The 72,089-nt window shown below is 35.5% G+C and overlaps 1 protein-coding gene and 1 non-coding gene across 7 annotated transcripts; one reads left to right on the top strand and one right to left on the bottom strand.

The window, feature by feature from the left end:
- On the top strand, positions 17,563–24,060 carry LOC109836781 (E3 ubiquitin-protein ligase SINAT5-like). 6 transcript variants are annotated; one of them, XM_020404785.1, is made up of 5 exons: positions 17,563–17,671; positions 18,047–18,088; positions 20,666–20,974; positions 22,763–23,149; positions 23,632–24,060. In XM_020404785.1, exons 3-5 carry the CDS (start codon positions 20,723–20,725, stop codon positions 23,950–23,952), a joined length of 960 nt encoding a protein of 319 aa, XP_020260374.1. In that variant the 5' UTR covers positions 17,563–17,671; positions 18,047–18,088; positions 20,666–20,722; the 3' UTR covers positions 23,953–24,060. The 6 variants fall into 6 exon arrangements, with proteins under 6 accessions (XP_020260374.1, XP_020260375.1, XP_020260378.1 ...); XM_020404786.1 differs by lacking the exon at positions 18,047–18,088 and adding an exon at positions 19,309–19,350 and having other exon boundaries at positions 17,569–17,671; XM_020404784.1 differs by lacking the exons at positions 17,563–17,671; positions 18,047–18,088 and adding exons at positions 18,809–18,933; positions 19,309–19,350.
- TRNAC-GCA lies at positions 57,461–57,532 on the bottom strand. The gene has a single exon. It is a non-coding gene; the product is annotated as a tRNA-Cys (tRNA).

Here is a 72,089-nt window from a genome sequence, read left to right as displayed (position 1 = left end):
CAAGTTACACACAATTCAGATGCACCAAATGTATAGACTTACATTCTGCAAAAGTTTTTTATTAGCTATTTTATTTGTTTTCATATGTAAATAATGGATGTAAATGTATAACTGGCACCTGAATCTTTTGTATTTTGACTATGTCCATGGTATGTATACATGGACCCACTATTATACAATTACATCTATTGTTATGCAGTATTTGTGCTTATGATGGTTTGAGAATGAACATGGTATGTGCATGTTTGAAAATGAACACATATATGCAAATTTGAAGGGTATCAATAATATGAACTGAGTTGTATGATTTATGTGCATGTTGAGATGTGTTCATGTATATGTTATGTGCCTTACCAAATTATGTGCATTTTGATGGCAGTCTTTTGAGAAAATCTAAATGCAAGGTATAAGCAAAATACAAAAGGAATTATATTAACTTTTTGTAAAATTAGGTGATAAATTAGAATTGCATGGAAGACATATAATTAAGCAAATTCATTTGCATAGAATTACAATAAAGATACATTGTGTATATCAACATTATCATGTACCCTCTACACTTACACTTACATCTCCATATCCAACATGCTTACAATTAAGATAACTAAATACAATTATCCCTAGTACAACAACCAACCACACATACAAACTCTTCTTCCTCTTTTCAATTTCAAGAAGACCCTCCAACTTTGCAATTTCATTCCTCAAATTTAAGATACTCTCTAAACAATTAGTAGCTTCAAATTGATTTAGCTCCATCTCTTATTTCAACTTGCTTACTTCACTATGAGACACCCTTAACTCTCTTTCATCCTATCAACTTATCTTTTTATAGCCAAACTATTTCTTATGTTCAACAGTTCATCTCTAAGAAGTGGGAATAATTGAGAAGCCAAGCTACACAATGGAGGATGAAACCACTCCAATATATCACAGCCACCATTCTACAACAAAGGAACAAAGTGCAACTATCAATTATAATTTTTTTTTTAAATTAAAATAAAATACAATAAACAAACTCAAAAAAAATTACCATATAATGTGGTTCATCTATAGGAATTCCTCCTAGGATTTTCATCAGTCGTTGATGTATAATACTTGCACTGTATCTCCAATTTATCCAATTTCAGTTCGCAATTGAAAAAAAGGAATCTTTTGCCCTAAAATAGAAGGAAGAAACAGAAGCATGTGCAATTCATGTGCGTTCAACTAACTTTTGTCACGTCACTTACTCTTGCCACCTCAGCTTGATCATGACGCTCATGTCGAATTTGGCGGGTTGTTTTTGGCTCGGGATCAAGATTTGGGTGTAAGTGATAAGAGGAGTCTATAAAATATACCAAAATGTCGCCTTAATAAGAAAATATACCAAAGTGGAGGGGTCTACAAACTATAACAATTTGGTAATTTAGCCTTAAAATTACGATAAATACGGGGATTTTTTATTTTTCTGAAAATAGGAAAGTGAAATAAGGATACTGCGTCGGTTTCCACTGGGGTTTCCGCTGTGTTTCCCCTTCTCTTTCGTTCTCTGCAGCTAATAAAAGCAGACGATGGGCTTGCAGTTCTTTTGAAATTGCAGAAACGATGGCCAATTCTCGCACCAATATTTTTCTCTCTTTCGCCATCTTCTCTCTCCTCTTCTCTCTTCTTCATGCGTCGAGGTCTTTGGAACCCGTTGATTCAGGTAACACTCTATGTCGCCTTTATTTATTTATATTTTGATCGTTTTTACTTCGATTTTGATTGATTTGACTTGTTGGGTTTCTTTGGTTGTTGTCAATTTGAAATGGATTTGGTCAGTTTGTAGAGTTATATAGGTCTCATATAAATTTGATTGTAGAAGCCACATATGATGTTTAGATCGTTGTTTTATTCCTATAGTTATGTGCATCAATTTTTATTTTTATTTTGGACAGTTTTGATTTGATTTGTGGGGTCGATGAGATTTGTGGGATCTTGAATATTCTCTATTATTATGTGTTATTTTTTGATATGGGTTTACACAATAATTTAGGTTAATTCAGGCGATTATGATAAATTAGTTGTTTGTTATGTTTCTTTTAAAAAATTAAAGCTATAGTCATGAAAAGGGTTATTCCATAGAAAGAACAAGGTCAAGGGGATTAGATACTATTATTTCAGTGGGCTAGCCTTTGTCTAAAGAGGGAAAAGAGAATGATCAAAAACTTTTTAGAAGATTTTTTTTCTCCTCCTTTGATCATGGTATGGGATAGGCAGCCCTGGCTCGAATTCAGATATACTTGAGCTAATCCTGAGAACTCTACCATAACAGCTTGAGTTCGATTAAAGCATATTTGTTGTCAGGGTAAATTGTAAATAATCCCCCCTCATCTGTACCTTGGGTAGGATTAATCATCCCTCGACTATTTAGTAGCACTTACCACCCATGAATTTTCAATTGAAAAGGGTAAATTGCAGGTAGTGCCCTCTTTCCTTGTGAATTGAGGGGCGAAGGTATAGACGAGGTAAGTTATGTGCAACTAAAACCTTGTATTTGACAAGTTATGCACCAGGATGTTACTTGGATGTTTTAATTTGTTAGCAAGACTCATAAACTAATTGATTTTTCTCACAATATCTAGACTTGATTTTTCTCACAATATCTATACTTATTTACTTGAAAACAGCAAGTTTATAGTGTTCAACTAACATATAAAAGTCAACTAACATATAAAAGCATCACATACTGCTTTATCTTTATTTTTAATATCTTTTCCAGTCAAAACATGCAACCTAACTTATTAGCTAGCTCACAAGAAGTAATAGATACCAAATTTTATTTCATGAGAAAGTAAAACTACATAGTTCAACCACAACCAAAATCAACAAATAAAATTAATTAGAAAAGGATGAGATTCAAAAATCATATAATGAAGATCACCAAAAAGATACATAACTGGAACATCTGCAGTCTACAATATACGATTCTTTTATGATATTCTATTTTCCCACAGTATCATGATGACCAATAATTTTTTTGAGAAAATGGGCAAGACGATAGGATCAACCAGATATGTTAACTATTAAAAACCAAATATAAGAGGTACGCAGATCTTACTTGAGCTGGATAAGAATAACGAAGTAAATTAAGCTCACAATAGGTAGGAAAGGAAAAGGTTGAAACAATGAAAAGAAAAATGAAAACTCTAGGGTTCTATGTACTGGACAAAGCAGGGGTTATTAGTGAAGGAGACACAATGCATTAAGTTTCAATGCATTGAGTTTTACAGTCTGGAAAGAGTCCTAAATTCCATTAAAATATGGTGGTACTGCTTCACTTCAAATGCATAAAAAGGTTAATTGCACACAGACCCCTGTAGTATCGTTGTTTTCTTTACAAGAAACCGTTGTTTTGAACTTACTACCTTTGTAGTTTCATTTTATCAGATAAAACTCCCAAGGTAATTTTAAGGACACCAAGGGTAAAATCTGCCAAAATTTCACCAAAGGTATAAGAGTCGAAAATAATTCCATCCAGGGGGCCTATCTGGCAAATATAAAACTCTTCATTGGTCTATGTGCAACTAACTCTATAAACTATTAAGCTTCTCTTGTTCATATTACCAGTGATTGGCTTAGACGCTCACTTTGATCTGCTTCACTTTGCAGAGCAGAGCTTGAACAAATCCATGATGCTATCAATAGGGCGTGGCGGAGGTGGCAGTTCAATAGGGCGTGGTGGTGGCGGCAGTTCATCATCAAGTGGCGGAGGTGGCAGTTCAATAGGGCGTGGTGGTGGAGCAAATAGAAAGGGGAATTCTTGCCTTGCAATGGTAGTACCTGTTGGCGGCCGCCAAAGCGGACACCACAATGGGCACAGTGCAGCAAATAGAAAGGGGAATTCTTGCCTTGCAATGGTACTCCTTGCTGCAGTAATCACGTTGATATTTAGCATTTGGTAGATATCACTGAGGAGATTTAGGATGATATCGGTAGTATCACTGAGGAGATTATTAGGATGATATCGGTAGTATCACTGAGTATTGTACAGGTTTTGGAGAACTGAGAGGTTTAATAGTTTGTCAAATATTTTGTGTAGGGAGCTTGTTTGCTGACTGTTAATTGGAATTTGTTTGTGATGTGAATACTGGAATTGGATTTTGCCAGCTGAAGTTTGCCTATACTTGCAAGCTCTTTAATATTTGCAGCTCCTGGTGTTAACGTAAATAAGTCTTTTAAACTCATTTTTTGGCTTAGGTTATCTTAATTCCCGGCCTTGTTTTTTTTTCCCAAACTTCATTCATATGAAATAAATAATAAGAATATCTTCCAAAGCCCTCTTCTTCTTGGTCGCTGAGGGAGAGGGTAAAAATTATTTATTTATTTATTTATAACTTTGATTTTATTAATTTATTAAGGGAAAATTGCTTCTAGGCTCCAAATTTGAACTTTCAATGTGCCCCAACCCCTCCTATTTTTTTAATGTGTTTTAGCCCTTTCTTTTTGAAAAAAAATATGTCCAAGACCCTCCATCATGATTCCAACTCATGCCAGCAATTGATTAGACATGTCAGCTCATGATTAGACATGTCAGCTGGCTTAAATCCCAAATTTACCCTCCTCTTTCGTATGCCAGCGGATGTTAACTCTTACAGCTAACATGTTGGGGGCAGTTGATTAGACATGTCAGCTCATGATTTTATTAATTTATTAATTTATTAATTTATTTATTTTTTTAGTTGATGATGTATTAATTTAGGATTGGAGTTCTTCTTCATTTGCTTTAGATTTTATATGGGTTTGAGAAGTTGGGATAGTGATAGTGATTTCACATAAAATTCTTGATTAATTGTAGTACTACATGTTGATAATTAAGATGATTGATTTGCTTGTTTGGTTATGCATCAATTTTTTGTTCTGGGGTAAATTGGTTTTATTTGATTTGTTGTGTTCATGAGATTTCTGGGTTTGAGTTTTTCTTATGAGTAGTATATTTGATAAGGGTTTACATGATAACTTGGTTATTTTAGGTACATATATGATAGTTCACTTGGTTTTCCATTTCTTTTACCTTTTGTCATATTTGTCATATTTCTCTTTCCAAAAAATAAAATACAAGAGTCATAAGAAGGTCTATCTCAATAGAAATAAGAGAAAAATCCATCATGGGTGATCCGGGTGGTTGGGAGATTTTAATATGGTTTCTACGTTTTTTAAGTTGATTCTGTGTTGAATTATCAAAAATAAAATATAATAAAATAAAAGGAGAGAAGAAATAGTTATGGGAAGATGATTCAATATAATGTGGGACTGGAATACTTTAGGAATTTTTAAAATTACAAGTAAATATATGTGGGAATTGATTATTTGGATTAAGAGCATTGGCTCATTCAATAGGTAACATTATTAAAAAAGTTTTTTTATATAATTTATATAATATGTTAGGACTCGTATGTGTGAGAGTCTACTTATCTAATCTTGTTTTGATGATTAACAAACAATTTCTAATATTGTTTCTAGTGTTTGTGTTTTTATATTATATGCATTCAGGACATATTTGAGCATAACGATGATATTCTTGGAGCTTGAATGATTTTATAATGAAGCCGTCACAACTAATATCAAGATTCTTCAATTGCTTCATCCGTCACCAAGATCGAGCCCAAATAAAGATCATTGGCTTCTGTAAAATAGTTTAGGTTTATATATTGTGCATTATACTTACAAGCTTAATTTATACAGTACACGTTTTTGTGAAAATATCGAATTTTTGGGTTTTTGCCTTAACAACAAATGTTTTATACCTTTTATTAAGTCCATTAATCCATTCAAAATCGTTTTTAAACTTGTATACTTTTATTATGTCAAATCAAATATTTACGAACTCGTATTTTTAACACTTTTACAAAATGATGAGTTTTTACAAATGTAAATTGTACTTTTGCAAAATGACGAGTTTATAAAATTTTCCCAAAATTTTACTATTTTTGGAATCATTTCGTTATTTTTAATTGAATTTAAAATGTCAGATTTCTGAATAACTTGAGTATCTGTTTTATAATCTTCAGTCAACCAAACATGTTGCACCGATTAACCGATCAGAAAGAGTTTTTCAGCATTTTAGTTCTCAGGGTCTTTCAGTCGACCGACACACTTGTATCGGTCGACCGATATGCACCCATCGGTCGACCGACACAGGTCTACCGATCGACCGAAAATGTATCTGTTGCACAGTAACGACTAGTTTTTCAGCTTTCTGATTTTTCGGGTTTTTGTCTTTTTGCTTGGATTTTCTTGGTTTTTGGACTTTGTTTCATGAACCTATATATACCCCTTGCCCTCTAACTTCTGTGTTAACTAAGAAAAATGAAAATCAAGTTTTGGGCAAGTTTGTTTAGTGTTTTCAAGTATCTTACAAGTGTTTATGTGAAGCGGTTTTCACAAGAGTAAGAAAAGATTATCTTTTCGTGTTTGGGCTTCAATCTCAATCTCTCTCTCTTGTTTTCAGAGAAGTTTTACTAAACTTAATTTCTAGCTTATACTTATATTTGTTATTGATTATCTTTTTCATTAAGCTAGATTTTATATTAAGTTTAATTTGATTATTGCTCATTGATCACACACACACCTCCTATTGAGCTTTTAGTATTTCATACTTTATATAATTGGGTTGTGATGAGTGATACATTGAGTGTGAGCTTAATTGAGTTCTTATCTTGTTAGAGAACAAATCTATTTGTAATTTGAGCTTTGTTGTTGAGATCACATTGTCATACACAAGTACACCGAGAGGAGTGGTTGATAAGAGATGTGGTTGATTCCAAGAGGAGTGGCGTCGGTTATAAAGCCTAGGGAGAGGTTGTAAATCCGAGCACTTGAGAAAGGCGACACGTGATAGGCCAACACTTAGAGAGTGTGTTGTGTGATTACATTGTGAATGTTGTAAACGTTTATCGGTGAGCGTTAAAAACCGATTGTGTAGTTATCTTTTGAGATGGTGGAGATTCTCCTCGAGAGTGGGGAGTGGAGACTTAGGTCGGGAGTGACCGAACTCCGTGATCACTAATTTGTGTGTTTGCAATTGTCATTTGTCACTATCTCATTTGCATATTTATCCATGTTTATATCACCCTTGTTTTTAATTACATATCCTTGCTCATAATTTGTTAAATATCATACTTGCTAGGATATAATTGTTAATAAGTTTTAAATCGTTATTAATATCAGATTAGATTAGCAAATACCATATTCACCCCCCTCTAGGGTATTTTCATAATGAATAACTCATAACTTTTCAATCCCAGGAAGAAAGATTGATTCAATTGTGCGAGACATGCCTCAGTTCTGATTGCCAAGTTTTTCACGACATCCTTTTCCAGTCAAATTTTTAGGGAGGAGAATTGTTTTTGATGTCATGTGCATAAATTTTTTTCATTCTTTCTTTCTTATATTCTACTTCTAGTTAATAACTGAAATCGATTGATTGCCGATACTTTGAGATAATCTCTATTACACATCAACTCAAATATTTGTCTCCACTAGGTTTTATGCACGTGCAATACACGTGGTTAAATATCATGAGTAAATATTTTTAATTTATTTCCTTACTAAAATTTGTTCCTCAGTTCCACTTTGATCGTTTTTGCTCACTTACGCCTTTAAATTTTAGCATTGTGATTATTTTTTTTTTTTGATGTTTGTTTGAATAAGCTACACCAAGTTTAAATTTTTATGTTAATAATTAAATTGATAGGAAACAAATGTAATCTAAAGCCAATTTGAATTTTCACGTTATTTGGGTCGACATAAAACCAAGTTTGAAAGTATTATGTTGTAAAAGTAAAAAAATACTTAAAAAATTAGTGTTATAAAAGAAAGATGGATAATTAAAGCTAAAAAGCCAAGATGATAAATTAAAAGTGGGCTAAGATGAAACTAAAGAGAATATGAAGTTTGTTGCTAATTAATTGATAGACTTCAGAAAAAATCATTGACTAAATGAAACTAAAGAGAATATGAAGTTTGTTGCTAATTAATTGATAGACTTCAGAAAAAATCATTGACTAAAGATTAATGCTAAATGAAGTTTGTTGCTAATTAATTGATAGACTTCAGAAAAAATCATTGACTAAAGATTAATGCTAACTCTGATATATTTTATATGATAAAATCATCCACATAACCATATAAAAATATTTAAATGAGTTCATGAAAATCATTTCTAAAGATTCCTGGTTTTACATAAAAAATAGTTTATTCTATATAAAATATTCAAAAACAAAACTTTTATTCTTTTTGTTTTATTTTTTATTGAGTTAATATCAATCATTCTTCACATTTATCTTTTTCTTGAGCAATTCTAGACTTGTGTCTTCATTATCTATATTGATTGTGACATCAGGCTAGAGGTGAATTTCTTGTGTAATTATTTTTCACTGAGTTCGTTCATGTTTTGTCTTCTCATCTTACTTCACAAAGAAGTTGAATGCATTTTTGATGTTCAGCAAAAATTCTAGAAATATAGACATTGATTACTTTTTGTGTTTCAATAAGACTAAATGTTAATTTCATATATATGAATTTTGTGTTTCTAATTTATTTTTCAAAAAAGGTTTGGAGTTATCTCTTTTTTCTCTGCAATAAATTCTTTTGGTGTGCATCCAATAAGAGTTTCTATCGCGTTAAATAATGTTACTTTTACTCTATCTGTGTTATTTAATTTCCACAATGATCTGAACTAAATAACTGTATTTTTTATTATCAAATTGGCTTAAATTACAATATTAATATTTAATCTTGATATGTTTATTTCATGAAGAAGGGATATTATTCAACACTGGTACTACTTTATTAGTAATTCTGTGATATTTATCATTTGGACATTCTTATTAACATCTCTATTCAATCTTCTTGTTATATCCTTTGCAAGCTAGAACCACGGCTCAACTTTATTGTAAATAGTAGTTATCTTTACATTATATGTCCAATAGCGTGTCTGTATATTAGTAGAGTATTTTTAAGTTAATTTGTGTAAATTTTAGAGTAGGTCTTATAACATCATACCTCTTTGATATTGTGATTATTGCATACATCAATAGTTTAAAATTATATTGTATTTGTAAAGAGCATACCTCTTTGATATTGTGATTATTGCATACATCAATAGTTTAAAATTATATTGTATTTGTAAAGAGCCTTGATGGATATGCTTCTATATTAGTTGCATACATCAATAGTTTAAAATTATATTGTATTTGTAAAGAGCCTTGATGGATATGCTTCTATATTAGCAGCTTGTACTTTCTGAATAAGCCATGTGTATTAGCTTTAAAGTGTAATATTTTTTTCTCTATTGTGTTATATGTATGTTTGCTTGGTTTATTTACCATTCTTTTATTTTTTCAATAAGTTGTATCTTTGTATTTGTATATATTGTTAACACAATTTAAGATAACATGCATATTTTTTCTACAAATTTGAGGCAGATATAATATGAATTTGTGTTTAGTGACCTTTAATAAAAATTTTAGTAGTAAAATATGTTACCTTTATATTTAAAGATCTTGAAATCTAACAGTGCTATTATGTACTTATCTTTGATCGTGTCTTTAAAAACTAATCCTTTATTAGGTAGTCATATCCCCAAATAAATTTACTTGCAGAGTCATACCATATATAGAAAAAAGAAAAATATCAATTTTATTTTTTTTTACTTATGTTATTGTAACTAATTATCATCTATATACCTTTTATCCATTATAGTAATTTTTTCATCTTATCTGGCTTATTATATCTCACAACATAGTTGATCAATGACTTTACTTTAATTTCTATTGTAAGATTATTTATATATAATTTTATATTAAGTTTATAATTCATTTAGTATTTCAATAATAAAGTAAGAAATTTTATACATACAAACTAATATTTCTTGTATCTTTCACGATGAATGTTTTTTTAATTAGGACAAAATTGTTAAACATTTCTTCAAGGGGAACTCATCGGTGCTTTTTGCTAGATATACATTTTGTCAATGTCAGTTCAAGTGATTCATTAATGTTTTCATATTTTGGGTTTATTTACTTCACTTTTCTATTTTTAAAAAAAACTTGATTTTTTTAAAGGATATCTCTGAACTTCCTGATAGTCTTTTCATGCTAAATTCCTTGTATTTTTTTACTCTATAAATATTATTAACATCATAGATGAATGTTTATACATTATAATCAATTAATGCTAACTTATTATATTATAGTTTTTTGTTAGTTTTATGCAATTTAGTCTTCTATAAATTAATGTTGTTACTAATATTATATGTAGTTCCTTAAATTTATATAGTAATATTAATTTTTAATCTGTTGTATATTTTTTAAATTTTATTCCATAACTGTATAGTTTTAATCTATCGTAATTATTATTTTTTACTAACGTCAACTTAAGCTACTTTTAGATGTTAAAAAGGGATGATAAACTTTAAATTGAAACTTAAATTTATATATCTTAATAAAATAATATCAAACATTTACTCTTTTCTTTGCTAAATTTTAGGCTTTTGTGATTTTAAACTGTTGAGGGTGTGTTTTGTAAATTTTTAACTTTAATGTTATTTTTTTTTAATTAAATTTTATGTTGGGTGCTTATAATTTTTATGTTTTATGAGTTGATGGTAAGTTTTTAAATGTTAAGATGTTTCTTTCAACTCTGAAATTTTGAGTGTGTTTTTTACAATTACTAAAACTTTGAGTTATTTTTTGATAAATTTAAAATTTTAATGATCTGCTGATAATTTTTAGATTTGATGTATAATGGTTATAAGTTTTGAAATTTTAGGATTTTTGTGATTTTTAAATTTTGAGGGAGTTTTGTAATTTATGTAACTTTGAGGTTATTTATTACAAATTTTAAGTTTTTAAGTGCCTAATTATAATCTCTGAAATCTATCTCTGTTGTTTGCAAGTTTTGAAGTCATTGATTTTAGGATGTTTTTTTCTAATTTGGAATTTTGAGGTTATTTCTACAATTTTAGAAATTTTAAGGGTATAATTATAATTTTTAAATTCCTCGGGGACTATTTTTAAATTTTAGATTTCATGTATGTTGTTTTAAGTTTTGAAAAGTCACGGTGTTTTGGATAATTTTGAATTTTTAAAGATATTTTGTGTAATTTTTGAATTAAATATTAATCTTATTTTTTTAAATTGTTGAGCTATAGGTAGTTCATGTGGGGGTTAATATAGGATATAATTAGCATTTAGATAGATTAAGATTTAAATTAAAGTTTTAAAATAATATTTCACGTAGTTTGTTAATTTTTTTAAATTGTTGAGCTATAGATATATAGTTCCTATGGGATTAGATAAGATATAATTAGAATTACAATAGATTAAAATTTAAATGTAATATTCAAAATAGTGAAGCGTAATATTGAACATAGAAAGATTTTTCTAAACTCGTGTTTTTAAAGAGAGTATGATATGATAAATAATCTTCAATACTAGGGATCACAACTACAGTCCTCTTGTTGGAGGTTTATTTGTAAATTTACCCTCGTAAATAATGGCATGGAGTTATAATAACTCTCGCTTTGGTGCTCCCCCAACCAAAATTGAAGTTCCGATGACACAATCTATAATTAATTTCTACAATTATAGCTTTTTGAGTTAGATATCTACTTATATATTTTAAAACGCCGTCTACAATTGTAGCTTTTTTGAGTTAGATTTCCACTTATATAGAATATCAATTATAGCTTTGGTGCTCCCCCAATCAAAATGCTCTTCGGGTTTGATCTTGCTGTTAAAAAAAGTGTTAGAATCTACTTTATATTTTAAAACTATCCTCTTCTTCTTTCTCTTAACATACTTCCAAATATTAGAAATTTAGAGTTACACCAAATACACGCTAAAATCTAATGGTTTAAGACATTACATTGAACTTTTATTAATTTTATCTTTAATAATGGTCATAGCTACTTGGGTCTAATATGAAGAAAGGGGGGATAAATTTGCAATAGTTTGAGAAAGAAGAGCAGCTTTATTGAGGGGTATTTAGAGAAAATATAGAAATTATATGGATGCTAACTGTTTCTTTAACAGAGGGGTTGATATAATGAAAAAAAATAACGTCAGGAGATTTCATATTAAATTATCAAATTTGAAGAGAGTTTCATAGTAATTACTCTTGTAATTTGTAATTAAGTCAATGTTCCTTTCCGATTGTTAACTTAGCTCTTCCTCTATCTGCGAACGCGCTTCTCTTTTGAAAAGAATTCGTTGTCACTAAATTTTCGCTCAATGAACTTCAATTTGCCGGCTCTTCATGAAAATCAAATTACCATTCTTTGTCAACAACTTCTCACGCAAACAACTCATAATCCTCCCGTTTACTGTTTTTTCTTCAAACAGATTCATGATGTTATCTTAAAATAGAGATATTTGAATAATTCATCAATATCTTTGACATAAATTTATTATCCAATTAGGGTGAATTTTGTCTGTATGATGTTTTCATCGGAAGAAAAAAAAAATTAAAGTGTGTTATTAATTTGATGAGATCCTAAGTCTAGAGTTCCAACTCGATAATGTTCGCTAAATATTGGAAAAATATTACACTTATTTATTTTTTATGAGACTAGGTGGAATGCACGTGCAATGCACGTGGTCAAATATTATAATTGTTGATTTTTAGTTTATGTATTTACTATAACATAGTTGTAAAAAGTTTATTATTATCATAATATATTAAAAGTTTCAGATATTTTAATATATAAAATCTTGTTGGTTTCAACATTTTACCTTCCACATAATTAGTGAGGTTTGAAGTCTTAAAATATGAATGATCTAAGAGCAATTTAATGATTTTGAATTTTAATTTTAAAATATTAATGATGTAAGCACCAATATCTAAAAAACTATTATTATTTAAAAATATATATCTTGAATTCATCAACGTAAAATGATAGGTTTATCTGGTCATAGAGGATTTTGTTTAATTATAAAGAAATCACTTGCATCTATTGTCTACATCCACTTTCTATTATCTGGTGACCGAGATTTATAGATATTCAAAAACTTTTTTATAGAATTTTTAAAATTAGAATGTGCAAATTCAATCAAGAAAGAAAATATAAATTATGTGATCAATTCCAAAATATCATATTATAACCTTCCTACATCTTCTCAACTAATTAATTAATTTATCAAAAAGATTACTCTCTAATTTTAGAAAACTATAAAATATAATTTGAGAATGATTTAAACATATTTTGTACACATGGATTGTATTTTAACAAAATAATATAGATCTATCCAATATTAAATAATATCCAAAAATTTAAGCTAAAGAGTTAAAAGAATCTAATAACACTCATATCCAAACTATATGCTTCATAAATGTGAGACATATAAAATAAATAACTTAATTTATTTTATTAAATAATTTATTACAAATCATAAAAGATAAGGAGAACCATAAGGATCACATAGTCATCCCAAATAAAGATTAAATATCTCTCTGTGAATTTTGTAGTAAAAAATTTTCAGATATACTAATAGACTTGCTATAAAATCCACTCTTATAAGATTGATGTCATATGTGTCTTAAATTATGCTTTGTTTAAGGGTTATTTTTAGAAAACTTCCCCTCAACTATGAGGAAATGTTAAATCCCCCCCCCCCTCAACTACTTGAAATGAGTAAATGTTTGTTTATCAAATTTGGGGTGTTATAGTTGATCTGTCTCAACTTCAAAATTTTGATTTAACCTTATAAACTTTTCTCAATTAACCCCTCAAAACTAATAACATTGAGCGGAATTCATTATGTGATAAGTACTTGAGTTGAAAAGACCAAAATATCCCTCAACCATAAAAGAATTAGCTTGGTTTTTTTCTAGATGGAAGAAAAAGTGAAGATTTAGAGGTAAAAAGAATTATAAATTAGTTGTAATCCTTTTATTATCGGTTGAGAGTTTCTTTTAACTAAAATGGATTTCTTTAATAGGGCATTTTGACAAAATCACTTATTAAAGTCTTTTACATTAAGGGGATTTGTTAAGAGATGTGTAAAAGACCAGAAGAGTTTTTATAAGACACGCTGAGTCGAAGGGTGTTTTCTAAAATCACACCAAAATTGAGAATGTTTATCTACAACACCTCTATAGTTAGGAGGCTCTGTCAAATTAAATTAGTTAAGTGGTTTTTTGAGACATTCCCCATACTTGAGAGAGTTTTCAAAGAATTAACTATTCTTTTAAATTTAGCTCAAATATTTTATAATTCTATATTATTACCTAAATTATAAGCAATTTCAAAATTTTAAGGGAATAATGTAGAATTGTTAGAGATTTAAAATCAATGAAATGATATCTAAATTACCTTTAAATATTGCTCTTATAGGCAATATATGAAACATTGGCCGATATATCGCTCTATCGACTGATTTAAAAGGTTAAATACTTTATCTTAATAATATTTATGGTTTTATATTATTTTCTTTTATTTGAATATTTTTTCCCATATATCGATCATTATCAAAAATATTGGCTGGTATAACAAAATCGAGTCATTTTTAATTTGATTGTAAGCTTGGTATTATGTTGTGTTTGGAAACCAAAACTAAAGCACAAGTCACAAAAGTCACAATTCATATCCCAATCTCTCTACTTTCAGCTCTCCCAAATCTCAAGCATATATATTAACGCAAATTCTTATGTTGAATATTCATCAATATCTGATATTATAGATTAAAATATTGTATTATGTATGAGCATTATCTCATATGACACCTGGATATTTTTTACATAACCCCGATTATTGCAACCCAATATTATGGATTTTATTTGTCCAGCATTTATTTGATGCTCAACACTTTATAGTAGTCCTCCGAAAGCCTCTTCTAAAGTTTTCTAAGCAAAGTATATAAATTCATAAATAATTCAAAATCTTAAGATTATTCAAAATATGATGCTTTAATTTTCCCATATTTCCTCTAGTATATAAATATAAGCTAACGCTTTGGCCTTATATTATATGATGAATATTATTTATCAAGGGGATCACATACTATTGCTTGTGGTTAACAAAGGCTTTAAATCTTTATTGCCTTAATTAAATTACATACCTTACAGTTTATAAAAGTTTCAATTACATACCTCCATTTGTATCTTGTTGCACTTAAATATCCTAATGTTTTTAAAATTGCATGTCTGTACCTTTTATATGTAATAATACTATTTGTAACTTTCCTATATGAATATAATGATATAAGTTTAGGATAATTCTATATTTTCTACTCTTTCCATTAATAATTTATTAACATGCAATTGTCTATTAATATATTATTAGGTATTACTAATAATTAATATGAGAGTTTCACAATCACATTAGAAGTTTTAGGGACAAAGTTAGACAAACTTGAAGTGGCATATAATATGATTAATTAACAATAATGATTAATTTAGTTTAGTTAAGATTAAAATATAATATTTAAAAATAGGGGTAATATAGTCCATAGAAAGTTTTTTCTACAGCTTCCTTTTTTAAAGGGAGTATGATTCTAAGTGAAGTATATAATTTTATTTATAATTCAAATCTTGAAACTTATTCAAAATATGATGCTTAAAATTTTTCACATCTTCTGTACTATATAAATATAAGCTAAATCTCTGGCTTCATATTATATGATGTATATTATTTATCAAAAGAATCACATACTATTGTTTGTGTTTAACAAAGGCTTCAAATCTTTATAGTCTTAATTAAACATAAATAGCTTACAACTTACGAAAGTTACACGCATATACCTCCACTTATATCTTAGTGCACTTAGATCTTCTAATATTTTCTAAAATTGGATGTTTGTACTTATGTACGTAAGAATACTCTTTATAATTTTCCTATGTGAGTGCCACGATATAATTTTAGGACAATTCTATATTTTTTACTCATTCCAAAATAATTTATTAACTTGCAATTGTCTATCAATATAGTATTATGCATTATTAATAATTAATATGAGAGTTTTACAATAACATTGGAAGTTTTAGAGCCAAGTTAGACAAAATTGAAGTGGCATGTAATATGATTAATTAATAATGATAATTAATTTAGTTAATTTATGATTAGAATATAATAACAAAAAAGAATAGGGGCAATATAGTCCATAAAAAGTTTTTCCACAACTCCCTCTTTTAAAGGGAGTATGATATATATATATATATATATATATATTTGACCGCATAACCTGAACCTCCGAAACCTTAATATCTCCAACAGTAAACCAGCCTCAATAGAGGTCGAGAATTCAAAAACCACCCCAACACAGCCCTGTCTTAAAGTAAATGGCCTTTGGTGACTAGGACCTAGTTGGGAAGAGTGCGATTTCAACCCGATCCATTCACCTGAGTTAACAATAACCTAAAATTTGCAACTTTCGACAGCCCCCAGTTAGGGGGGCGTAACCCCAATTTTGATGTGCCACACCACATTATCATACAAATCATCTCATACAAGGAGATGCTTCACATCTCAGGTTAAATGTTAGTATGTGCAAATATCTAACTTCAGGTTATAAACTTTTTAGTTTGAAGCGAAAAAGAATTAAAAACCACTAGACCTATAAAGGACCAAGAAAAGTGTAGCATAAATAATGGTTTGGCAGCTTGTTCACAATTTCATAAACAATTTTGGACAAATCCTTCTTACTTCATGGCTGGTGTTTTGATTCAGGAAATACTTTCCCTTACTTATCAAAAGCCATCTAAAAAAAAAAAAAAAACAAAAAAAAGGGGAAAAAATAGGGTGCCGGGCGTGGGAGGAAGAAACCTAAGAGAAAAGAGTCTGAACCTGAAATGATTTCCAATGAACTACTACCCACAACATAAAGATTGCCTGGGGGTTGTTGCTTATAGAAATATATTCATTCTACATAATTTTTGTCTTTCTTTTTTGAAATATTTCCGAGATATTAACGTTGACTATTCTATTCGTTTTGTTTGGATTGTGATGTATCTCTTGTGAATAAAATTGTATTATAAAAATTTTTCATCTATCTTCTGTACGCGACTCAGAACTGAAATCGGATCCGCACTTGTTCTCATAAGTTTGACAACTTGCGCTCGCTACACATCTAATCATTCATCCTACTTAGTGACAGACTATTAAAAAAAGGAAAAAAACATCAAGACGCAATATTTATTCAGCTAGAAATATATACTCTATGTGAGTAACATTATAATCTTTTTTATTAAAAGATTCAACGCTGTCAGTAATGTTCTCTATATTGACAGATTTAACAATGTTTATCGCATTTTAGTATCTGCCTCCCATCAAAACAATCTTCAGCTAATTACCGGTTAGTTTCAAATTAACCTCCCAAATCCAAGGTACCGGTTAAATTCCCGTTATAAAACTACCATTATCTGTACATTTCCAACTTCAGCCCTGTCGACTTTTTCCAATTTGTACAGTCCTAAACGAGGATTGTCCAACAGACTCGAGGCTATTGTCGTCATTCAAAATTTAGGCAACCACTGTTCCGCGTTATTTAACCGTACAATTTTTTGACATTCTCCACGATTCTCTCTCTCTCTCTCAATATTTCTTCAGAAAAAGATTCAGAAAAAAAAAAAAAAAAATCAAAAACTGAGAGCGATAAAAGCGAAGATAGGGGACAGTAAGATTCTGTGATAGTTTTCTTCGAATCGAAAGGTAATTTCTCGCAGAATCTAGGTTTACTCAGCCGATCTTTTGTAAAAATCGCTTCTTTTTCTTCTGCATTGTTGGATTTTATTGGAGGAGGTCGATTAGGGTTTAGGATTTCAACAAGGATCTTATATGTTGTCTGTATAAGTTTTTGATTCCTTATCTGTTGTTTTTTCTGTAATTCAACTGTTGGAAGTTTGGTTCTAGGGTTCTTTTGGCTTGATTTGGGGCACGTGAAGATTTCGGAAACTATTATGACGAAATCTATGTAGACATTGGATTTTATCCACATTTTCACAAATTTATAATTGGAATTGTTACTACTTCAGTGAGTCTATTGAACTTTTATTGCTTATTGGTTTCTATTCTTAATTGATGCAGACCAATAATCAGAGAGGCTCACAAGAAATTTGACATCAGATGGTACAATTTTGGTATCCTTTGCATCATCGAATCTTTTGGGTTGAATCTTTTGGGTTATTTGTTACGCCGTTCCTTCTTTCTATAGTTTTTTTTTCGAGATATTAACGTTGACTATTCTATTCGTTTTGTTTGGATTGTGATGTATCTCTTGTGAATAAAATTGTATTATAAAAATTTTTCATCTATCTTCTGTACGCGACTCAGAACTGAAATCGGATCCGCACTTGTTCTCATAAGTTTGACAACTTGCGCTCGCTACACATCTAATCATTCATCCTACTTAGTGACAGACTATTAAAAAAAGGAAAAAAACATCAAGACGCAATATTTATTCAGCTAGAAATATATACTCTATGTGAGTAACATTATAATCTTTTTTATTAAAAGATTCAACGCTGTCAGTAATGTTCTCTATATTGACAGATTTAACAATGTTTATCGCATTTTAGTATCTGCCTCCCATCAAAACAATCTTCAGCTAATTACCGGTTAGTTTCAAATTAACCTCCCAAATCCAAGGTACCGGTTAAATTCCCGTTATAAAACTACCATTATCTGTACATTTCCAACTTCAGCCCTGTCGACTTTTTCCAATTTGTACAGTCCTAAACGAGGATTGTCCAACAGACTCGAGGCTATTGTCGTCATTCAAAATTTAGGCAACCACTGTTCCGCGTTATTTAACCGTACAATTTTTTGACATTCTCCACGATTCTCTCTCTCTCTCTCAATATTTCTTCAGAAAAAGATTCAGAAAAAAAAAAAAAAAAAATCAAAAACTGAGAGCGATAAAAGCGAAGATAGGGGACAGTAAGATTCTGTGATAGTTTTCTTCGAATCGAAAGGTAATTTCTCGCAGAATCTAGGTTTACTCAGCCGATCTTTTGTAAAAATCGCTTCTTTTTCTTCTGCATTGTTGGATTTTATTGGAGGAGGTCGATTAGGGTTTAGGATTTCAACAAGGATCTTATATGTTGTCTGTATAAGTTTTTGATTCCTTATCTGTTGTTTTTTCTGTAATTCAACTGTTGGAAGTTTGGTTCTAGGGTTCTTTTGGCTTGATTTGGGGCACGTGAAGATTTCGGAAACTATTATGACGAAATCTATGTAGACATTGGATTTTATCCACATTTTCACAAATTTATAATTGGAATTGTTACTACTTCAGTGAGTCTATTGAACTTTTATTGCTTATTGGTTTCTATTCTTAATTGATGCAGACCAATAATCAGAGAGGCTCGCAAGAAATTTGACATCAGATGGTACAATTTTGGTATCCTTTGCATCATCGAATCTTTTGGGTTGAATCTTTTGGGTTATTTGTTACGCCGTTCCTTCTTTCTATAGTTTTTTTTTGAATTTAACACTGTTATTAATAACTTAAGTTTTACGCATTACAACAAACATCTGAAGAAGTTTAGATATGGCTCTTTGGGTTTCTCTCTAGCATCATGAACATCTAGATGTTGTAGAATAATTGTATGTCAAAGACCGCAAAAGAAAAAAAACTCTCTAGCATCATGAACATCTAGATGTTGTAGAATAATTGTATGTCAAAGACCGCAAAAGAAAAAAAAGATGAAAATGGATGGAATGACAACTCTTAAGTTTTAGAAATTTTCTTGTATTCTTATCTGTAAGTGTTATTTAGTTATTAGTCCCTCAAATCTTCAATAATTCCATATTTGTCCCTCAAATCTCTAATGATTCCATATTAGTCCCTCTAATCCTAAGGCCTTGTTTGGTATGCGGGATTGGATGTGAATGGAATGATAATTCTCACTTCTCATTCCTCTGTACTAACACCACCTCTTTTTAGAAGCTAGAATGCTCATTCCCCCTTCCCCTTCATTCCCACTTCATTCCCACTTTATGTGCGAATGAGCATCCAATGAGATGGTACGAAATGGGCATTCTCACTCAAGTGAGGGAAAAGACACGTAACTTTCAAATATGTCCATTCCCACGTCATTATCTAAATTGCATCCAAACATGAGAAGGGAAATGAGCCTTCCATTCCCGCATTAATTTTATTCCATTCCTTACTACATTCCTTATTTCTTCTATGAAAATTCTTATTTCTTTCGAGGAAGGTGTAGTTTCTTCTAGTTTTGGATGTTTGGCAAATGGTAATGTACCATAATGTATTTTGCTCTGATAGAAGAAAGTGATTATGACGATGAAGAGAAAAGTGAGAGTAAGATCCTTGTGCATTCTTTAACTCATCGTTAAATATAAATTTCTCTTTCTAAGGGGATAATGTTTAAAACCCATACAGATTTCATTTGTATGAATAGCATAAGCTTGATGTGTGACTGGAAGGAGAATTGTCTATGTAATTAGTTTGATGTGGATGATTTTGATTTCACATATACAACTTATGGGAAAGTGTATCCTTTATTTACTTCTACGCAATTGTCAACCACTTCACAGCTCTTCAACTCTTTGTATGTCCATGGTATACCGATTTTGATTTAACGATTAGTGCATGTTGGTCCTCCGTGAGAAAAATGGCTAGTAGCATAAATGCTTTTACAAAAATTATTCTCTGGTTAAGAATTATATTTCTTATTGCAGGAATATGCATGGAGATGCAGGCCTTATGATGTGAACTTCTGATGCCTGAGAGATAAAATGCAACGAGGTGTCCCTGTCATGTATTTTGGAAAGAAACAGAATTTTACCTCATCTTCTGCTGAGAGGATGGATGAAGCACCCTCATTCTCTGGGGACTCTTGTGACACGTCTGTCATCAAAGGTCAGAAGGCTCAATTGTCTAAAGCACCCTCAAATTCAAAAAATCCTACTATTCTTCCCAATAGTGATATAGATGGGCTCTTGGAGTGTCCTGTCTGCAGTAATTCAATGTTTCCACCTATACAACAGGTTTGGATGCTTTTTCTCATTCAGAATGTCTCTTCTTGATACAGAACTTTGAGCTTACACTAAGTATCACTCTTGATGCTTTTTCTCATTCAGAATGTCTCTTCTTGATACAGAACTTTGAGCTTACACTAAGTATCACTCTTGTCTCATTTCTTTACTTAGTTTATTATAATTTAAAATTCATCATCATTGGAGGTTGGAACATAAATGCTATTTCAATGGATTTATAAACATGTGACCTGTGTTGCATGAGTATGGGTACCAACATGGGACATGGCAAATTTTTAAAAGGGAGGGTACGAGGACACGACTGTGTTTGTATGTGTGTGTATATATATTAAAATTATTTAATAGTTTACAGATCAATATTTTTTTTTCACGTGTTGTGAGAATTATTTTCGTATAACATTTTTGTGTTTCTTTTATTATGTGGATTATAAATTGTAAAAAAACTTGTTTTCTGAACTAGATGCCAAAACAACCATAAAAATTATAGTTTGGAACCCATGAGTTTCAAGCAGTGGATGTGAAGTGTAGGATTTACATCTAGAAAATGTTTGACGAGTCTTGTAAATTAAAACATATATTGTTTAATTGAGTACATGCCCAAATAAATGTATGCACATATGCAAGAAGTTTCCAAGTAGTTTGAGTACGGGTACATGTAGGGGTGTGTGTCAGGTATGGGCTATGTAGCACGGACACGGATCTGACACGGCCATCCGACACGCCAACACGAGGCAAATCATAAAAAATACATAGGATACGTGTGTTCGACACGTGTGTCCGACACGGACACGACACGACACGGCTTCATGTTATGTGTGTCCGTGCTTCATAGGGTATGGGTATGGCTTCAAGATAGAAGTAGCCTGGTAACATAGCATGAGATGCATGGGTTTATCTTGGAAGTAAATATTTACTTTCTCGCATGACATTTTTTACCCTTTAGTTTGTCCGTTCACCTTATATATTTTTTACCAGGTTATCTCCACTGTCTATATTGACCCTTTCGGTGATTTTTCTCTTCCGAGATCTGAGCATAATAACTTTCGTTTGGGGGCTTTTGCTTGGTTAATTTGGAGGGTGGGAGTGAGGAGAGTTGAAATTGTAATATAACAAGAGCAGAGATGTAATATAACACAAGGAGAAAGACGAAGCAAAGTTGTAACGAAATGCAACACTGATCCAACATATCATTAGTGTCAAATCTCGTTTCCAGAGAAAACATCTTCTGGACCACAATTTCCATGAAATACTGCAGTGCTCCAATTGTTGCCAAATAAGGGCATTTTCCTTTCAAAAACTTAAATAACAACTACATATTGCCAATGGTCTTGAAGAGTAATGCCAAGCCATGTGCCCTGTGGATTTATTTATATGGTTTTTTGTAGTTAATCTAGTAACTCCCTATTTAAAGACAAGCCATGTGCCCTGTGGATTTATTTATATGGTTTTTTGTAGTTAATCTAGTAACTCCCTATTTAAAGAAGGCCACTGTTCATAACAGTTACTGTATCATACAAGTCAACGTGATCTGTGTGGGAAAAAGAGAAAGTCGCACCTTATTGAAGTTGAAAAGGGGTCTACATAGGAAAGTTCAATTGACATTTCGTAATAGCTATAATACACTGTTGTTTAGCTGTCAGTCACACTGGGTTTTTATACGTACCACTTAGCAATCTTGGTTGCTTGCATAACATATTAACACTTGTTTGACTATGTGCATACTTCTTTCTTATCCATATTAAACTTTAGAATCTCTATTTTCTGTGATTATGTTTGCAGTGTCCCAGTGGTCATACCCTATGTTCAGCCTGTAAGAACAGAGTTAACAACAAGTGCCCAATTTGTCGAAAGGAAATTGGCAACATAAGATGCCTGGCACTTGAGAAGCTTGCAGTTTCGCTCCACTTGCCTTGTTCTTATCAGTGCCTTGGTTGTGAGGAGATGTTTCCTTATTATAGCAAGCTGCAGCACGAAGAACAATGTATCTATAGGCCATATGAGTGCCCTCATCCTGGTTCAGATTGCCCCTTCACTGGGGACATCCAGTCTCTTTTGTCACATCTGAGAGAAAATCACAAGGTGGACCTTCAAAATGGCTGCACATTTAATCATCGTTATGTGAAACAAGACCCATGCTCAGTCGATAATGTTTCATGGACACTAACAGTAAGCTTATCTTCTTCCTTTCTTTAGTTTTATTGTAGTACCTTGATTTCATATACTTGCCTGTCATCTATTAAGGAAAAGGACTAGATGATTGGCCTGTGATCGAATGTTTCAGCTTCAATTATATTCTTGGCACTTACCAATTTAGTTTTTATTGGTCTAATAAGTTGGCTATTTGGGTGTAATAAATCATCATTATTCCCTTTCCCCCCCTGATATAACTAGGTGATAGGGCTGTGCATTTTTGATTTACTAGGCATATTTTATTTCCAAAAAGATTTTTTTTTAGGTAAAAAGTTGAAAACTATATTATTATCCTCAAGTCGTAGCCTAGTTTTATTCGTGAAAACCAGATCCTGATGACCATTAGAATACACCATCCTCTAATTAATCAATCATATATTTAAGATGAACTATGTTGTAAACTTTACAGGATATTTACTTTGATTTATGACTTTTTAATTGCTCGTGTGATACACCAGCTTTTCAATTGCTTCGGCCAGTACTTCTGCCTACACTTCGAAGCCTTCCTCCTAGGATCTGAACCAGTGTACATGGCTTTCCTTCGTTTCATGGGCGAAGAATCCGAGGCAAGGAAGTTTGGTTACTGTCTCGAGGTTGGTGGTAACGGGCGGAAGCTGATGTGGCATGGTGTACCTCGCAGCATCAGGACCCATCATAGAATTGTCCGTGATAGCCATGACGGTCTCATAGTTCAGAGGAGCATGGCTCTCTACTTCTCTGGTGGAGATCGGAAGGAATTGAAGCTGAGAGTTACTGGCAGAATATGGAGGGAAGCGTAACGGAAGTATTATTTTGTCGATGATATTTTAAGACAGTTGCAATTTGATTAGAGCAACTTCAAATCTTGGCAAATGTAACTATTTAGTAAATGGGTCAAATTTCTGGAACATGAGTTTAGGATTCTGGCTTTTGGATGCATTTTATTGACATCCCAGTTAATGGGTCAAATTTCTGGAACATGAGTTTAGGATTCTGGCTTTTGGATGCATTTTATTGACATCCCAGTTAAGTTTAGACAACACAAGCATCTGGAATTAGGATTCTGGCTTTTGGATGCATTTTATTGACATCCCAGTTAAGTTTAGACAACACAAGCATCTGGATCTGTGAATGTATTGGAGAATGTCGTACTCACTGGTTTCTGAAGTAAATGCCAGAAAGAGCTTTTTTTTTTGAGTTCTGGCAATCTCACAATTTTAGTCTAGGAAAGAAATGGTAAAAATGCGCATGTGATGGTATCCCCTTTTCTGATGGCTTACTTTAGTTGGAGGCGAGCTAGAACCCATTTAAGTGAAAAAGCACTTGTTTTTTTTTTTTTAATTCAAAATAGGGCACCGATCTAAATCCACCCCACCTCCACCTTTACCGTTCAGGTATTAATCATGAAGAGATGATCAAGAGTGTGGAACAAAATTGCCTTTATATATATTTCTTATTTTCCCTAAATTTATTTTACAAATCCTTCTTCCGCAACATTTTTCCGCAATCAGCAAAAAAATTCCACAAAATAACGAACAAAAAAGTTACGTGCTTCTTCTTGATTTTATGATGAATGTCACGTTGTGTAAAACTGTGGATCTAGAATTTATTTTATGACATTATCATCGATATGACAAGATCGATATAACAAAAATGCATGTGCTAGTTGATCCAAAATCGAAAGAAACAACGGAGTTTGCAGTGTCCAATAAACAATACAAATATGATACAGGCACACCTTGTGCCACACCCTCAGCCACACTCCCCTCTCTCTGCTACAGTAACCGGGCCCACATGAGATTTATAAACAAATCTCATGTGGGCTTTATAAATCTCATGTGAGCCCCGGTTACTGTAGCAGAGAGAGGGGAGTATGGCTGAGGGTGTGGCACAAGGTGTGCCTGTAGTGCCACTCTAAACAATATTATCAACATGCATGTAAGTGGGCTGAAAGAAAACTTCCAGCTTAAGGTGTTTGGGTGAAGGAGAAGCCTTCTCCGCATTGAATATTTAAGTTAAATATTGACGTTGTCATGTTTAATTTACATGGAAGATTTGAATATTTAACTTGGTATTCTCCCTTAACCAGGCTAGGATTAAACCAGAGGGGGGCTAGTCCAACTCTAGCCTGCTTTAAGGGTCAGAAAATTAACTAAAAAAATTCGGCCAAAATTGGCCCAATTTTTTTCCAAATAGAAAACACCCAATAACTGGACCGCGATCAGACTTAGCCCAATTTTATGGGTTTGCCAAACAGGCCCTTAAAGTAGAGAAAGGTGCCCATCTCCGTTAGTTGCTGAAGCATATATATATATATGCCTTGACGACTGTATTACAATTAGTTCAAGAATTACATTTCAAGGATATGGTGGTGAAAAGCGATTGTGAGATTCTCATAAAGATTTTGATGCAGCATTCGGGTGTATTACTGCTTCAGCGCAACTAAGGATTGACAACCAGGGGTGCTAAACTGTATCCGTATCCGAGGAAATATCCATAACCGAGGAAATATCTGTAACCGTATTCGTTAGGATACTGATATGGTTACTCAAATCTATAACCGATAGGATATGGTTACAGATATGGTTTTGTAATAAAATATCCGTATCCGTATCCGAAATATACGAATACATATTAGTCATACTCTTACGATAGTTTTGATTCTTAATTTATGGATTTGTGGTTAATTTTGATAATCAAGATGTCTAATCTTACATTTTTAGTTATAATGAACATATTAACAACCTCTTTTGTATCACATGAACTATGTTTTTCTCAATACTATCTAGTTTTCTCATATCCATTTTGTATCCGCTTATATATCCGCATCTATATCCGTAACCGTCTTCGATTTTAACAGATATAAATATGAATTTTTCTTACTGAGGTATATCTGTATCTGTATCCGTATCCAAGATGAGTAAGCGGATATGGATATGATAAGCATCATATCCAAGCCGTATCCGGTCCGAATGCACCCCTATTGACAACCATGAGCGGGATGAAACTCTTTTTTGCAAAATTGATTAATTAGACATGATTGAACCATGAAAGAAGAGCGACCCGCTGGAGGATATAAGACATCTCTTTGTGTTTTTTCTCACTCTATTACATTCTCACATGCGAAGCGAGAGGGAAATAAAGTGGCACACGCCATGGCTAGGTTATCTCAAACTTTGTGCTCAAAATGTATATGGATGGAGGAGGTGCCGAGTTCGGTTCACCCTCTCACCATTGAAGATTGTTCTAGCATTAGCCAATAAATCTTTTACATTTGCTATATTAAAAAAAAGAACGTGCTTTAGTTTCCGTGTGACCGATGAAGTAAGTTTTGTTTAATCATGCTATTCACTTCTAAATTAAGTCCGTCTAACCGTTACACAAAAACTCTGAATTTATGGTGTGAGTTAAATATTATATTTTTATATTTTAATATGGCTTCACAGGTTGAGCACCATTTTGAAGGGCTGAAATATGTATTCACATCTTAATATAATTTTTTAGAAAATATGTTTTAAATTAGGGGTTTTTGTCTTTAGGCCCATTTGTTTACTCCCATTTATTTTTAAACCCAAGTACTATTATTTGTATCTTTAGACCCAATTTACTTTTGGTATTTGTCTTTAAAGCCAATTCTAAAATACAATACTTTTACTACTTATATTTATACAAAATGATTGTAAAAACCCCAAAATACCCCTTTGATTGGCCCAATAAAACCCAGTACTCTCTCATCTTCCCCATTTCACCTCAGCCCTAAATTGAAAAAACGACATCCCATTTTCGTCGTCGCCCATCTCCAACCGTCTAGCCGTAGCCCGCTCATTTTCCTACCCAGTATCTCCCTCCTCCTCTCACCGACGATTTTTCTCGCCGCCGTCAAATCCTTTCGACGTTTCCCGCTGCCGCTTCTCTGCCCCTCAAGTATTCTTACCCAATAAGCTATTGGTAAGTGAATCTTATCAGATGACCCCCACTTCTCCTTTTATTAACTGAAAACCTAATTAGAAGTCAACTGTTTCAAACTGAGAACAAAACTGGAACCGAAACCCATTTCAAATTCGGTAATATTCGATTACTAGGGAGAGGTCCGCCCATTGTTACGCGTGATCCATTGCCAGTCTCGACTATATTACTTGAATCTAGAATGATAATTTTTTTTTAATTAGGGTTCCTAGGTCTCTTAATGCTTCTATTATTAGGATTTTGTAATTAACATGGCATATATGTAAGTGAATGGATGTTATTTTGAATTTGATTACCACATAAATCAACGATAAGCAGAAATAAGAAATTTACACATGAAAACAATTGGTTTGGTGTGTGCGTCAACCGGTACTTGTTCTTTTTTGAATAATTACATGTGTGGTAATGAGTAGACTGCCAAATAGGTTTGTGCTCTACTTATGAACGTTTGCCATCGGTATAAGCCAGCAACGAATTCATTTTTATTACAACTTTGACTTATTGATTCTCTGTTATTATTATGGGGTTTTTGTCCTGTCAAAATTAGATTTGGTTTGCTCCTTGTCCTTCTTTGTTTCCTTGAAAATGACTGACATGGTTCATCATTGGTTCTATTAATATTAGTTCTAAATTGTTGTTGCCTATGATATCGTGGTAGTTTGATGTTTGATTCTGGGTATGACTGACATGGTTTTGGTAAGGGGTATTGTGCTTCTACAAAATGCTTTTTATTTGATGTTCTTTCATGTATTGTGGAGGAATCAGAGAGCAAGAAGCTTTGTAGGAATTAGTCATTATAGCAAACAACAACAAAGCCTTTAACCCAAGTTTGCAACTATCTATTACATTCTTTATTATTCTTTGCATGTTGAGAGTTGTTTATATACTTAAATTTGTTCCTAATGATGCTTGTAGCGCGTTGAGCCTCCGAGACGAGTAATGGGCCAGCTAGAAAAGGAAAAACAAGAAAGAAGAAAGAAGAGGGAAAACTGGATTTAAGTTAAAATTGTTCTGTAATATATGTATCTGAAATATGTGTGAGTATGTTTTGTAACATTTCTCAGCTTTTGGCTAAGTTTGTGACTGTGAATGTATCTGAAATACATGTGAAGATGTTTTGTAACATATATGCGAGGATGTTTTGTAACATATTTCAATTTGTGCTGCAAGTGTAACATATATGCGAGGATGTTTTGTAATATGTGAGGATGTTTTGTAACATATATGTGAGGATGTTTTGTAATATGCGAGGATGTTTTGTAACATATATGCGAGGATGTTAAAATTGGTCATTGTTAAAATTTGTATGATCTCTAAAATTGTGACTGAATGTAGTGATGAGTTTGTAGCATATTTCAGCTTGTGATGGTGTTTGTGATTGAAAATGTACCGTGTTAAGTGTAGAGGATGTTTTGTAACATATCTATGTTTGTGATTGAAAGTGTAGCGGGTTATCATGTAAGGGTAGTGGGTTGCACTGTAAGTGTAGCGGGTTATCATGTAAGGGTAGTGGGTTGCACTGTAAGTGTAGCGGGTTATCATGTAAGGGTAGTGGGTTGCACTGTAAGTGTAGCGGGTTATCATGTAAGGGTAGTGGGTTGCACTGTAAGTGTAGCGGGTTATCATGTAAGGGTAGTGGGTTGCACTGTAAGTGTAGCGGGTTATCATGTAAGGGTAGTGGGTTGCACTGTAAGTGTAGCGGGTTATCATGTAAGTGTAGCGGGTCAACGTGCTATACTTACATGTTAACGTGTTATACTTACGATATAACGTGTTATACTTACAATTTAACGTGTTATACTTACATGTTAACGTGCTATACTTACGATATAATGTGCTATACTTACTGGGTAATGTGCTATACTTACAGGTTAATGTGTTATACTTACAGGTTAACGTGCTATACTTACAGGTTAACGTGCTATACTTACTGAGTAACGTGCTATACTTACAGTTTAATGTGCTATACTTACAGGCTAACATGCTATACTTTTAGGTTAATGTGCTATACTTACAATATAACGTGCTATACTTTCGATATAATGTCCTATACTTACAGGTTAACGTCCTATACTTACAGGTTAACGTGCTATACTTACAGGTTAACGTGCTATACTTACAGGTTAACGTGCTATACTTACTGAGTAACGTGCTATACTTACAGGTTAATGTGCTATACTTACAGGCTAACGTGCTATACTTTTAGGTTAATGTGCTATACTTACAGGTTAATGTGCTATACTTACAGGCTAACGTGCTATACTTTTAGGTTAATGTGCTATACTTACAATATAACGTGCTATACTTACAATATAACGTGTCATAACCCAGTTTTCAGCTCATGAGTTGACCCATAACTCATCATGAGTCGACTCATCAGGTTGGGTCGACCCATGACTGTCATGAGTCGACTCATTATATCAACTCCTGTTGTTAAAAGTCTCTGCTGAGTCGACTCATCACCTTATGAGTCGACCCATGAGTCATAAGTCGACTCACGACTGAACATGAGTCGACTCATCGAAGGTTTTCTAGTTTTTTTCTAAGTATAGCACGTTATATTGTAAGTATAGCACATTAACCTAAAAGTATAGCACGTTAGCCTGTAAGTATAGCACGTTACTCAGTAAGTATAGCACGTTAACCTGTAAGTATAGCACGTTAACCTGTAAGTATAACACATTAACCTGTAAGTATAGCACATTACCCAGTAAGTATAGCACGTTAGCCAGTAAGTATAGCACGTTAACCTGTAAGTATAGGACGTTAACCTGTAAGTATAGGACATTATATCGAAAGTATAGCACGTTATATTGTAAGTATAGCACATTAACCTAAAAGTATAGCACGTTATGAAGTAAGTATAGCACGTTATATTGTAAGTATAGCACGTTAACCTAAAAGTATAGCACGTTATGAAGTAAGTATAGCACGTTATGGAGTAAGTATAGCACGTTAACCTAAGTTTATACGGTTGATGCTTGTAAGCGATTTGGGATGTTATCTATGTTCAGTTGAGGCATTTTGTGAGACGCTTCACGTTCAACATGATTTTACCAAGTAGAGATCAATTACGATTGTATTTAATTATATGATTAGCAATTTGAGATGTAGTTTACATTGCGTCGAGAAAATGATGTACAAGTTATTTGCAGGCGTTGTTGTGGCAATTTGTGGAACACTTCATGGCATCATGCTTTTGCCAACTTGAGTTTAATTAGAAATGCATTAGGTATATTGTCTCGTTGAGACAAATTATCAAACACCTTACATGCGTGTATTTCTTTCATTTGCCTAGCTTTTTTTCTTTTTCTTTTTCCTTTTTTATTGGGGTAGTACTTCCAGCAATTCTGAGAATCAATCGCATAAAAAATCACTCAAACACACTGAAACCCACAAAGAGGAGCATTTACAGCAAATCAATCCAAATGCCTCATATTTCCTCTACAACTTCCCATGACAAGAAAATGGGGCAAGTTAGATTAGTTGTTCTCACATTTCACCTAAATCCTAAGCACCTATTTCTCCAAAACTCAAATTACCTAAAAAGAGGCAGCTCTTTCAGCAGACAAACCTCCATCCAACCAAACTAATGCAATTTCGATTGAAAAAGACCATCAATACACTGAGAACCCATTACATCCAAATCCTTAAAACAAACTAAAAAAATCCTAATTAAATAAAAAGGCAGCTCCTTTAGAGAACAAACATCCGATCAATCCCAAACTCATGCAATCGCGACGAGAAAAAAGAGGTCGACGGCGAGATCTGGGACGGAAACGAGGCGACGGAGCAACTAAGAGGTTGACGGCAATGATTGATCACGAGGTCGACGGCCGACGCTCCTCCGCCGACGCCAACAACACCAACCGCGGTTCTAAGATGCTGAAGAGGTTCAACGTCGGTGCTGATCCGCTCCCGGTGGCGTGTTGAAAAGGAGAAAATGAGGAGAGAGAGATAGGGGTTTATATGGGGGCTAAAAGGGGTATTTTGGGTTTTTACCTTGATTTTGTATAAATACAAGTGCTGAAAGTATTGTATTTTGAAAATTGGGTTTAAAGACAAATACAAAAAGAGAATTGGGCTTAAAGATACAAGTAATAATGTATGGGTTTAAAAATAAAGTGGAGTAAACAAATGGGCCTAAAGATAAAAACCCCTTTAAATTATTGATTAGTAGGATTTAAACTTGGATTTCTCTAATATCATATTAAATTAAGTCCATCTAACTATTAAACAAAATTAGTAGGATTTAAACTTGGATTTCTCTAATATCATATTAAATTAAGTCCATCTAACTATTAAACAAAAACTCCAAATTTATTGTGAGAATTGAGCATTATATTTTATATTCTGACCTTCGTTGACAATTCGTAAAGTTAAATATTGAAATAGGTATTATACTATTCACTAGCAAATAGCCATTGCCAGTATCTGTTACTATATATAAACTCTAAGGGGGTGTTTGGTTCAATTTCTAGAAATTATAGGAAATGTTTTTCACCAAAAATATGATTTCCTTGTATTTCTTAAAAAAATTATAGGAAAAGTTTTGAGAAATCAAAAAATACAAATTTTCTTGTTTTTTGTACTTTGCTTGTTTGGTTCAAAATAAGAAAATAGCTCATAACTTTATAAAAAATAACAAGATATGGTAGGTTTTTAATTAAATATGGTATGTGTCAGATTTCTGGTGATTTTCTCTCATTTTGAGAGGAAATTGCTTTTTGTAAAATTTGGTAGGTTTTGATATTTTATAGAAAATATTTCTGTAAATTTTTTGTTGAACCAAACACAATTTACAGAAATCTCTGAAAAACTTTTAATTACAAATTTGCCATTGTCAGATGTTTTGAGAAAAGTTTTCTTAAAAAGTATGCAACCAAACAGCCTGAAAGTCTGCCACAGTGTCCTATCTGTGGCAGCTTTCGAGCAAAAACGCCTCTAAAAAAGGCCCGAAAGCTGTCATAGATGGGACACTGTGGCAGGCTTTCGGGCGCAAAACCTCCTCCAGAACCCGTAACCAAACACGGCCTAAAACAAAACCTTTTGAGTTTAACTTTTCCAGAGCTTGCCACGTCAGCACATCTCTTCTCAAAAAAAATTTTGTCAGTGCACAATGATCTCAGAGAGGCTTTTTTATCTTAGTTTATCTTAGTTGTTAATCTAAAACCAATCTTTATCATTCAAAAATATCAGTTAAAAGGAGATTATCATGCGCAATTATCTTTGCATTGATTTTATAAAATTTTTAAAAGAGAGAGAAATGTCTTTTGGTAGGTTTATATTTTAAAAATTACATAGACAAAGATTTTTGCGATTTTAGCAATTACTACTTACCAAATCTATATTAATTTTTTTCCTAATGCACTTAAAAATTGAAGAAAATCATTTATAAGTAACATTTCGAATTTGAGAAACGTGTTTAACCAAAAAAGAAAAAACTAACCAAATTAGGTAATTCTTAGAAATATAGTTCTTCCATATTTTAGTAAATATTGTGATCATACGTGCTATATTCAGTTATTTATTTATCGTCTTTTTCATTTATTTTGAACTTTAAGACTTAAGTCTCCTTGTTCATTCAAAATCGAAAGGGTATGATCAAAATTTTATGGACAAATTTTGAAAGTAGACTAATTTGAATATTTAATTAGTAAAATAGACCGAAAAAGTATATAATTAGTAAAATAGACAATTTTTGCTAAAAGTTGGTCTATTTCGCAAATTAAATGTCAAATTGGCCTGTTTCAAAAAAGTATCAATTTCAAAACTATTTTGTTAATAAAAAATTATAAACATGATTATATATATAAATCGTGAAATAGTTATATTTTATGAAATTATGATTATTTATTTAATTGTAAAAAGTAAGTTTCTAAAAAAAGACTAAGAGTAAATTTAGTTGTGCATTGTTCTTCTAGAAAGTGTTGTAGCTAACAAATGTATAGTATGATAAAATGAATTTTCATTGTCATTACTATATTTTGAGATTATAGCTATAGTTGAATTTTATGCGCGGAAAGGGAGACCAACATTAACTTCAGATAAACATAAAAAAATGACATGATATATATATATATATATATATATAGACTAAACGATGATTTATTTTGCTAATTAAGTATTTTTAATCTATTTTGCCAATTAACTATTAGAAGTGGTCTATTTTTATCTGAAAGGAATCTTCATATTCTTTGGTTTTATATAGCATTTTTCATATTCTACAGGTTACATCTAAATAATTTGATATTCCATTACCCTTCAATTTGATAAGGTCAGTATAAAATGAAAATTTTAAGATATATCATCTTTTCAGAATTGTGTTCTATTAGCCTTCACTAGTGTTTTAGCCCATGCTAAGCACGGTCTTACCGCAGTTCATCTATATTTTGTCGCATTTCAATCACTCTCATCCGAATATAATTTTTAATATCTAACGACTCAACCCCCTTCGAAACACATATCTACATGGAAATAACTATATTAAACAACTTATATAAAAGCTATAACTAAAATTAAGATCATTTAAACTAAATTTTTATAAGAAATGAATAAAATAAAAATAATCCAAATTTAGGAAATTAAAGTTAAAAGAAATTAAGATATAAGACTATTTAATGTTTAAAAAAATATTATTCGCAAATAATGCGTCGCCAAAAAGGTTCTCAATCAATGAAATAGTCATAAGATGTTATAAGCAAAATACAAAGAAGAGCTCTAATAATTTGTGATTATTTTTCTCTGTCTTAATCCTCTTCTTGAAAGTTGAAAGAGCTGGTTCTTTGTCTATTTTTACAAAATAAAAAACACATTTATTTAATAAATTTAATATTAGAAATTATATATTAAAATTAATTAATGTATAAATAAGCCAACTTGATTGTATACGTATTTTTCCATTAATTGTAGGTGTGGTTTTTAAATGTAGAAAAGTTAAGTGTAGTAATAGGCAAAAGATCTAAAATATTTTTTTTGTCTTTGCTATTAATGGTGGATATCAGTGGGGATAAGTTGGAGTTAATTTAACAGATTGATTATCAATAGTACCATCTTCATTCAATTCAATTGGTTTCTCATCATGTGATAATAATACATTCGTCTTAGTACAACATGTTAATGATTTAATTTTTAAAATAAGAAAACTAATATTATATTTTGCAAACACTTTCTTCTTCAAATTTTATCAGTACTATTTTTAGGTGTCGATAAGTCTAGAGTATATTGAATTAATGGATTATCATTACTATCAACCAGCGTCATATCGAGTGATTTTTCATCCTTTAATGAAAATAAATTTATTATTACAACAATGAATACATTACAAACTATTGAGGAATTTAATTTTATTAAAAAGATAATGGAAATGTTACCTTAATGTTAGTTAGTAATAACAACCCATTGAGTTATTCATCATCCACATCATCGTTAACGATTTTAATAACCGTGTAGTTTTCAATGGATTTACTTGTATTAAACTCTGTAACCTTAACATGGAAACACATATTTCTACCGATTAATCTCTTGATTGCAAGCGGAATCTCCTTGTTGTTTGCATTCTGTTTAAGCAAATACATATCAATTTTTAATTCCATCTATTAAATTAAAACATATTAAAAATTTAATATAATTTCGATATAAATTACCAAACCCAAAGAAGATGATAATTCTGAAGGACCAATTTTCATCAAACGAAGAACGTCGTGATAGAATATTACAAATGTAGTGATGCATGTTCTATTCGTCACTTGTAAGGTAAGTTTGTACCTAAAGTTAAACACATATCTGCGTTATATATTGGTTATGCAATTTAATTTTTATAAACTATAAATAATTTATATTTATAAAAAATTATAATATCATGTTTACTTTTCTTCTACATATTTGATTTCTTTTTTAATGATGATTGCAGTAAAGAACCCTATTAATCTATTTCAACTTGTTATTGCAATTAGCATGAGAAAGATATCGCCAACCAGACAGCTCCTCAATCCCCATGATTTGAGCATTGCAAACAAAATATTTCTCCTAAAAATAGTATAGATAAACATCATATTCATCATCAATTAAACTATTAAAAACCAACAACATAATAAAGTGCATGATAAATTAATTAAAATACTAATATTTTAAGTATATTGAATAATAACAATACATTTTTTATCATTGTATCATGTTTTTTATTTGATATAGTGTTAAAATTTATAATTATATATATATAAAATTCAAAAAATAATTCAATACAAAGATAAATTAAAATTCACTTATATTGCCATCATTCAATTCCTTTACTTTGAAAACATCATCAATTGTACCATCATTAGTTTCAAATTTGATTTGTGTACTTAGCGATCTTGTTCCAGACTCAATAATTTGGTACTGAGTTGGCGCATCAATACAACTAAGTGTAGGCGTCTAAAAATACCTATAGGTGTCCGCACACAGCTCGAGACGGAGAGAAGATGACGAACGTTGTTATCCGAGTCTAAGAGGATTATGTGACGCCGACAAGCGCATGAAGCGAAACGGAGAACCGAATGGCCCGCACGCTCGACAATCAATTCACGCGCGTCAATCAACATGCGCGCGTCAATCAGCTCACACACATAAATCAACGCTCGCCCAACAATCAACTCGTGCGCGTCGATCAGCTCTAAGTGTCTGAACGCGCGCCAATCCGCTCGCGCGCGTCAATCAGATCGTGCGCATCGGTCAACACACCGCGCGTCAATCAACTCGCGCACATCAGTCAACTCGCGCAGAGCGTACAAGTCAACACGACGAGCGAGTAAACGAAACCGACCCACGCCCGCGCGGGTCGACGGAGTTCGACCAGCGCCCCCGTGCTGTTTCGACCCCCGAATGCGTTTTCACGGTTTCAAAACGGTTTTTCGCAGGACTTATCTGTTCCAGGGGTTCCTAACTGACTTAATATCATCTACAAACATGGTTAAGCCGTTATTAACTAAAGATAAGGCCAAATCACTCATTCTTATCCGAAAACCCCCAAACGAAGCCTATAAATACAGACCTAGTGACTCATTTCACAAAAGAAAACATCAAGAGGGTGAAACGCTGCCGAATTAGAGAGTGGAGCATGAATTTCAGAGGGAAAGTTAGATCCCGACAAACTTCAGCATAAAGAGGAAGGCTTTCGAAGGATCTGAACCCGTATTCCCCGTCCGTCCGTTCCTCGAGATTAGGCTTGGTCTTAATCTCGAGAAGAGCTACTGATTTCGCTTGTCGATTTCAACGCTTCAAGCGAATACTTCCTTAGTGAAGTAGGAGCTCTGTCAATTTTTCGACAACCGGATCTGATCCATAGGTGGTCCACGGATATCGACATCCCCGGCACAGGTAAAGATCCCGCACAAGCAGAAGACCGATAAACGATCTCTCTGCATTTGTTTGATAAAGTTATAAACTTTTTATTTTCATTATGTAAGGAGATCTTATAAAAATATTAACTTTTTATTTTATTCGAGTTTATTGTAACGACCAAAGTTGTAATAGATTCAATGACAATAAAAATAACTTTTGAACCAAACAAACTGGTGACCACAGTGGGAGCCGATAGCCTTTCTGCGAAGGCTGACGTGTCGCAACCTCGGATCCATATCCCGGTTGAAGAAAAGGTCGAGTACGAGTTTGACCAACAGAAGTACGAGGAGTATCTGTCATCCTCCTCCTCCAGATCCTCCTCCACTCGCAAGTGCAGGAAGATCAACTCCCCCGTTGATGCCGTAGCTGCACCTTGCAACGCCCCTCCGGCCTCCAACAAGGTCGGATTTACAGATCTGAACTCCTCCTCAATTAGGGAGTTGAGTACTGAAGGCAAGCTAATGCCAACTTGCTAAAGCTTTAGAGCTGGTTGACGGAATTCGCTACGAAGTGGATCTAAAGTCCAGAAAGCATCAACAGCCACAACAGCGAGCGAACAACCCCTCCTCCTCTAAATCATCAATGTATGAATGGATCCAAGTCAAAAGGACCCGTTCAACTCTTGAGGAGCGGATTCAGAAACGCCGCATGTTGCTTGCACACGCGCGTACTCTTGTGCAAAAGACACAAAAGATGTAGAAGAATGACATAGCCAAGAAATAACCAAGGCTACATCAAACTTGGAGGTCAAAGTCTGAATCGGCGGCCGATAAGATCGAAAAACACGGGTCACCCAGATCTGACCCTCCAGCCCACGGGACACTCAGATCCGACCCTCCAGCCCGTGGGATACTTAGATCCGACCCTCCAGCCCGCGGGACACTCAGATCCGACCCTCTAACTCATGGGTCACTCAAATCCGACCCTCCAGCTCGCAAGTCACTCAAATTCGACCCTCCAAGCCGCGGGTCACTCAAATTCGACCCTTCCAACCGTGGGTTTGACCCGCGCCAGATCAAGACAGGAGACATTCTACACCTGTTCCATCGAGTTCCGTCCTTGCTCTGATTAATCCAATACTTCCAGTGAAGCCTCGCGGTAGCGTAGACTTGTTCAAAAGCAAGAAGCTAATGGCGGATCGTCTGGGTCCTTTGCACAAGGATCGAGGTAAAGTTTTGATCAAAAAGTGCTTGGGTCCGGTGATTGAACCCCGAGCAACTACTCGAGTTGGTGGTTGCACACGCCATCACAACAAGTCAGAGCCTTTCTATAATGGGAAAACTCCTACAACTGACCGCCTTAGACTACCAGTCAGTATCCAAGAACCCGTTAAGCTCCCGTGCTCACGAAAGTGTGGCTTTAAATGTGTGACTCTTGAGAACGCCATCAAGGAAATAAGTCATCAGAAGAAAACATGTTCATTAGACGATGACGTTATACCTGAGAAGTCGTGCCAACACGCGATAGGTTACTCCGGTCATATGACCGACGAGTTATACTATCGGGCTGAGGGTAAGAGCAAGTCTTGGAAGAGAAGTACTCGAGAAACAAAATCTTACTGTACGTGTGTCAAACTTATCAGGACAGTATTATCAGCGTGTAGCTGCCTCAAGATCGTTCCACAGAGGATCTCGGTATTCGAGAGAATCTCCAACGGAAAGGCTAAGTCCAAACCAAAGCGTCTCCGTAAGAAGCGATCGACTGTTCATGGTGACGAACTTCCAGAAGTTACAATTAACATGGCTGATAAGGGAAAGTCGGCTTGACCTTCTAGTTCTGACCCCCTCGTATCTCATCGTCTGACTCGGCTACGCGTAGGGATCACTAGACGCAGAGACTACCAGAGAATGCAGAGAGGGTTATCCTCAGATAATGAAGCATCGGATGCTAACTCGGCAATCACTTTTGATAATACGATATCCAGTCTGGGATAATCCTACGAAGTGTTTATGATTAACACCGATGAAGTAGCCAAAATGGTTGAGGAGGCTCTAGCCAAGCAGAAGCAAGCATTCAAAATCGAAACGGAAATAGCTATGCAGGAGATGAGACAAATGCATGATCAACAGATCCGAGCCTTATCAAATCAGATAGGTGAATCCAGTCGTCACAACAATGTTAGCCAGGTAGCTAGCGATTCAGATGAGGATGAACACCTTAATGCTGATAACCCTCCCGTTGACCAGAAATTATGGGTGGTCCCACTAAAAACAACGATGCTGGGGGTGACTATACGAAAAACAACGATGCTGAGGGTGGTCTCACTGAAAACGACAACACTGGGGGTGGCCCCGTTATTCCTCTTAAGAATCGTCTAAGGCCCGATACGAGCGAGGATGAGAAAATAAAAGATCTCGAGAGAAAAATCAACGCTCTAATGTCTGCTCGAGAGGTAAAAAGGACTGGTATTCCATGTCCCTATCCAAGAGAGTGGGATTCAATAGCATACCCGGCGAAGTTCAACCTGATTAACTTCATGCCGTTTGATGGAAAGGGTTCACCTACTCAACATCTGATCTACTTTAAGTCCCACTTGGGTATGATCTTCGACAATGAAGCCTTGATGGTTCGGTCATTCGTTGGCACCCTTCGCGAGACCGCCTTCAATTGGTACCGCCGTCTCAAGTCTGATAGCATCAACAACTGAGACGACCTGGAGAACCTGTTTCTTGTTCACTTCTCTGATGATGACGCCGAGGTGTCAATCAGGACACTCTTCGATGAGAAGCAAAAAGACGACGAGACGGTCGACGAATTTGTCAAGTGCCTCCGGAACAAAGCGATGAACTACCGAGATCCGATCACAGCGGACTTCATCCTCCAAATCCATCATAGCAACCTCTCTTTGGACGTGTTGGAAGTTATGGGAGTAGCATTGTCTAACACCTGGAAAGAGTTAAAGGTGCACGGAGAACGAGCCGAACGCTTCCTTAGAAGGAAGCAAGCCGAGAGAAGCCAACCGATGGCTAACCCTCCAAATTCAAACTTCGCCTCCCGTGGTAAAGGGAAGGCTCCTGTAGCTGCGATTGACGCTAATCAGACATCACAATAGCAATCCCAAAGACAGCAAAAGACTTCGGATCCGAGACTCCAAAAAGAGTACTCCTTTAAGGACGAAGATGTTCCAGCCATTTTCGAGTCACTCCTTAAAAACAACAAGATCAATCTACCACCTATCATGAATCAGGAGGAAGCTGATAACACCTCGGATCTAAAATATTGTGTGTATCACAGGAGGATCATTCATCCTACCAAGGCTTACTTCGCTCTTAAGAATAGCATCCAAACCTTGGTTGAAGCCGGCGTCATAATACTCAATTAAGTCGAATGAAGACTCAGACAAGTATAAGAGTATAAACTGCTTCTCAATACTCTAATAGGTATATGAGTCTAAACTGTTTCCTACCTTTGACGGGAAGTTCCTGGAGAATTTTTATACGTAATAAATAGGTATATGAGTCTAAACTGTTTCCTACCTTTGACGGGAAGTTCCTGGAGAATTTTTATACGTAATATTCTTAAGGATAACCCGGTCATGTAACTGAGTACAATGTCAGACCCAGTTCCGCAAAGGAAGCTGGGGTGGATGATTCATGCAGCGAGAAGTTTCCGGAAGAATGCTACATATAATTTTCTTAGGGATAACCCGATCATTATGAACAAAGTAATAAACACTAAACCCTCACTGTGATTTCCAAACACTCTTTTGCTGAGACGAGATTCGATCACTTCGTTGGATCAATCTTCCATCACAAAACTCCCATTAGTGTTTGACGACTCACAGTCATCCACCACAAAATCCCTCATCGATTAGACTAATTGACGGTGGGACCACCAAAATTCCTTTCGGTTGAATCCACTCAAACTTTTGATGTGTCTGTGTACTTAACATTCCCATGGTTAAAGTCCAAACATAATACAAAATTTTAATATCCTGATCATTGACAATTGTCAAACCCCTCCGTGTTAAGTATTTATCACTTAACACCAGGTGATACGGGTGTATCTTCTCTTCGAAACTTAGCGATCCTCATGGGAGCTTGAGGATATATGATTCTCATAATAGCATGAGAATAAAGGTGTTAAACAGTACAAGGGAACGCAAGTTGGAGCGTGGAACGAGACGACGAGCAGCAGATTCGAAGAATCCAGTTTTCAGCTCGTGAGTCGACTCATACATGTACATGAGTCGACTCATCAGGTTGAGTCGACTCATGCCTGTCATGAGTTAACTCACGAAGTGCAGCTATTTTGTTAAAAGTTTCTGCTTGGTCGACTCATCATTTTATGAGTCGACTCATCAGTCATGAGTCGACTCATATACAATTTTGAGTCGACTCAATAAATCAAGTCCTGTTAGGAAAAGTTTCTGACCAGTCGACTCATAACTGTTCATGAGTCGACTCATCGGAGTTTTTCAGATTCGTTAAGGACTTTATTTACGTGTTTTCCTGTTTGGATTGGGCTTGGTTATTTACCACTTTACCACCCTCGTTTGTACACTTATATAAGGGATTGTTTTAGGGTTTAAAACAACCAGAGAGTTTAGTCAAGAGAGATTAAATTGTAATTGTGATTTGGAGAGCCTGTTCTTCAATTCTAGAGGGAGATTATGAGAGATTGTAAATTGCATACTTATAATCTAGAGAAGGTATTTTCCTTCGCCCAAAACCTGAGTTATTCTTGTGTTCTTATTACTTTTTCCTCAACCCATCTTTGATAATTTCGCGATCAAAGGTGCTCGCACGACAACTCGTATCAAGTTGGTATCAGAGCATCAGATCCGGTGAAGGGGCATCCTGCGTATGGTCCTTACTCGATCACAGTACAAGAAGCTTGTCGAGATCCTTATTTCCTTGGAAGAAGTCCAGAAGATAAGGAAGGAGAAGATGTCTGAAGCAGATAACCCAGCAAGACTTGACGCTATGGAGAAGCAGATAGAGACGATCGGGACTACTCTTTCTCAGCTCGTGGGTCTCATCAATGGAGGGGACAAAAAAGAGGGATCTTCTTCGGAGGGTAAGAAGAAACTTGTTGAGTCCGATGAAGAACGCGAGGAATCAAATTCGGAAGAAGAGGCCGAGGTTGTTAAGTCTGCTTCACATACAGGGAGTAAGAATTATTACCAAAACTTGAAGATTGATTTCAAAGTGGAGATTCCTATCTATGATGGGAGTGTCAATGTGGAGAAGCTCGATGATTGAGTGGAGATTCCTATCTATGATGGGAGTGTCAATGTGGAGAAGCTCGATGATTGGATTGAGCGTATGGAGATGTACTTCGGAGAAGCTCGATGATTGGATTGAGCGTATGGAGATGTACTTCACTCTCTACGGATATTCATCCAAAGAGAAGATCGTGTCCGTGACATTGAAGCTTTCGGGGCACGCGTTGACGTAATGGAAGTCCTATTGCAAACAGGAAAAGAAGGCGGTGTCATGGAACAAATTTAAGGAGCTACGAAGGAAGCAGTTCTATCCTGTAGGGTTCCTCAAAGAGCGTTGGTACAAGTGGTACGACTTACGCCAAAGATTCAATCAGACCGTTCAAGAGTATACGATGGAGTTCCAGCAGCAGGCGATGGTTCTAAACATCACAACGGATGAATACTCTATTTTCATGAAATACATGATGGGTCTGAATGATTATATCCGGAAGGAAATGAAGCTGTTCACGGTCAAGACGATTGTAGAGGCGAGCGTAAAGGCAATTACCATAGAGGGCAAATAGAAGAAGGGCAATGAAATGAAGGGTGATTCCAAACAATCGGGAGCCAAGTCTAGTGGCTCTCAACATAAGGAAGAGAAGAAGAAGGGTGATTCGAGAAAGGCAGGATTGACATGCAATCACTGCAAATAGACAGGGCACGTGGCTGATCGTTGATGGGAAAAGTACCCCCATCTGAAGCCGAAAGGGTTGAAGAAGAAGGAGGAGAAGAAAGCATACGTGATAGCGTAGGGTCCGAAGGAGGTTCCCGGGATGATAGAGCCCAACAGCAGCCTCAACCTTATGACGGGGAAAAAGGCCGTGAAAGAAGACGACGACCCGAGGGAGCAGCTCTTTGTTTTGAAGTTGCAGGTCAAGACTAGCTTGGTGGATGCCATTGTAGATACAGGGAGTTAGAAGAACCTGATATCTAAAGCATTAGTACAGAAGCTAGGATTGAAGACGGTAAAGCATCTGAAGCCCTATCCATTAGGGTGGATTTAGAAGGAAGCGGGATTGAGTATGGTGAACCAGTGTATGTTTTGCACTCGATGAGTCATATATTGACGAGGTCACATGCAACGTGGTTCCGTTGGATGTTTGCCAAGTTATTTTGGGCAATCCTTACTTGTGGGATAGACACGCGGTATATGATCGGCGGGCCCAAAAGTATACGTTCACCAAGGATGGCGCGTAATTCATTTTTTATTCGACATCTCTTCCATAGCAGATGAGTTTGGTGACGGTGACTCAGGCTAAGAGGTTGGTGAATGCGGGCAGGGAGTTCGTTTTGTTGTTCATTCAGCCTTATGAAGAGTAGCTGAGTAGGATATGCTTATCCACCTTGAGCAAGCTTCAGGAGGGAGATCTTGACAGTTTGAAGGCCAAGTATACGGACTTGTTTTCGGAAATCACGGGACTACCACCATGGCGAGGTGTAGAGCATGAGATTATGTTGACCGGTGAGAGTTCCTTGCCAAACATAGGCCTATACCGCATATCAGTACAAGAGTCCGATGAGATCAAGAAACAAGTTCAGGAGTTCTTAGAGACGGGAGTGATAGTGCCAAGTTGTTCACCTTGCGGGTCGTCGGTGTTATTGGTGCCCAAAAAGGATGGAGGCTGGCGCATGTGCGTGGATTACCGGGCGCTCAACAAGATAACGATCAAGAATCGTTACCCACTACTACGGATTGATGGTCTTATAGACCAGTTGGAGGGAGCGAGGTTCTTTACGATGTTGGATCTGATGTCTGGCTATCATCAGGTAAGGATTCGGGAGGAAGACACTTGGAAGACGGCGTTCAAGACCAAACAGGGCCTGTTCGAGTGGTTGGTGATGCCGTTTGGGTTATGTAATGCTCCGACGACTTTTATGAGGCTCATGAATGATTTTTTGTGACCTTTCATAGAGGATTTTGTGATTGTGTACCTTGATGATATTTTGGTGTACAGCAGGACTTAGGAGGAGCATCTTGTTCATGTGGAGAAGGTGTTTAGGGTGTTGCAGGACGGACAGCTGAAGCTCAATGGGAAGAAGTGCGAGTTTGGGAAGGACGCGTTAGTGTATCTAGGCTTCATCATGGGGAAGGGCCAGAGGAGGATAGATCTGGGTAAGGTGGCGGTGATCACGAAGTGGCCGACGCCAAAGACAGTGACTTAGGTGAGAAGCTTCATGGGGGCTTTCCAGTATTTGCGCAAGTTTATTCGATATTTTTCGACTTATGCGGCACCGTTACATGGCCTCACAAAGGCTAAGGTTCAGTTCGAGTGGTGGAGGACGCATGAAGGGGTTTTTCAGTTGCTAAAGAGGAAGATCTCGGAGGCACCGGTATTAGCTTTGCCGAATTTGCAGCGGACTTTCGAGGTGGAGACTGACGCGTCGAGTTATGCGATGGGCGCGGTGTTGATTCAGGATGGGAAGCCAGTGGAATACCATTCTGAGATGTTTACATGTACTATTACAAACTACCCGACCTATGACAAGGAGTTCTATGCACTTTATCAGGCGATTAAGCATTGGAGGGTGTACTTGTTGGGGAAGGAGATTGTTGTGCACTCGGATCACAAGCCGTTGGAGTTCTTACATGCCCAGACGAAGCTACAACAGGCGCGTCACATGAAGTGGATGTCTTATTTGATGGTTTTCAACATCATTATTAGGTACAAGAAGAGGGCGACAAACAAATTGGCCGATATGTTATCTCATCCGCCTGTAAGGGCTTTATTGGTGGCGACGTGTATTCAGCCTTTGGTTCCTTTAGAGTATGTACAGCTGTACGCATCCAGTAGAGACTTCGGTAGTATGTTCGAGCAGGCGAAGGCTGGTCAAATGGGAGTGTATGCACTTGCAGAAGATGGCTTGTTGTATCGTGGGACATCATTATGCATTCCGAAGGAGGGTGATAGGTTGCAATGGATTAGGGAAGTACATACCTCGCGTGTGCAAGGGCATTTTGGAGTTCAGAAGACGCTTCTCAATCTACGGCGACATGTGTTTTGGCCACGGATGCTTGATGATGTGACCAAGTATGTTGGAGGGTGTAAGTTATGCTGTATTTCGAAGCCTTCTAACAGGAAGGGGGATTGTACCTACCACTACCAGTTCCTTCTAGGCCGTGGGAGAGCATATCTATGGATTTTCTAGGAGGGTTGCCGACTACCAAGCGCGGGCATGACTATTTGTACGTTGTGGTGGACCGGTTCAGTAAGATGGTGATTTTGATTCCTTGTAAGAAGACCGTGATGGGAGAGGGTACAGCACAGTTGTTCTTCGAGCATGTGTGGAAGCATTTTGGGTTGCTGAGTTCGATAATTTTGAATCGGGATAGCCGCTTTCTCGGATATTTTTGGGATTCTTTGTGGAGTTTGATAGACACTAAATTGAAGAAGAGCACAACCTTTCATCCACAAACAGACGGGCAAACGGAGGTAGTCAACCTGACTATGGTGCATATGTTGCGGGTGTATAATTTTAGGCATCCCAAAACTTGGGATGAGAGCTTACCATATTTACAGTTTGCTTTTAATCGGGCGATTTATAGATCTTCGGGAAAGTCATCATTTGAGACTTGTTATGGATTCTTACCGCCGAGTCCGTTTGATCTCGTGTTTTCGAGTGAAGCTACGACAGACGGTAAGGAGGGGAATGAAAGACAACGTGCTCGGCGATTTCTAGAGAAGATTGCGCATATTCATGCCGTGGTTGAAGCTCAATTGAAGAAATCACAAGCCAAGTACAAGGCGAAGCATGATCAGCATCGGGTTCCTTGTAAATTTGGCATAGGCGACATGGTATGGCTGAAATTGGGTAAGGAGAGGCTAAAAGGAGAAGGAAAGAAGTTGAAGCCTATTCGTTATGGTCCGTTTCACATTCTCGATCAGATTCAACGCTTTTAGGCTGGATTTGCCGCCTTACTTAGGCATGTATTCGGTGATCAATGCTAAGTATTTGAAGTTGTTTGAGCCTCCATTGCTGGATGATGAAGGTGATGACAAGGTGATCTTGCCACATGTTGAAAACTTGTGGTTTGATAGAGAGAAGCCGCTAAAGGAAGATTGCATTTTGGAGCGAAAGACGACCACGACGAGACGGGGGATGAAGGAGTCATTTCTCATTGGACGTCAAGCTCAAGTTCCTAGCAAGGCTAAGTGGTTCAACAAGGAAGGAGGAGCTCGCGAGTTTCCTCAACTGAAATTCTAACTTGAACGGGACTTCAAGTTCCTAAAGGGGGGACCCATGATACGGGTGTATCTTTTCTTTGGAACTTAGCGATCCTCATGGGAGCTTAAGGATAGATGATTCTCATGATAGCATGAGAATAGAGGTGTCAAACAGTACAGGGGAACGTAGGTTAGAGCGTGGAACGAGACGACAAGCAGCAGATTCGAAGAATCCAGTTTTCAGCTCGTGAGTCGACTCATACATGTACATGAGTCGACTCATCAGGTTGAGTCGACTCATGCCTATCATGAGTTGACTCACGAAGTGCAGTCGTTTTGTCAAAAGTTTCTACTCGGTCGACTCATCATTTTATGAGTCGACTCATCAGTCATGAGTCGACTCATATACAGTTTTGAGTCGACTCAATAAATCAAGTCCTGTTAGCAAAAAATTTTGACCAGTCGACTCATAACTGTTCATGAGTCGACTCATCGGAGTTTTCCAGATTCGTTAAGGACTCTATTTACGTATTGTCCTGTTTGGGTTGGGCTTGGTTATTTACCATTTTGCCACCCTCGTTTGTACACCTATATAAGGGATTGTTTTAGGGTTTAAAATAACCAGAGAGTTTAGTCAAGAGAGATTAAATTGTAATTGAGATTTGGAGAGCCTGTTCTTCAATTCTAGAGTGAGATTGTGAGAGATTGTAAATTGCATACTCATAATCTAGAGAAGGTATTTTTCTTCACCCAAAGTCTGAGTTATTCTTGTGTTCTTATTATTTTCTCCTCAACCCACCTTTAATAATTCCGCGATCAAAGGTGCTCGCACGGCAACTCGCATCACCAGGAACCCCCTCTGAGTGATTTGTACAAGTCAACACTCCCACTGTGAGTTGTACTTCCACTCCCACCGTCTACCTGGTCAAACCTTCCCACAGTTAGGACCATAACCAAAATCTCCTCTCGATTCCTCCAATGAACGAGAGGTCCACGAATCGAGCGATCAAACCTTCCTACAGTTAGGATCATATGAACGAGAGGTCCACGAATCGAGCGATCAAACCTTCCTACAGTTAGGATCATCTCAAACCTCCCACTTGGTCAAACCTTCCTACAGAAACCTTCCTACAGTTAGGATCATCTCAAACCTCCCACTTGGTCAAACCTTCCTACAGTTAGGGCCAAAGCTAAAATCTCCTCTCGATTCCTTTCATAAATAAGAGGTCCACTTTCAAATCGAGTGATCAAACATTCCTACAGTTAGGGTCACCTTAAACTCCCGCTCGGTCAAATCTTCCTACAGTTAGGGCCAAAATCACAATTCGCTCTCGATAAATGAGAAATTCATTTTTAGTTTGGTAATCAAACCTTCCGACAGTTAGGATTATCTGAATCCATTTGATTCTCGGAGTGGAAATCCCACTATTAGTTTCACCTTGTCCGGATTCTCGAAGTGGAGATCCCACTTGGAGTTTCCTTCGCAACTGGAAATAGAATATAAAATTTTTCTTTTTCAGTATCAGGTTCGTCTTTGCTCCAAGAGAAGGCACCATCTTTTCAACCCTCATAATCCGTGCCTTACACGTACGGGGAATTTTATCCCGAATCCTAAGCAGGGATAAGTCAATGCCTAACACGCATTGCCGGTTTAGTCTTTCACCGATTGAAGAAGACACCAGAATCCAAGTCTGGGGAATTTTATCATGAAACCTAAGTAGGGATAAGTCAGTACCTAACATGCATTATCGGTTAGTCCTTAACCATAAAAAAAGGACAAAAGCCCACATATTCAACATTGTGGCAGGTTGTTATTAATAACACCATAATCCGTGCCTTACACACACGGGGAATTTTATCCCGAATCCCAAGCAGGGATAAGTCAATGCCTAACACACGTTACCGGTTTAGTCTTTCACCGATTAAAGAAGACACCCGAATCCAAGTCTAGGGAATTTTATCCCGAAGCCTAAGTAGGGATAAGTCAGTGTCTAACACGCGTTGTCGGGTAGTTTATTTCTGTGAGAAAGACGAAGTCTACATATTCAATATAGTAGCACTAAGAGAGTTAACTCTCTTAGTACAATGTCACATGCGGAACAGACTTAAACAATCTGCATGCAAGTTTAATTCAAACGGTAATCGGTAAAGGCATGTCAAATTCGTTGAAGGCTGAGGATTTGCCAAAAATCCTAAGTCTACGTCTGATACACGTCGCTGTTTAGTCTTTTCATAGGAGAAAGACGAAGTCTACGTATTCAATATCGTAGCACTAAAAGAGTTAAATCTTTAGCACAACGTTACATGCAGAACGGATTTAAACAATCTGCATGCTAGCCCGACTCAAATGGTAGTCGGTAAAGACTAATCAAACCCGTTGATGGCTGAGAATTGACTCAAATGGTAGTCGGTAAAGACTAATCAAACCCGTTGATGGCTGAGAATTTGCCAAAAATTCTATAAATACGAGTCATTGACGCATCAGCTACCCGTTGATGGCTGAGAATTTGCCAAAAATTCTATAAATACGAGTCATTGACGCATCAGCTTCATTAGCTGGTCTCGTGACTTGAGCATCCAACGACTTCGGGATAAGATCCATATCTGCAGACGAAACAATTTTAATAGTTGGTCCTGCAACCTAAAATTTGGGACCGTCACGCTCCAACGCTTTAAGAGCTTAAACTGTGCAGACTCTAGCAAACATACGAGTATAAACTGTGTTAACGCCGGTCAACACATTACAACAAAAGTCAACGCTAGACGACGCGTTACAGTAAAGGTCGATGTCAGCCAACACATCGATAATTTTGCCAAAATAAGGCAAAGGATGATTCCAGGAAGTTCAATCGCATTCAGATGTGAATTTCAGACGAAGATGATCAGTTCAAAGTCAACTCAACAACAAGAGCTAAATTCAAAAGCTTACGCATCAATTTCAGTTCAACATTTCGACAATGGCCAGACGATAAACGCAGCGCCAGAAGAACTTCATCTATTCGACAAAACACTGAATAGACTGAAGGCTGAAGAAGTCAAAAATTAAAGCAGGTTACAGGCCCCTCTACGAGATTAAGGAAAGGGTCTATCTTATCCAAAGCATTCCTAACTCTTCTATAAAAGAATGAGTCTGAAATACTTTAGAGGGGGTATCTGTAGGCGTCTAAAAATGCCTATAGGTGTCCAAACATAACTCGAGACGGAGAGAAGATGATGAACATCATTATCCGAGTTTAAGAGGATTATCTAACGCCGACAAGCGCATGAAGCGAAACGACGAATCGAATGGCCTGCGTGCTCGACAATCAATTCGCGTGCGTCAATCAACACGCGTGCGTCAATCAGCTCGCACACGTCAATCAACACGCTCCCAACAATCAGCTCACGCGCGTTGATCAGTTCCATATGTCCGAACGTGCGCCAATCCGCTCTCGCGCGTCAATCAGCTCACGCGCATCGGTCAACACACGCGCGTCAATCAACTCGTGCGTGTCGGTCACTCGCGCGTGTCGGTCAACTCGCGCAGAGCTTACAAGTCAACACGACGAGCGAGTAAATGAAACGACATAAAGTACAAGTCCCGGAAAGCAAAACGCCAAAAAAAAGTTCGGCGGAGGCGGAGGACCCGCGCCGGCGCGGGACGGCACTGGCCGACCCGCCCGCCAAGTGCGGTCGGAGGTGCCCGATCCGCGCAACGCGGGTCCGGCAGCGTCCGACCCGCCGCCCGCGCGGGTCGGCCGGAGTCCGACCCGCCCAAGCAAGGGTCGGATCCGTTAGACCCGCGACCAAGCGTGGGTCGGATCCGTCCGACCCGCGCAAACGCGGGTCAGACCGCGCAGACCCGCACCCCCATGCTGTTTCGACTCCCGGACGCGTTTTCATGGTTTCAAAGCAGTTTTTCACAGGACTTATCTGTTCCAGGGTTTCCAACTGACTTAATATCATCTACAAACGTGGTTAAGCCGATATTAACTGAAGATAAGGCCAAATCACCCATTCTTATCCGAAAATCCCCCAACCGAAACCTATAAGGCTATAAATACAGGCATAGGGGCTCATTTCACAAAAAGGGATATCAAGAGGGTGAAACGCTGCCGAATTGGAGAGTGAAGCACGAATTTTAGAGGGCAAGTTATATCCCGACAAACTTCAGCATAAAGAGGAAGGCTTTCGAAGGATCTGAACCCTTATTCCCCCGTCCGTCCGTTTCTCGAGATTAGGCTTGGTCTTAATCTTGAGAAGAGCTACTAATTTCGTTTGGTCGATTTCAGCGCTTCAAGCGAATACTTCCTTAGTGAAGTAGGAGTTCTGTCAATTTTCCGACAACTGGATCTGATCCGTAGGCAGTTCACGGATATCGACGTCCCTGGCACAGGCAAAGATCCCGCACAAGCAGAAGACCGATAAACGATCTCTCTGCGTTTGTTTGATAAAGTTATAAACTTTTTATTTTTATTATGTAAGGAGATCTTATAAAAAGATTAACTTTTATTTTATTCGAGTTTATTGTAACGACCAAAGTTGTAATAGATTCAATGACAATGAAAACATCTTTTGAACCAAACACTAAGAAAAAAGATAAGTAAAATAATTACTTATGATTGTGAATAAATTTTATAAAAAAGTAATTATATTATTTCATAAGAAGCTACAAAATACCCTTGAGTTTGAACAGCATCATTATTATCACTTAGATATATAAAAATTTGTAGCATATGTGGATGAAAGGCTTGTTAATCTTTTCACTGCGAAAAGAAAATTAACAGAAATATAACATAATGATATGTATATATTTAAAATCATGCAAGTTAATAATTAGACATACAAATGTAAATTATCATATATATATATATATATATATATATATATATACAAACCGGTCACAATAATAACCAATGAGCTTTGATTCTCCCATTTTAATTTTTCCTCCAGAGCACATGATAAATATTCCCACAAAGTGATAGCTATGGTATTGAACCTGATAAAAGAAAAAATATATTAAATATTTATGTTATAAAATATATTTGTGTATATTTCATATAAACAATAATAAAATCATAATTTACTCATTATCATAAATTGTAAACCTTTTAAACAAAACTTTTTCCCATTCCTGTCCATGCTATCAATCGCATAAATTTTCACCAACTAATTCAATCACACACACACACAAGAGAAAATAATTTAAATTTAGTATAATTTGACATATATGATAATCTATGAGGAATATAAATTTAATGCATACATATAAGAAATTCTTTTGAATCGATTTCTCGATGCAATCTCTTCGTAAGGAAGAAATTCGAATTTGTATTTTTCTATATCATCATCATCCTCCTCTAAGACATTGATGTTTGTACGATAACATAAATAAATAGATACTAGAGTGCTTACTAGGTTGTACATCTTACTTTTAGTAACAATCTTTACATTTGAGAAAATATAGATTTTTCCTTATTATACTAATTTTCTCAATTGTATTGCATCATTCTTACGGTAAAAACAATGTACATGAGTGTTCTATTTAAAATTAGATAAAACACATCATAACCAATCTAAATTTATATTATTTAAGATTAAAATTATCGATATACATAAAAATTTAAATGTACCTCGTTATCAAGGAGAATAAAGTTAGTTCTGGATGAGATTCCAGTATTTACATTTTGTCCTTCCCATATTCGAGTGATTTTTCCTTTCAAGATGACAACATTTTCATCTAATCGATGATCAATTAATGGGTTGCATGATACAATTTTAATTATTTTGTTCAGACATCTTGAAAAAATATCCATAAATTAATTTAATATGAATTCAATTATTAGTATATATTTAATTTGTAAATTTAGAAACTAATTTATTTAGGAAAAATTTTATATTTGCCAAAAAATTAATTTAATCAAAATAAAAAATATTTTAATTTTGAGCGCTAATATTATATAGTATATATATATATATATATATATATATATATATATATTATATATATATATATATATATATATATATATATATATATATATATATATATATATATATTATATATATATATATATATATATATATATATATATATATATATATATATATATATATATATATATATATTATAATACTCACAATATGTTTAAAAACTAAATACATATTTTAAAATATTTAATTACTGTAATGTTATAAAAAACTAAAAAATATAAGTTTAAAAATTTAAATTGCCAATAATATTTTATAAACATTACAAATATATTCTATTTAAAAATTTAATTGCTGTAACATTATAAAACCCTATTTTCCAAAATATATAATTTCTATGGTATTTTACAAAACTAAAAAATAATATTTTAGTTATATATTATTTAGTATATAATATTTAGTTATATAATATATATATATTATATATATATATATATATATATATATATATATATAATATATATATATAATATCTATAATATATAATATTATATATATATTAAAAATATATATTAATACCCACAATATGTTTAAAAACTGAATACATATTTCCAAAATATTAATTACTGTAATATTATAAAAAACTAAAAAATATAAGTTTAAAAATTTAAATTGCAATAATATTTTATAAACATTACAAAATATATTCTATTTAAAAAATTTAATTACTGTAACATTATAAAAACCCTATTTTCCAAAATATTAATTGCTATGGTGTTTTACAAAACTAAAAAATAATATTTAGTTTAAAAATTTTAATTGTTGTAACATTATAAAAATCCTATTTTCACAAATATTAATTGCTATGGTATTTTACGAAACTAAAAATAATGTTTTAAAAAATTTTAATTTATGAAATATTTCAAAAATGAAAAAAACATTTTTAATAAATATTTTAAACGATTTAATATTTTAAATAACCTAAAATATATCAACAATTCATAAATGATAAATAATAATTGCTAATAAAAAATGATAAATTATAAATAATATATGATAATAAACATTTTAATCCATATCAATAACTAACACTACAAAAATTTCATCATTGCTCTAACCCGAAAGTCTTCATGACTCATCGGACCTCGTCATCACTATGCACATCCTGTCAATCTCCATCTCCTTAAAGGCATATCAGAATCATCATTGCTCTAACCCCAAAAGTCTTCATGATTCATCGGACCTCGTCATCACTATGCGCATCCTGTCACCCTCACATTAAACGCCTAGGTGACTCACCCTCTTCAGCAGTCGACACCTATAACACAGATGATGACTGAGCCACCAGGTTGACTCGACCAAAGTTACCTATCTACCCTTCCGATCTGCTATAAAAGGAAACTGAGGCCTACTACCTAGGGTAAGCAATTCTGAGTAGCTTTCTTTGCTACGTTACTCTTACTTCTCCACTTAAGCTCAATTCTGACTTGATCGTCGGAGGAACCACTGGAGATCCCAACTCTGACCTCTCACGAGTTATTCATGTGCGTGATAGGACTTCTGGCTCAGAAACCAGCCATCTGAGGATGCTTGAGGACCCTAACCCCCCTCATAATCCACAAAACTAACCCCTTATTTAATAATTGACATCAACATAAGCTTAGTAGAATATAATATAACATATTATATTATGTTATTTTATATTATAATATATCATATTATATAATAAATAATATCATAATATTATATACAATATAATATGAATATTTAATATATTACATTACAATTAATATAATACATTAAAATTATATCTTATAGTATTAATTTCATAATTATTTTATATTTAGCTAATATGATTAGCACTATATTAGTAGTGAATATATGAATGTTCCAAAATTATCTAACTTATCTCAAATTATTCCACTATGAGAGTTGGGGTAAATTTTGGTCCAGGGGGCAATTTTTTTTTCATATGAGTGGGATAATTTTGTTCCATGTGGGCTAATTATCCATTTAGTGGTCCAAAAAATCAATAACATCAAAAGTTATTGTTTGAATCCCATTTTCCCAACCAATAACACAAAAAGCATTGTTCTAAACTTTATCCCAATTAACCCCATGTTACACCAACCAACAACTAGGGCTGTCCAAAATACCTGCCGGCCCGGGCCTGGCTGGGCCTCGGCCCGGAAATCCGGGCCAGGCCGGGTTCCGGGCCTGGGTCCAGGTTACCCCAGCGGCGCCCGACCCGGGCCCGGCCCGGCCCGAAACAGGGCCGGTGCTGGGTCACATCCTGGGGTGCGCCGCCGGGTCAACGCCCGGGCCGGGCAGCCCGGGACCGGAGCCCGGCCCGGGTGGCAACGGTCACCAGTGGTGACCGTTGCCGGAATCCAAAACGGCCGGGCCAGGCCGGCCCGGCCCGGCCACAACGGCAAAAAACGGCCGTTTGACAATTTTGCCCCCAAAAACGGTCAAAAAACGGCTATTTTGTGAGGTTATTTTGGTCATTTGCCGAGGGGGCTGGTTCTATAAATAGAGGGGGGTTTTCATTTGTTTTCTTCACACCAAAAACTCATCTGTTCTCTCTTATACTCTCTCTTATACTCTTATACTCTCTTATTTATACTTTCTAATCCTTTCATCAAATGGCTTCCGGATCTGATTATGAAGAGCAAAACCTATCTCCCGATCCTGAAATGAGTCCTCCTACTATGATTCCTCCTACTGGGTCTACTCCTACCGAAGTTAATCCCGAATCCGACGGCGACGAATCTGCACCAAGAGCTCCTAAAAGGCCAAGATCCGATGTGTGGAATTTTTACGAGAAGATCGACGTCACCAAGGATGAACACGGTAGGATCCTCACCCAGAAGGCTAAGTGTGCATTGTGCAGCAAGATTTTTCAAGCTCATTATAAGAGCGGCACCAACCACCTCAAACGCCATTTAGATAAACACAACAAAGGCCAGACTCCTCAAGGTGATATCCGACAATCTATGATTTCTCAATCCTCCTCTTCTGGTAGTCTCGGTAGTTGGAACTATGACGCTGCCAGAGCCAGGAAATGCGTAATCAGGTTTATCGTTCTTAAAAACCTTCCTTTTAAATTAGTAGAAGATGATGAATTTGAAGATATGTTTAGAGATGGTTTTTATCCTGCATTTAAAAAATTTTCTCGTCAAACCTGTCAACGTGATATTTTAAAATATTATCAGCAAGAACAAGAAAAAATAATTTCTTATTTTAAAAATTTAAACTGTAAATTTTCTTTAACTTCTGATATTTGGACATCTAGAGCACAAACTGGATATTTATGTATCACAGCACACTGGATTGATGAAAATTGGCAAATGTTTAAAAGAGTTGTTTCTTTTATTGCAATAGAAGAGTCACATACTGGTGCTAATGTTGCAAATTTAATAATTGAAGAACTTATGAAATTAGAAATTTCAGAAAGAATATTTTCTCTTTCACTAGATAATGCAAGTAATAACAATGTAGCTGTTGATTTTATCAGATCATCTTTATCATTGCCATGTCATGGTGATCTTTTTCATATTAGGTGCATCTGTCATATTTTAAATTTAATTGTTCAAAGTGCATTTACTGAAATTAAACCCATGATAGAAAAGGTTAGAACAGTTGCTTACATGCATAGTGCTTCTGAACAAAGACTTAAAAGATGGAAACAATTTTGTAAAAGAAAAAATGTAAAGCCTAGACTAATTCCAAAAGATGTTGACCATAGGTGGAATTCCACATATGCAATGTTAAGTGTAGCAATAGAATATAAAGACATTATAACTGATTTTATAAACTATTATGCTTCTAGTTCTAGTTCTGGTAGCACTTATGGAATAACTGAAGATGAATGGACAGTTATATGTAATTTAAATAAAATGTTATAAGTTTTTTATGATGCTACAATGTTATTATCTGGCTGTTATTATCCAACCATTACTTTAGCTGCTTTACCAAATTTTAAATATTCAAAATTTTTTGGGAAATATCGTATGGATGCTACTTTTGGACCTATGATTTTTCAAATGGAGAGCAAATTTAATAAGTACTTTAGGCCTATTCCTCATATTTTTGGTTTGGGTATTCTTATTGATCCATGCTTGAAGGATATTGGCCTTCGAAGTTTGTTACAATCCTTGTATGGTAATTAGGTTATAGACTTAGATGATGGAACCATCATTACTGCTACTACTCATCATTTAGCTATTAGAAGTTATTTTCAAACCTTATATGATGAGTATGCAGCTAGACATGGTGTAACTACACAACAGTCTACAGCTTCGGTTTCTTCGAGCTCATCCCGAGCCCGAGGTAAAAGTGTAAGTTTTGATAGGTATGCAATGGTAGCTGAGCTAACTGGTGGATCTGGACTTGGATCGTCATCATCGGAGGTTTCTGAAATAGATGAATATTTTTCTGCTTCTTTAGTTAGATGTCAAGGAAATGCTTTAGATATTTTGCAATGGTGGAAAGTATATGGATCAGTTTCATATCCTATACTTTCCACCATGGTTCGTGACTTACTAACAGTGCAGGTTTCGACGGTAGCTTCGGAATCCGCCTTCAGCACAGCAGGTCGTTTGATCGACGATCACAGGACATGCTTGGATCCGTATACTGTACAAGCGGTGATGTGCTTACAAGATTGGTGGAGGTACGAGAAGCGAACGCAAGGCATCGATCGGATGGCTGGAATTGAAGATAAATTTGAAGAATTAGGACTACCAGATAGATATAAAGAATAGATTGTAGTTTTTATATCTTAGCTTAAAATTTATAAAGAATTATTTTGAAAATAATTGCAAATGATAGTGATATAGGTGAGTAGGCGCCAACCTAGTTGGGATTTACTTATCTATTGTGATGCGATTAATTCCAAAATAAATTTGTACTTGTAATTTGTAAATGATTTATTAATTATTAATAAAGAATTTGTTTTTATCATTTTTATTTGTAATTTATGTCATTTTAAGTAATTAATAAAAGTATTGTTTTTATTATTTTTCTTGTCTTTTTTTTTATAAATTAAAATTTAAATAAAATTAAAAAATTTTGGAAAAAAAAATTTAAAAAAATAAAAAAAATAAAAAAAAATGAAAAACACCCGGGCCAGCCCGGAACCCGGCCTGGTCGGGCCTGGGCCCGGGCCCGGACCCGGCCCGGGGTACCCGGGTCCGGGCGCGGGCCGGATTTCCGGTCCGGGCCGGGCCGGCCCGGATGGACAGGCCTACCAACAACCACCTCCACCCCCCCCCCCCCGCGCCAAATTAGAGGGACTAATTTTGAAGAAATTTATATAAGGTTTGAGGGGTAATATCAATTTGAATAATTTGAGGGCCTACTTCAAAAATATCAAATCTGAACTAACTTAAATAACTTAAATAACATTTGAGAGATAATGTCAATTTCAAAAATTCGAGGGACTAATTTAAAATTATCAAATATGTAAGCCTGTAAGGTACTAAATTCCCAAAGAAAAAAAGATTAAAAAAAAACTAGCAAACGAGAGGGACTGCTTTGAACTACGTACCTTATACAAGTTTTGAGAATTAATTTGAGCGACTAATTTCAAAATATCAAATATGGAATACGTAAGCGGAAATTTCAAAAAAAATGGATATTTCAAAATAATAATATAAAATTAAAATGATTCAATCGTTAAGGGCCCAACCGGGTTCGAACCGGTGACCTATTGATCTGCAGTCAATTGCTCTACCACTGAGCTATGGACCCAACCGGACGCTGGAGTTTTTATTTAGTTTCATTTAATATGTAGTGTGGGTCTCGACAATCAACACACACACATATTATAAGTTTATAATCAGTTAATAATATTCACTTGTACATAGATAGACATTATACCTGCTTTGATATAGTAAAACAACAATTCAGAATCTAATTTTGTTAGTGTCAACATGTCGTCAATGGGGGTTTGTTATGGCCAGGTCAAATTTTATTCATGAAAACTACCCCAATTCCATATAGTTTGAATGCGATCTACTTTTTCTTCAGATAATAGATCCATCTCTTGTTCTTTTGCGTGCCAAATTTCTCACTGACTCTTGGCCCTTGTTTATATATATTGTGTTTATTCTCATCAAGATTGTGATATCTCACCTGCCAAAATTGTCCTTAATCTTCATATGATTAGCAATTACCATCTTGGTGCCTTAATTTAGGGACACACCTATGCGTGCGCAGTGCATGTCATCATCAATCGGGTAGCCTAGGGCTTGACCTAATATTTTTGTTGAATTTAGATTTTTCTTAAGATTTTTCTTTTGGGGGCCAAAAAATTTTCGGGACCAAATCATGATCTGTTGGTTGCTTTATTTATAACTATTTTTACTTAATTCGTTATGGTCCATCTTAAAGATCAATAAGCTATGTAATTTCTTTTGAAATGTATTGCCAGACCCACGCGTTATTGTGTTCAAACTTCACGAGGCTATGTACGCTTTGAAGTTTGAAGTGCAGTCGTATAACGTGGAAATTAATTTGAGATTGATTTTGACTTCTTTGATTAGTAGGTCATGAAAATGATAAGATTAAACTAATTAAAAAGTGTTTACCAATTGCTAGTAGTCAAAATAAGGCAGGACTTGGCTGTTAGATTGCTTTTTTTAAAAAAAAATTTTTTGGCCTTTGTGTAGAAACAGAAAGATGAAAGCTTATTAAAGATTTTACCAATTGCATAGAGGTCCCTGATTATTAGAATGCTGTCTCCTATTAATTAAAATTAAAATAAATCAACATCAGCATGAATTAACTCAACTAAAACATTAATATGAAATAATCAGAGCAGTTAACTAAACTCTTGTTATATAATATCTTCATCTTTATCTTAATATAGTATCTATCCATCACATGGGCTCTTACTCCTCGTGCCTCTATAGGAGGAAGCTATACATCTGCTGACATTGTACATACGTCTGAGTTGTGTTAGGATCCAAGCAACTTGGGGAATCCACCCATAAAAGCTAGCTGTTAAGGGGAAAGAACCAAGTCACTTAAATACCCCATCAAGCTTCCCATTTTACTCGATGTGGGACTTAGGCATCTCATACTACCCAAGTCCCTAACATAGCACCGCCCCTGAGAGCCGACGTCCCCGCGGCTGCACTCTATGACGCTTCACTCGGCGTTGCTTTACTCGGTCTTTCCGGTCAGCCCCTACGCCGGTCAACCCCTCCACAGGTAGCCCTTTCCGTGACGCCGACAACCAGTTCTGATACCAATTGTTAGGATCCAAGCAACTTGGGGAACCCACCCTTAAAAGCTAGCTGTTAAGGGGGAAGAACCAAGTCACTTAAATATCCCATCAAGCTTCCCATTTTACTCGATGTGGGACTTAGGCATCTCATACTACCCAAGTCCCTAACAAGTTGCGTCATCTAATATATGCTGCAGTCGAATTGGTGGCTAATAAGACTTATCGGCTAGGCTTTTACGGGAGCTTATCACTAATTAAGGGTGAGATTAATTTAACTCAGTCACTAAAGTTTGATGTTCAATTTAAAAAGTTGGTTTAATTTATATAATACTTTTGAATAAAATATACGCTTTGACTAGTAAACGAAATTGTAATTTACAAATAAGATTTTGATATTTCTTCGGACTAGTAACCTTCATATATATAATTTTATAGCATGGAAGGCCTGATTGCTTCTTCTTCTTCTTTATTTCTTTGAAAGGATCTGTAGAGAAATTTATGGCCTTAATGATAGGTTGTGTGTTCATAGAGCAAGCATCTCAATTAACGTAGGGACGACAATCAGCTAAAAGAGAATCATGCATGTGCCCCTCCACCACTTCACGGTCTACAATTGGAATAGATGCTAAATTATGGTAGGAAAGAAAGTTATTGACTTTTATCATCAAGAATATACAGTCCTCAAGAGATTACTACTTTTAATCATAATTATTGATCATCTAAAATTGTTAGTATTTTATAATTAGTTTCATCGCACTATAATTTTATTCCTCATACTTGAAGATTAAATCTAGTAATTTTCACTGCACAAAGACATTAATTTGTCATGCTTGGGTTGGCTTAGACTAGGACTATACCCTCTCATCTTTCAACCCCTAGCTCTCCGAGTCAAGCCCAACCTTTTCACTTCCATTGTGTTTAATTATATGAAAAGAGATGTCATCAACAAAAAAGTCGTGGGTAACCTTCACAATCAACGCGTAACCTTGATAACCAACGTGTAACCTTCATAATAAACTCGTAACATTCACACCCAACTTGTTACCTTTTCATAACCAACTCGTAACCTTCACAATCAATACGTACCATTGGCAACTTCACAACCAACTAGTAACCTTCAAAACCAACACATAACCTTCATTCACCACCAACTCATAAGCTTAACAACAAACTTATTACAGTGAAATAACAACAATATATAAATTGACATGCTCTACTTTAATCTCAAGTAATCGATTTAAAAAAAATTACAACAATATGTAAACTTAAGGGAGTTGGCGCGCAACTCGTCATCACTGTCTTCAAGATCATAGTTTTTCATAGTTTTTTCACCGCCGATGACGAATACTGGGAAAGTTTCGCTGCCGATGTCGACGCTGTTGGAAAAATTTAGAGGAAACTAGAAAATTTCCCCCCAAAACCCATTTTAAATCATCACGGTAACATTATGAAAAAAGAAAGAGAGAAAGAAAGGGTATTATGGTCTTCACATGTTTTAAACTCTTGGATTTTGTGTTTTGGGGGCTTAGGGAATTATGACTTTGCTTTTGGGCTTTTTGGAAGCGTTAAAAAAGTGTTGGAGGGGGATACTTGTAAAGAAATTGGGGGCTAGAAGCAATTTTCCCTTAAATTAATGTGCACAATTATTCGGTGCAAAAGATCGGAACTCTTGAATGCTTCCAAGTCTTTAGCACCCACCCTCTATTTATTAGTAACTACCGTAACTTGTAATGATGCTAAAGCTTAATTTCCTCCAAATTCTAAGGATGGGCAACTGCATGGAGACTTGCATAATGAGGCAAGAGAACAGAGATGGCAAAGGAGAAGATGTTGTAAATAAAGAGGCTGGTTTAAGCGTTAAGATATTGTTAACTAAGAGAGAGCTTGAGTGGTTGATGCTTAATTTGAAGGAGAAAGGAGGGAGAAATCTTGAGGATGTGTTGATGGAGAGTGGGAGAGAGAGGGAGAGAGAAGCAAGAGGGAGAAATCAAGGGTGGGAACCAAGTTTGGAAAGCATAATAGAGATCCCTGAGGCTCAGAGTTTTGATTATAATGAGGATTTGTGAGATTTTCCTCTTATTTTTCTTCCCTTTCTTTTTCTTTATTGTTTCTGGGCTTTAGATTAGTCTGTAATCCTAAATTAGACTTCTAATTAGGTATAATTCGTATTGTTAATGTTTTAGTCCTTTAGTTTTGCATGCAGTCACTGATCTGGTGTTGTAAAGAATTTCATCTGATCTTGTTAATTAGATATCTAATTGCTAGATTTTTATTAGTTTTTTCTCTCTCTCTCTCTCTCTCTCTCCATATATATATATAATTAATGATGTTTGATCCTTGACATTTGTTGTTATTCAACCAATAAATAATAAAAGGAACTAGTAATAAGTTCAAGTTAATCTGTTTATAACTTAAAATTCCAAAAACGTAAAATTTTAACTGAATTTTTATTTTAAGTTAATGAGTATTATATCAGTACCACAAATTCAAGAAACTAAGAGTATGTTTGGCAAGTGATTAAAGTGCATGTTTCGCAAGTGGTTAAAGTGGCTTATAAGCAACTTTTGTGCTTTATGAACCGCTATGACATGTTGGGAAAATGACTTTGTCTTATAAACCACCCAAAAAATAAGCTGGGGTATTCTAGCTTATTATTTGCACAAGGTTTGGCCAACTAAAAGTTCAATATGCCCCTCACATTTATAAAATTCTAAACCCTATTTATCTCTCTACAACCCCATTAAATACTTTCTGGTCATTTTAACATTAATGATGGCTTATAAGCCACTCATTTGCCAAACACTCTATTAGTTAAAGTGGATTATAATCCAATAAATTTACAAAACATTTTAACTCCACTTGTTTATAATCTACTTATAGGTTCATAAGTCAAGATGATTATATTCTAAAATTACCAAAAATGCTCCAAATGTATCCTTCATGTTTTTGTGAAAAGCACTAATCTGTTGTATTTAACGCAGCGCGTAAGTGATAAGCCTTAGAATCCACCAATAGGTGCTCTTTGAATCCACAAAGAACAATATCTAAATCCATGAAGAGCTTCGAATCCACGAAGAAAATATAACAAGAGATATTTATTAATAAAAGTGATATGATACATGAGGTTTACAATCCTTCTTTTTAAATAGAAAAACAAAACCTACTCCTAATAAGAACAGAATTCCTAAAAGAAAATAATAATTTAAAACTACCTAAAAGACTCTCTATAATAAAGGAAACAAATCAGTTCAAATTAAATCAAAATTGGTTTTACTTACTAATCTAAATTGACTCTAACTTTATTACTAAATATAAACTAAAGGCTAATTATTCTAAAATCCTATTAACAACGGGTGTTACTGATGGGATTGCGGGATTCTTCTATGAGATTGACTGTCTCATTGAGGTAGGCAATTTTTATATATAATATGTTACAATCTACCTTCTGGATTGAGAAATATAGTTGTTTCTATGCGGTCAATCAATAATTTATTTGTATCTGTATTTGACTCGTGAAGGTCCTGCTTCTCCATGAATTTGATCGTTATGCATCCTACATCAGTTTCACCTTGTTGAAAGAAGCTCGGCCCTGAACTTATATTTATTTGAATAGCAGCTTCTCCTGCATCGACCAACATCTACCTTATACTTAACATTGATTTTCTCCATATGTTCTTTATCTTCTCAGCTAGCGCTTCTTCTGAATTAAACTTTTGAATGAATATTTCCTATATTATTTTATTGTGGCTAATAGGTAGACACGGTTAGCCTAGTCGAAAAGGTGGAGCGACAACTTGGACGGAATAATAGAGGATCGTGGGTAGCTTTCAACGGGTTGCGCACGAGCTTTAATCGTGGTGAGAAAAAACAGTCTCAAACTACTTATGATCAAGATGCTACAACTGCATGAGAAAGGTACAGACCTGTTTGGTGGAAAATTTGTAGTAAATAAAATGAAAGAAATTTGATTTGTATTCTCTCGATCTTAATTACAATTTGAATTCTGATTACAAAAGAGAGGAGAATGATCTGGATTCTCCCCTTTGTTTAATTCTGGATTCTTCACGGTGGCGATGGAGTGCCTCCCTCGAATGCTCGCGTCGAGTTTATTCTCCGTTGACGATCCGCACGTTTTGATTCACTAGAACAGTATCTCCTCCTCACGATTTGACAATGTGGAGGACTTGCGTGGCAAGTTTAAAACTCTTGATGAGTTGATAACTCTGAACGAGTTTGAAACTCTATGAAAGAGTCGATTTAACCGAAAGTCAGTTATAAGCCAAGGATGAAGAAGATCCTGTTACCGATCTCCAAAGATCCAGCCGAAGGATGAAGGATCCTCTTTTCGCTGCCAAGTCCTAGCTGAAGGATCAGAACCGAAGGATCCGAGCCCCCTAACTAAATTGATTTTTTAGTTATTTATAGGGGATTAAGGGGTGTAACCGCTCCCCCTTAATTCGCTCCTAAGTAGGGCTAATGGGATGTAACCGGCCCTTAAATCACTTCTGAGTGGAGTTGTGATCCCCTCAGATCGTGGGAAACAGTTTTGAAACCGTTCAGCTCGTGTTTAAACTAGTCAAACACAAAATCCGCGTTCTGACGTGAATTCTGCGTTCAAACGTAGTGTCTGGAAGCTTGAACGCAGCGTCTGGAAGCTCGGACGCAACGTCTGGAAGCTCGGACGCAGCGTCTGGAAGCTTATTTGCAGCAATTTGGAAGCTGTGTTTGCAGCGATTTGGAAGCTGCGTTGGTAGGATTTAAGAGCTGCGTTTGGTAGCGGATAGAAGCTGCGTTGGCAGCTTTGGAGGCTACGTTGGTAGGATTTAAGAGCTGCGTTTGGCAGCGGATAGAAGCTGCGTTGGCAGCTTTGGAGGCTGCGTTTACGGCCGAACATGAGCTACGTTGGCAGCTGGGTCTGAGCTGCGTTTGGAGCTGAATGTGAGCTACGTTTGCACTGCGTCAGCAGCTGTGAACGCGGTGCGTTTTGATGCTAGTACGCGGGGAGGACTTCTGCGTCTTGATTTGAAGAGACCGTCGATTTGTAGTCTCTTTCTGTCAAAGCGTTACAAAGATCGTCATTTTGTAATCTTTGCTTTAGCTCTTTGATATGTGAGAGTTGTTAGATTGTAACTCCCAATATTAATTATGAAGGCTGTTGATTGAAACTTTCATCAGTTATTGTGAAGCTCGTCAGATTATAACCTTCATCGATCTACATGAAAGTCTTCAAATTGTAGTCTTCTGAAAGCCGTTGAACTATAACTTCCATCATCGATGTTTTATGGGGATCAGCTCTCTGCAGTGATTTTTAGACAGCCTACAAGACCCAACGACAACAACAACAAAGAAGGTTACATCACCGGACCCATATGCCAAACCCGATCCAATCAAGGGCTACAGATGTGGTCAACCTAGTCATCGATCCAATCATGCCCTAAAAGAAGTATTGTGAATATGGTGGATCATGAGGAGGAGGATATAGAGCAAGATGATGCTGAAGACTATGGAGGTGATGGGGTGGATCTTGATGATGGGGATCAACTCTCGTGTATTGTGCGATGACTATTATTGGCTCCAAAGATAGAAGAGCCACCACAGAGGCATAATATCTTCCGCACGAGATACATTGTAAAACAGAAGACTTGTGATGTTATCATTGATAGTGGTAGTAGTGAGAATATTGTCTCTCGATGCATGGTGGAGAAATTCGGTTTGAAGACAAAGAAACATCCTACTCCCTACAAGATCGGTTAGATTCGTAGGGGTAATGATGTGCATGTTGATGAGGTGTGTCGGGTATCTTTTTCCATTGGCCGAATTTATGTTGATGATGCATTGTGTGATGTAGTTGAGATGGATGCTTGTCATATGCTATTAGGCAGGCCATGACAATTTGATGTTGATGCCACGCACAGGGGGAAGGATAATGTTTATATCTTTTAGAAGGATGGTCGTCGAGTTGTGCTCACGCCTATTTAAGAGAAGGGCACAATCAAAACAAATGTTGCTGAAAAGAAGACTTTTTTGGTCATTAACAATAAAGATTTTATAAAAGATTTGAAGCAATCTGACGAGGTTTATGCTCTTGTTATATCAGGAAACGAGGATTCTGCCTCCACCAAAATTTCACCTGAAGTACAGACCCTCTTGCAATAATTTGATGTAGTTATGCCTGACGAACATCCTTCTGAATTACCATTACTTCGAGACATTCAACATCAGATTGATTTCATTCTTGGATAACAACTATCGAATCTACCACACTATCGGATGAGCCCGAAGGAAGGAGAGATCTTGCAGAAACAGGTGGACGATCTCATCCAGAAATGCCTTATAAGAGCTAGCATGAGTCCGTGTGTCGTGCCAGCATTACTAGTCCCAAAGAAGAACGAAAAGTGGTGCATGTGTGTGGGTAGTAGGGCTATCAATAAGATTACCGTGAAGTATCGATTTCCTATCCCTTGCTTGGAAGACATTCCAGATATGTTGTCTGGATCAAAAGTGTTCTCCAAAATTGATCTTAGGGTGGTTATGATCAAATTCGGATTAGAGAAGGAGAGATGAGCGGAAGACTGCCTTCAAAACAAAAGAAGGCATGTATGAATGGTTGGTCATGTCTTTTGGGCTTTCCAATGCTCCTAGCACTTTCATACAGTTGATGAATTAGGTTTTAAAACCATTTATCGGCAAGTTCGTTGTCGTTTACTTCGTTGATATCCTGATTTATAGTCAGACTGAGACCATGCATCTGGACCACTTGAGGGAGGTACTAATTACTTTGTAGGAAAATAAGTTGTACATTAATCTGAAGAAGTGCAACTTCATGACCAGTAGCCTATTATTCTTAGGCTTTATCGTCAGTGAAGAGGGCATCCATGTTGATTAAGAGAAGGTGCGTGCTATTCGAGATTGGCCTATTTTCAATGTTACATATTTATTTGAGTATTACCTGCCAGAAGGAACAACTTTTCATGCAAGTATAAGCTCGGGATCGAGCTCTTTTCAAGCAGGGGGGCTGATATAGAACACATGGCAGATATATTTATGGAGAAGCGAGACAAACACAAGCCCAAACGCGGACCCAATCGAGGAAAATAACTTTCCACGAAGAATGAGTCATATCTTTCAAACCATAAGTCGGAATTAGATAAATTACATATAAAAATTGCGTATTTTTTTGAGACAAAGTCAACTAAACTAATGGATGTTTGGTTTGCTGCTATCTGTTTCTCCAAATTCCCTCCGAATTGAGAGATATCAGTGTTTTTGTTATTTTTTACTATTTTAGGTAAGGTTTTAAGAGTCTGGTTTGATTTGGAATCAAATCCGGTTTGATTCCAAATTTGACCGATTTACTTCCCTAATCATAGGGGGTCTTTTAGGAAGAGTTTTGTTATTTCTATTTTTGGTAAAATTTGAGTCATAGTAGGAGTCTTGTTTATTTTCTATTTAAGCAGAGTATTGTAAGCCCTAGAGGCATAACTTTTCATCAATAAAATTTCTTTTTAATATTTTCTTCGTAGATTCAAAATTCTTCATGGATTCGGAGATCATTCTCTGTAGATTTAGAGAACACCTCTTGATGAATTTCGAGGTTGCCACTTCTGCACTTACGTTAAAATGATAGCATCATCAAGTAGCATAGTACAAAATTTTACCATATTATTATAAAGTTATGTGAAAATGTAACTATGACCCTAAGTTTTTGGGTCTGGTAAACACCGTCTTCAGCTAGTCTGTCGGTTTGATAAAGTATAAACACGTAATAGATTATATGCACATGGGGAGACTAAAGAAGTATTTTATGTAGGGGTTTTTGCTTTTAGACCCATGATGCGGCATAATTATGTACCAAAATTGTAAGTGCACAATTTATCAAGTTATAGTATAAAAAGATATCGATCCCACGAAGAAGGTGATTTTAAGAGATTATTAAACTTGGTTCTTATATTTTGTGCATGACAATTAGGAATAAAGAATAAGTATTAATGTGATGAGTGATTGTTGTGAATATATGCAAAAGATAATAAATTGAATTTTAGAGGAAAGAAGGAAGAATTAAAGAATAAATGAAATCACGAGGCAAGAAATATGAATTAATAAAATCAAGAAATAAAACTAAGAATGAAAAGAAAATTTAAGAAAGTCAAGATGGAGGATTCAAAAGAGGTAAGAAATCTAGAATATAATCCACTAACCAATTTCAATTATAAAATATAAACTATTCTCTTTTTATCATATTTCAACTTAGATTTATTAAGCATAGATTATCAAACCATTTAAGGAAAGTGTAACCTATCAAATTATCATCTAAGTTAAAATTACTATTCATGATAGGAATAACAACATGATAATAATCCTAGAATTCATAAGCATAACCTATCAAACCATTTAAGATAAACATAGATTATCAAATTCTTCTTCTACCGATTAGTTCTCTAGTTGATTATCCTAAACATGAACATTTTAAGTGCAAGAGAATAATTCATACAATATAAAAGAATTTAGACTAGTTTCATACAATTCTAATATTCTTACAAGAATTAAATTCACATCTTAAGAAATAAAAACAAGAAAAAGAAGACTAATTACAAAATTAAAAAGAAAAGAAAAATCTAAACTATGAACAAGAAATAAATCTAATTACAAAGAAAATAAAAATCTAAACTACAAAATAAATTGCAGAAATTAAATGCAAGAAAAATAAATCTACTCTACAAATTAAAGTGCAAAAAGAAAATAAAAAAGACAAGAAAGTAAATCTATACTACAAGCATGAATTTAAATCTAACTAATAAGCAATAATAAAGAAATTACTAAAAAGAAATAAAAGAGAAAAGAAATGCAAACCTTCAAATTGCTCTTCATCTCCATCCTCATCATTCAACAAAGAGGAGAAAGAACAAATTTATTCACAAACAAATGAAAATCCAAATTACAAACATCAGCAGGTCCAGTTCTTGAGAACAAATGAAGTTCGGTCCAAGCAGCTTCAGTTCATTTTATTTTGACATCAAAGTTGAAGAGCTGGCCCATGCATCCATTCCCATTTTCTTGTGAAATTCCAAAGCTGCAGCATATCATGAAACCGGCCCTTATGAAGAGTTGATTTTCAAAATTCCAGCACACAAGCAAATCCGATGTCCTATCAATTGATTTTCAAAACAATTCTCTATAGCCCACCAGCCCACTCATGTTAAAACCAATTCATGTGAACAATTCCGGCCTATGTATTCAAGAATATTAAACTGCAGCAGCTTGTCCACTTGATCAAAATGATATTCAAAATCAATTCTCCGGCCCATTTCATTTTTCATGTCCAATTAAAGTGCTCCAGCAACCAATGAAAATCCGGCCTCCTTTCATCCAAATCTTTGCATCCAAGTCCGGTGATTTCAACTTTTTGCAGCTAAGTCCAATTCAAACTCTTTGGTCATTTTCCTCTTTGATTTTTGCTTCATGGGCTTCTAAAATGCTACAAAATAGAGAAAAGAGATTTTTGAGGGGTTTTTACATTTAATAATATTTATTTATATTTTCATTCAATTATGTGCAAACTAATCTAACAACAATTATTAATGGTATATTTATTCATGTAAAATAGATAATGAGGGTATAAAATTGTAATAAAATATGATTATCAACCCATTTGTTTACTCCCATTTATCTTTAAACCCAAGTATTATTATTTCTATTTTTAAGCCCAATTCACCTTTTGTATTTATCTTTAAACTCAATCTTCAAAATATAAAAACAAGTGGTGAAAATATAATATTTTAAAGATTGGGTTTAAAGATAAATACAAAAGGTGAATTGGGCTTAAAGATACAAATAATAGTACTTGGGTTTAAAGATAAATGGGAGTAAACAAATGGGTCTAAAAGTAAAAACCCCAAATAGAAATAATAATACTTGGGTTTAAAGATAAATGGGAGCAAACAAATTGGTCTAAAAGCAAAAACCCCTTTTGGACTCCAAAGGTTAACAATGAAAACGAAAAAAATACAGTTCTCGTCAAATAAACGCAGAGATCGTTTATCGGTCTTCTGCTTGCGTTTACCTGTGCCGGGGTTTATCCGTGGACCGCCTTTGATCTGGATCCGGTTGATAGAAAATTCGGGCAGAGCTCCTACCTCACCAAGGGGGTATTTGCTTGAAGCGCTGAGATCGACCAAGCGAAATCAGGACCCTTCTCGAGATTAAGACCAAGCCTAATCTCAAGGAACGGACGTGTAGGGCTTTGGATCCTTCGAATGACTCCTCTTTAATGCTGAAGTTCGCCGGGATCTCGTTGACCTTCGCTGAAATTCGTCCTCCTTTGACTCCTCAATCCGGCAGCACCTCCTTGTCTTGATAATTAATCCCCCCTTAAAATGAGCCACCGAGCTCGTATTTATAGGCTTCGGTTAGGGGGTTTTTGGATGAGAATCAATGATTCGTCCATATCTTCAGTTAATAACTGATTAACCATGTTAGGGGATGATATCAAGTCAGTTAGGAACCTCAAGAACGACCAAATCCTAAGAAAAACCGTCAAAAACCGAACTGAGGTCGAAACAGCACGTACGTGACAAATCTGACCCGCGCTTGTGCGGGTCGGATCGGATTGGATCTGACCCGCGGTCACTGTAGCACAGATCGGATCACTGTAGCACAGATTAGATTACTGTAGCACGGGTCGGATTACTGTAGCAGGCCGGAACTGTAGTGGGTCGGAACTGTAGCACGTCGGATTTGAGACATCTTTGGTATTTTGTCCTTAACTCTTTCGTACGACCTCCGATTAAGATCATTCAAGATGCGTTGGAAATCTGATGAAGAGATCTATAACTTTGATGTTTTGAACTTTTTCAGATTCAAATCGTAGCATGGTCTAAATACCTCTTCATTTTGCGGTCCACTTTGAGGTGTTCGACACTTTCTGACTTCTCCGAACTTGTATTGCGTATTTCGTCATTCCGGTGACTTCTACACTCCAATGACTCACTTTGTATATTCGTTAGCTTTCACGGGGCCAGATAATCCTTTCCTGACTTGGAACCTATAGGTATTTTTATACGCCTACAGATACCCCCTCCAAAGTATTTCAGACTCATTCTTTTATAGAGGAGTCTGAAATGCTTTGGATAAGATAGGCCCTTTCTTCAATCTCGTAGAGGGACCTGTGAACTGCTTCAATTCTTGACTTCTTCAGCCTTCAGTCTATTCAGTATTTTGTCGAATAGATAAAGTTCTTCCGGTGCTGCGTTTATCGTCTGACCGTTGTCGAAATCTTGGATAGCAGTTGATGCGTAAGTTTCCAAATTTAGCTCGTGCCATTGAGTTAACTTTGAACTGATCATCTTCATCAGAAATTCACATCTGAATGCGATTGAACTCCCTGGAATCATCCTTTGCCTTATTTTGGCGAAATTGTTGATGTGTCGATCGACCTTCACTGTAACACGCTGTCCGGTGTTGACTTTAGTTGTAACGCATTGACCGGCGTTAACAAAGTTTATACTCGTACGTTTGCTGGAGTCTACACAGTTTAAACTCTTAAGGCATTGGAGCGTGATGGTCCCAAGTTTTGGGCTGCAGTAACAACTATTAAAGTTGTTTCGTCTGCAGATATGGATCTTATCTCGAAGTCGTTGGATGCTCAAGTCATGAGACCAACTAATGAAGTTGATGCGTCAATGCCCCGCATTTATAGAATTTTTGGCAAATTCTCAGCCATCAACGAGTTTGATTAGCCTTTACCGACTACCGTTTGAGTCGGGCTAGCATGCAGATTGTTTAAATCCGTTCTGCACATAACGTTGTGCTAAAAGAGTTAACTCTTTTAATGCTACGATGTTGAATATGTAGACTTCATCTTTCTCTTGTGAAAAGACTAAACAACGACATGTGTTAGACGTAGACTTAGGATTTTTGGCAAATCCTCAGCCATCAACGGATTTCACGTGCCTTTACCGACTACCGTTTGAATCGGGCTAGCATGTGAATTGTTTAAACCCGTTTTCACATGTAACGTTGTGCTAAGAGAGTTAACTCTCTTAGTGCTACGATACTGAATACGTAGATTTTGTCTTTCTTACGAGAATAGACTACCCGGCAACGCGTGTTAGGCGCTGACTTATCCCTACTTAGGCTTCAGGATAAAATTCTCCGTGTGTGTGAAGCACGGATTTTGACGTTATGAATAGCAACCTACCACAATGTCGAATATGTGGGCTTTTGTTCTTTTTACGGTTAAGAACTAACCAGCAACGCGTGTTAGACGTTGACTTATCCCTGCTCAGGATTCGGGATAAAATTCCCCATGCATAAAAGGCATGGATTTTTGTTGCTACGATACTGAATACGTAGACTCGGCCGTTTTTACGGGAACGAACCACCCAACAACGCGGGTTAAGCGCCGACTTATTCCTACTTAGGCTTCGGGATAAAATGCCCCAGACTGGATTCTGGTATCTTTTTCAATCGGTGAAAGACTAAACCGGCAACGCGTGTTAGGCGTTGACTTATCCCTGCTTAGGATTCGGGATAAAATTCCCCGTGCGTGTGAGGCACGGATTTTAGGAGTTTGAAAAAGCGGAGTCTTCTCGTGGGGCAAAGACGAACCCGATGCGGGAGAGGAAGAATTTTATATTCTATCTCTCAAAGCTGAAGAGGAGGAATTTTATATTCTATCTCCAGTTGCAAAAGGAAACTCAAAGTGGGATCTCCACTTCAAGAATCTGAGAAGGTGAAACTAAGAGTGGGATCTCCACTCCGAGAATCAAAAAGATTCGGATAATCCTAACTGTCGGAATGTCTGATTACCGAACTAAAGATGGATTTCTCGTTTATCGAGAGTGAATTGTGGTTTTGGTCCTTACTGTAGGAAGGTTTGACCAAGCGGGAGTTTGAGGTGATCCTAACTATAAGAAGGTTTGATCACTCGATTTGAAAGTGGACCTCTCGTTCATTGGAGGAATCGAGAGGGGATTTTGGTTTTGGCTCTAACTGTAGGAAGGTTTGACCAAGTGGGAGGTTTGAGACGATCCTAACTGTAGGAAGTTTTGATCGCTCGATCTAAAAACAGGCCTCTCG

Source organism: Asparagus officinalis, chromosome 4 (genome assembly GCF_001876935.1).
Source record: "Asparagus officinalis chromosome 4, Aspof.V1, whole genome shotgun sequence".
Taxonomy (NCBI): domain Eukaryota; kingdom Viridiplantae; phylum Streptophyta; class Magnoliopsida; order Asparagales; family Asparagaceae; genus Asparagus; species Asparagus officinalis.
Note: the sequence above shows the minus strand (reverse complement) of the source record. Positions and strands in the feature narration are given on the sequence as shown.

Coding starts and splice junctions, on each gene's coding strand:
- LOC109836781 (XM_020404785.1), top strand. CDS start 20,723: ATGCAACGAGGTGTCCCTGTCATGTATTTTGGAAAGAAACAGAATTTT. Junction 20,975..22,762: donor TGTTTCCACCTATACAACAG/GTTTGGATGCTT, acceptor TTATGTTTGCAG/TGTCCCAGTGGTCATACCCT. Junction 23,150..23,631: donor ATGTTTCATGGACACTAACA/GTAAGCTTATCT, acceptor GTGATACACCAG/CTTTTCAATTGCTTCGGCCA.